Here is a 72,089-nt window from a genome sequence, read left to right on the forward strand (position 1 = left end):
CCTAACAAACAAGGAAAAGGGAATGTCCCTTCTAACCAGCCTATACTAAAGAACCTACCAAAGATATCCCCACAGAAGACCACCACACTTGATACTGCCCTTTATTCTGTCTGAGAACCCAATACCCAAACAGAACCTGATAATGTTGCTACAACTTCAGTGGCCAAAAAGGAGATGCAATATGCAATTCACACTGAGGTGGCACCAAAAACCCAATTGCAAGAAAAGATGAAGCCACCTGACAGTCTTGAATTATTGAGAGACCTCCAACACTCAATGGTTAATAGAATTCCCTTGGATGATATCATTAACCTTGGTGGAGTTGTCCAAGATCTCTCTAACAGGCCTTGAGTGCCTCGGCTCTGTTCCTCTTCTTCCAAATAAAATTTTAATGTTAGTCTGCACCTGGAACTGTAGAGGAGTAGGGAAGAAAGGGTTCCCTGCACTCCTAAAATATTTTGTTGTCTCTAACATAATTCAACTTCTGGTTTTAATTGAGACTAGAATAGGAGGAGATAAGGCTGGGAGAATTTATAAAAAGATTGGCTTTGACAGCAAATTCATCCAGGATCCCATTGGGTTTTTTGGAGGCATCTGTTTACTTTGGAATAAAAGTGACTTGGAAGTTAGCATCATTGAGGCCAAGCACCAGTTCATCCACATGAAGCTTTTGTGGAAAGATTCAAAGAAAGATGAGTTTTTTACTGCTATATATGGCAGCCCTAAAAGAATAGAAAGGCTGAGCCTCTGGGAAGACCTCAGCAGAATTAGAAGCTCTATTTCTGGGTCGTGGTCCCTGATGGGAGATTTTAATGCCTACCTCAGCTAGTTGGAGAAAAAAGGAGGTGGTGATGCTGCTTGGAATTCCATGCAAGAATTCCAAGACTGCTTAGAAGAGTGTGGTTTGGCTGATCTTGGCTTTTGTGGTCCTTCTTTCACTTGGAAAACAGGTTCCCTGCATGAAATAATAGACAGAGCTATTGTAAATGAGGAGTGGCTAACACAATTCCAAGACAGATTAGTCACATATCATCTTTTCAATGGTTCTGATCATAGACTAATAATCCTTGGGAATCAACCTGAGAGGAGGGGTGGTAATGGAGACAAGCAGTTTAAGTTCCTTGAAGCTTGGATGACTCATGAAGACTTTGAGCAGATTGTGAAAATCAGTTGGGATAGGAATGATGATTGGGTGGATGCAAAATCTGTTTTTCAAGAAAAGGCATCAGATTGGCACTACACTACTTTCACTGACCATCTCAAGCAAAAAAGGAAGATCCAAGCTAGACTGAAGGGCATTGAGGAAGAGTTAGAGATAAGACCAGATAATACCCTTGAAAGACTCCACAAAGAGCTTTGGCAGCAGCTTAACTCCATTTACATCAAGGAAGAGCTTACTTGGTTTCAGAGGGCTAGAAGCAACTGGCTTATTTTTTGGGACAAAAACTCTAAATTCTTCCACACCTCCACTGTTATCAGAAGAAGAATAAATAAGATTAAGTGTCTCAAAGATAACCAAGGTATGTGGATTGATGATTCTTTCTCCCTTCAAACCTTGGCTGTCAACTTCTTCCAGAACCTATACTCTGAAGATGCTCCTACCAAGCCTGAATTTATCATCAGATGAGCTTTCCCCAGAATTGATGAGAGATCCTTGACCCTTTTGAGCAGAATGCCCACTGATGAAGAGACCAAAAAACATCATTTTCAGTATGAATCCCCATAAAGCTCCGGGAGCTGATGGCCTTCATGCCATTTTCTTCCAGGCTCATTGGAATACAGTTAAGAAATCTGTTTGCTCTCTTATTAGAGACATTTTCTCGGATCCCTCCAAAATAGCCAGTATTAATCAGACTCTTTTTTGCCTTATCCCCAAGGTAGAGAATCCAGAAGTCATCTCTAAATTCAGACCCATTAGCTTGTGTAATGTGATCTACAAGCTTGTAACAAAGAAAATCTCAAACAGGCTGAAAGGTTTAATGCCATCTCTTGTCATGTCTAACCAATGCAACTTTGTGAAAGGTAGACTAAGCAGTGACAACATCATAATAGCCCAGGAAATGATTCATTCCATGCGGGGAAAGAAAGGTAAGAAAGGCTAGATGGTGATAAAAGTAGACGTGGAGAAAGCCTATGACAGAATTGGATGGGATTTTCTTCAAGACACACTCCTTGATTTAAAGCTGCCAGAGGAACTAATACACCTTATTATGCTTTGTGTCTCCTCCAGTACTATGAATATCTTATGAAACAGGAAAAAAACTACAGAGTTCAAACCATCAAGAGTTTTAAGGCAGGGTGACCCTCTATCACCCTACTTTTTTGTGTTATGTATGGAAAGGCTAGCCCAACTGATCCTTGAAGCAACAACTCAGAAATTCTAGAAACCTGTCTCTCTCAGCAAGAATGCCCCCCCATTTCACTCCTGTTCTTTGCTGATGACCTCCTTCTCTGTTGTGAGGCATCTCTAAATCAGGCAATGGTGGTCAACTAAGTCCTAAATCACTTCTGTGAAGCCTCTGGCCAGAAGGTAAACAAGTCTAAAACAAAAGTCTTCTTCTCCAAGAACTTGAACCACAACAGAGTGATGGAGATTAGCCAGGAGCTTGGTTTTAACTTCACCTCTGATTTGGGTAAGTATCTTGGCATTCTTATCCACCACAAAAGAATTGGGAAGAATTATTATAGTTTCATTTTGGATAGAGCTAACAAACGGCTAAATGCCTAGAACCAGTCATCCCTAGCTATGGCTGGTCGGGTAACCTTAGCTAAGGCAGTGGTGGTTGCCCTTCCAACCTATACAATGCAAACCTCTTACCTTTCGGTTGGTACTTGTGATGAACTGGAGAAAAAAATCAGAGGTTTCATTTGGGGCTCTAGCTAGGGATCTAGGAAGATTCATGCTCTCCCCTGGAACTCAATTTGCAAGCCCAAAACAGAAGGTGGGCTAGGATTCAGGTCCATGAGGAAGTTGAACCAGGCCTATGTAATGAATATTGGCCATGGCATCATCACTAACCCAGATGCTCTATGGGCTAGAGTGCTTAAGAGCAAGTACAAAGTTGAGAACAAGATAATCCCCTCCCTAAAACAGATCCAGAACTCCTCTAATTTATGGAAAGACACCTCTAAAGTCTGGCCAATGGTGGAAAATAACACCAAAATCATGATAGGGGACGGCCAAAGTACTCTTTTTTTGGTTAGACAATTGGGTATCCAATTTCTCCCCACTCATTAATCACTCTACCAAACCCCTATCCCCTGAATACTGGAGTGGAAAGTTGGAGAGATGGGCAGTGAAAATAATCTTTGGGCTTGGCAAAAATTTGAACATCTAATCAGCCCTGATGCATCTAGAGCAATAGCTGGGATCCTCCCCCCTCTTACCTGAATGGTTTGGATAAGGCTATTTGGGAAAAGTCTAGTGATGGTTTGTTTACAATCAACTCTGCTTACTCGAACCTAGCTGAACCCTATTCCTATGCCCCTCAATTCAACTAGAACATTGTCTGGCATTGGGATGGCCCCTAAAGAATTAGAAATCTTTTTTGGCTCCTCATGGGGGACAACTTGTTAACGAACTGCCGTAAATTCAATAGACACATGCCGAATCTAACCAGTGCCCCCGATGCCTTGGCCATGCTGAAGATACAATCCATATGATAAGAGACTGCCATTGGAGCAAAGGAATCTGGCAAAAACTAATCAATCCCAATTCATGGGCTGCCTTCTCTTATTCCACCCTTCCCAACTGGCTCCACCAAAACTTGGGACATAATCCTAAGTACCATGGCAACTCGGACTAGCCTCAACTCTTTGGTATAACTTGCTGGATGATATGGAATGAAAGAAATAGCTTCATCTTCTCCAATAAAAGCCTCTCAGAAGAAGGTGTGGTCAGGAGTGCCAAGACCTTCCTTTGAAATCATGTAGAAGCGAAGCAAAACTTGCAGAAAGCTGGTCTCCAATAGAACAGCAAATCTGAAATTCAAGTTAAATGGCTGCAACTTGCTCCCGAGTGGATTGAGCTGAATGTGGATGGGTCCAGCACAAAGAATGGAAGCGTCACAGGGTGTGGAGGCGTCTTTAGGGATGAGGAAGGAAAATGGCAGCTTGGTTTTTCTAGAAACCTTGGTTTGGGTAATTCAGTCAAGGCTGAATTACGGGGTATCCTGGCCGGGCTTTTATTAGCTTGGGACTAGGGGTTTAGGAAAATACACCTTGATAGTGATTCAAAAATTGCTCTGGACTTCATTCATAAAGGTGTCCATCCCAATCACCCCATTTCCAACCTGATCATTAGGATCCAAGAACTTATGAAGAAGAGCTGGAAATTTAAAGTCACTCACACCTATAGAGAGGGGAACAGTGTTGTTGATTGGCTTGCCTCCCAAGCTCACTTATATGGATTGGAAACCAAAGTTTTCAGGGAGATTCCTAATGGCTGTAGGGATAGACTATGTAGTGACTTTAGGGGCACTGTTAGCCCCAGATTTGTGAATCTGTAGGTTTTCTGTTTTTATTTCCTTTGTATCCAAAAATAAAAATAAAAATAAATATAAGTATTGAATCAACATAATCGATCTAACCATAAAATTAATTGATAATAATATTAATAACAACATTAATTAATTGCTACAATATCCTTTCTCTATTTTTTTATGATGGTCAAGTTGGGTCTTCGGGATATTTAAAGATGTATTTGATAAGAATTGTTTTTATTATCAACTGAATTATGGGCTACGTTATTCTATCCGTGAGTTTCACATATCAATGGCTTCTTCTTGCATGTTTATAAAACATAATCTCTCCTTCTTAACCACTGGCGAATCGGCGATCCCTTTAGTTTTTTTATTTTATTTTCCCCCCTTACACTAATAATATGGCATGCTGCACTTTTTGATTCGATTAAATGTTGTTTGGTTTGTGTCTGGTAGTGTGAAAGTTGAAGATGCCATCTCTTTTGTACACTCTTAGGTGGCGTTTCTTTCAGGTTATTTCAAAAAATTTCTATACATCCGAGCTTGGCAAATTGTGTAAGTCATGTTTGGTAGAGAGATTTTAAATTTTTCCCCGGGCACCATATATGCATAGCGTTTGAGAATTGCTTGCAAAAATCACTGTTTAGAAGGACAATTTAGAGATGATATTTGTAGTTGACCAGCTAAATGGGCAAGAAGGGGACCAAGGATACAGACTAAAATATCCTCATCAATTAAAAAAGAGAGGATATTTTAGTATTTTTAATCAATTATCTCATCAATATTTTATCTTCAACCAAACATACATTCAAAAAATTTAACCCAATTTCTCCAATAATATTTCAGCGTACCAAACAATTTTTTTCAAACTTTCCTACTAAAATCACTTTCCAATGATATTCCTAGTAATTTTATTTCTCCGATGAAATTTTTTTTCTCTCGAAACAAATATCCACTTAACTAAGTAACCACATATAAGGAATTCAGTATTTAAATATCCAATGCAATAAACCTGCCCACCATGCATCCTGTGCCACACTTCTTACTTTCTTATTGGAAAGGTAAAAAGGAAAAAAAAAATCGAATTTTTTGGTAATAAGAAATTCTTTTTTTTTTTGGCTAAACAGAAACTAAATAATTATTTTACAGAAAGAAAAAAACACTTATGAGGAGGCATATCAAGCAACTATAATCCAAGATCAACCGAATCAGCAAGTAAATCCACTTCTCGAAAAATATTTTTAGGGTTGCTCTGGTACTCTGAGCATCATATACATCATTTATTAAAAAAAATAACCCACCTAACATCATTTTTTTTTATTAATATTACATGAATATCAATTTTACTACTTTAGGTAAATGATTATCAACTAGCAGTTACATGAATTAATTGGTAAGGGATTCTCTCAATTTAACTAGTTGCATCGAATTCGAGTAATTGAAAACAGAATTATCTTAAAATTTGTTATAAAAAATTTTGTTACCCGGACAATCTCACTGGATTCGAATTGAATTAGTCGAATAATAATAAAAATATGCTTCACTTCTCGGTTTCCTCATGAAAATTATAACATATCCTAATCTCTAAATTTCCAATCCTCAACTCAGGAATAGTTTGGACAGGCTCATAGTACAAATGGGAGACCGAATCACCTAAACTTATATTATGGTAAGTGGTAACTGGCAGTTGATATCATTTCCAACTATGTTGCACCGACACCGACATCAACACAAGATATGAGACACGGGACACAACACGATACTCTAATACGTTAATTTTAAAATATATTAGATTTCGACACATTATGACTAGGGGTGTAAATGGGCTGGGTTAGGCCGGGCTTTGACCTTCCTGGCCTAAGCCTACTAAAAAAAATTCAGCCTATCTGACCTACTGGTCTATTAAAGGCTTTATTTGTAGGCCAAGCCCGACCTATTTTTTAAAATAAGAAAGTCTGACATGGCCTACAGGCCTTGTAGGCCTCCCACTGTAGATACTAAGCAAAGAAAATAATTGTATAGAGCAAAGAAAGTTCCATTCAGGCATGCACTAGTACTTCTCATAAGAAAAAAATGACAAACAAGAAAGAGTCAACATAATATCCCAGCTCTAGAATGTATATCATAGAGGAATAGAGTCAAAGAAATGAGAAAAATAAGAAAAATACAATTATTGGGTGCTGAAATAAAGTCTCCAAGCAGAGGTGGCTATTGGAAATGGCCGGCTACAAGCACAGGGGTTCTAAGAGAAAAGTCGAAGCCGAGAGTGAGAAGCGGCGGTGCACATAAAAATTAGGGTTGGTATTGGTACTTTGCCACATAAAATAAATATTATTTTATTATTTTATTTTAATAAATTAAATAGGCCAGCCTACAAGGCTTTAGGCCGGGCTTTACAAAATTGGCATATGGCCTATTTGTTAAAAATGTTTTCTTATAAACCTAAGCCTACTCTATTTTTCTGAAAGGCCGGGCTAGGCCAGGCTCAATGTAGGTCGAGTTGTAGGTTGGGCTAGGCTAGCCTGGCCCATTTACACCCATAGTTATGACATATTTTGATATTAAATAATATTTTTAATTTATATGGTATATATTATATTTAATATTCAATAATTTAACAAAAAAAATAAATTAAACTTATAATACCCATTAATTTTACAAAGAAACATAAGATATAAATATTTACTATTATATTTTCAAATTTAAAATCTCTTATACACTCCAATGAGGTTTATTTAGTATCCATTTTAAATTTTTTTATATTAGTTTGGTAAAACATCGATCAATTTTTCATAATATGTAATGAAATTTAAAATATTATAAATATAAAGTGTGTCGAAAAATATCGGACACAACATTTTATGTTCTTTGAAGTGTTGGTGCAACATAGATTTCCAACACCAAAAATCACTGTTTTGACATGTGCAAGCCATTTTTCTAAGTTTTACATTGTTTGTTTGCTATTGTCCTTTGTAATTGTAGCTTAACCTAAGGTTGGCCCCTTTTATATTCTACTAAGTTGAAATATTTTGATCAGTCCAGTTTGAATAAAACTTATCAGAATTCTTCAACTCATCAAAATATTTTTTATTTAAATTTAACCAAAGCTTATATTTAAAAGTTAAGAAAAATAGGCTATCAAAAAAAAAAAAAAAAGTTAAGAAAAATACTAGTCTTTTGGCCCCATATGAAAGGTAGCTTCTGCCTTGCATGAAAGGTAGCTTCTGCCTTGCATGAAAGTTAGCTTCTGCCTTGCATGAAAGTTAGTCCCTTTAAAGTTATCTAATGTGTAAGATGGTGAAGCAAAAAGGCGTGGGTCCTCTTCTCATTGTTGATTGATCTTATATTATGTATGTCCTAGTCATATGCTGGAGACTCATTTTAGAGTTCACTTACATTTTGATTAGTACGTTGCATGCTAAAATAAGTTAATAGCTCACTTTCAAATCTTTCACTTTGATTTCGTAAGGTGATAACTCAAACTTTTGAATAAATAATTCAGTTTACCTTAAGGTGGCGTTTGGTACGCGGAATTTTGGAAGATTCCCGGGAAACTGAATTTTTCTAAAATTTGAATTTTCGGGTATTATTGTAAACTGAATGTAAAAATCATATTTTTGAAAATCATATTCATTAATGTCTATACTTACCATAAGAGAAATAGCAACTTAAGAAACTACAAGTTGGAAACAGTGGCGAAGACGCGTTGGTGACAGGAGGTACCTCAGCATTGGCTAATTTACCCACGTTTCAAGCGTAGCTAAATAAATATAGCAAATCATGTTTCAATTTTTTTGAAAATTAGATACATTTTTGACGTAGCTATATAACCGTAGTTATTTTGACACCAGTAGAAATTTTTGGCACTGGCTAAACTACTTTGTTGGCTCTGCTGGAAAACTTATGTTTATGATAATATAATAAGAATTGAATGAATATAAATAAATTACTATAACTCCAATCAATTTTGAAAAGAGGGTCAGTTCGAATTTCTCCTTTTATAAAATCTTCCTCAACATTTAAATTTTCATGGTGATGTAGTACGTGATTGGAGTAATTCTCAAGTAAAGAAAACATCAAAGTGATTGTGATTTGCGAAGGAAAACATGCATAAAAGGAATTATTGAGCAGAGTACTCCAATCATATTTGTATTCTTGCGAAGCATATAGTCTACTAGACAAACGTCTTTCATTAATGATATTTTTTTACTTTAGACAAACCTCTTTCATCATATTTATTGGTAAATTCTTGTCTTGTTATTATAAGACAATTTATAAGATAAGGTAAAAAAAAAAAAAATGTGACTTTTGCCACGTTGACACCTACCCAATCAACACAAGTTCCTATTGTTACTTTCGATCTATGTTTTGAATTCAATTTCATTGCCACTTCATTATATGAATGGCCCTCTATTCTCTAACCATGTTAAGATAACATCCCTGCTATCATGCATGGTATTTTATTACTTTTATGGTCGTTGCTGAACTGTGTCAGATATTTCATATTTGTTGTTAAGTTGTAGTCGAAAATTCAAATAAAAATTAGAAGGGGGATTGAAGTGAATTTTGCAGTTATGAAGTCTATTTCTGACATGGTGATACTTTATGTCTTTTTATTGGTCAAAAGTTGATTTAGCCAATTGTAGAGTGGTTAGGAACGTGAAAAACACTTTAGAAAAGAACTTAAGGAAGGTTGGTAAAGTCAACGGTCAAACTCATGAATTGCGAGAGAATGTTAGGAATATTGACCAAACTGACACCCCTTTAATAAAAATTTTATCGGATTGCTACGTCAGAATTTTTTTTTGCCAAAATGTCACGTCACAATCTCGCTGATCTGACAAGCGAGAATGTTGGGATAAATTTTAAATGTCCATTTTTTAGCAGTTTTGGTTATTTAGTTTCTTGTGTCAGTTAGAATATTAATGAGTCAGTTATAAAGTAATGAGGGTGTTATGTGTGGAGTTATGTTGGTCAGTTTTATAGCTTATAAATAGCCTTTGATAGTTTGTATGAAATTTAGATCAAGAGATCAAGAGAAAAAGAGAAAGAGCAAGAAAGCAAGAATAGAAAAGAATTTTTTTTTTGTAGATACACAAGTCTGGTTGTCTCTTGCATCTGTGTGGATATTTAATTCTAACAGAGAATGGATTGGATACGTGCCAGTGTCTGAATGGTCAACCATTCTAGCTGAGCAGTCCAACAAAAATGACAGAATGCTGAGACGAGCATAAGTACTGCCCAACACTACAAGATAGATGGTGATATCTACAGCGCTGCAACTGGGTGAAGAAGAAGAACGATGCAACTCGGTGAAGAAGCAAGGACGACAAAGATTTCTTTATTTTCTTTTAGAACTGAGTCAACTCGTTGAGTCAACCGAGTTGACACTACTTTTCAACCGTTTCGACCCATATCCTGTTTCTACTTCCGTCTCGACACGTTTTTGGTCAAAAAAATGTAGAAACGTTCGTTTTTCGGTTTCAACACGACGTTTTAACAACCATGCACCCTTCATTAATTCTAAACGACGTAGTTTTGGGGTTACCGGAGATAACTTATCTCCGGTGGCTAAAGAAATACTTTATATATATATAGAAATATTTTTACAGTGACTGTAGATAAGTTATTTGTATTCACTCCCAAAACGACGTCGTTTTGGGTTGAAAGATTAAAAAATTATAATGATAAAGGCAATTATAATCCTGAAATAAATTAAAATTACAAAAAACAAAACAATTTCATTTTGCATTCAATGCAAATAACTAATCTGCATTGACCGCAGAAGAATGAACCCATACGTATTAGCTTGGAACCCATTTTGAAACTACCGACAAAATGTCTCACTACTGGACACCTTTGTGGCATTTTATCTGGGTTTGCATGTCAGATTCACTCGTTTTGCCTCTTTTGTTTTTTGTTTTCTATTATTACCAATAATATGAGCAATTCACCTCAGATTTTATAATGCTGTGCTTAATGTTTCAGATACATATGGTTTATTTAATACCCTCATACCCGGGACTTCTTTTTATTCTTCCATTGAATCCTCTTCCTGGCTAGTAAGTATCTTTCGTGAATTGGCTTTGTTTGTGCGCCACAATGGGAAAATTTGCAATTGTTAGTTACATGATTTTATGTTGAATGTCTAAGGGACTGTCAAATCCATATCAGATGTGTGTTATTCATTTGCTGTCTTCCTCCAGCTGTTGTCCATGCTACAAATATTGTTAACTTTTACGTTAAAGTGTGTGTATGTTTGTGAGTGTACTTGGTATCTTAAATAATTAGACTAAGACAGACAAAGTTGTTTTTGTTATCTTGTCTGATGACTCTCTTCCTTTATTTCCTTCTGTTATCAAAAATAAATTTGAGATGTTTGATGAGATTGTCTAACATGTGCACCACTTGATTAGTCAATTGATATGAAAAATGTTTGGAGTACTAAATTAATATAAACACAAAATTTTGAAGTCTCAAAATATCAATTTAGTCAAAATGTATTAGCAACATAAACCACTAAAGTGGTTAATAATGTTAAAAGAATGGTTAAATTCGTAGCCATTTAGTTTTGATAATTCTCCCCTTTTTGGGGGCTAATTGAGTTTACAAAAATGGGTTGATGTACTGAACAAGTTTTGACTGACTGGAATATTAACAAATATCTTTTGTATTTATCTTGGTAATTACATTTATTTTAAAATGAAAAGGGAAAATGGAAAAAGCATTAACTAGACATTCATGTTATGAAAATACAATCGTATATATGTGGACTTTTAGTAGTGTTTATGTTTATCCTCTAGACTTTCAGTCATCATGTCATGTGTGAGACGTCCTAAATTTATTGTTTGCACTGGCGGAAATCCCTCGGGTTATATCCCTACGCATACAAGCCAAAATTCAACAGCCAGGTAAGTCCTGTGGTTTTCACACTAAACCTTACCGGTGGCTGTGGATATCTACTAACCTACGTTTTAAATCTACACTTTCATGGGGTAGTGGAATACTTTCTGGAAATATTTGGAGGAACCTGTCATCATTGATGCCACAAAGGGAAGTCTCTGCTCAGGTACGTGAGTCATCTTGTCTTATAACCTAAAGACTGAATTTTTTTTTTGATATAACTTTCATATGGAGGAGTTGACTTATCAATGCAGGAAAAATATATAAAGTTAATAACAATTCTAGGCAGATACTACCTATCTCTTCAGTTATTAAATGTTACCAGTGAAGCAAGTATGGCAGTGAAGCTATATCCAATGATTGGTGAGTTGAGCGATTGAAGTGTGCAAACCCAGAAAATCAAGTTATCCTATCTCTTCAGTTACTTCCTGAAAAACAGTATTCTGCCATAAGAATTACTTACATTTAATCTCAACACAAAAAAAGGTATTTAACATAAAAGAAAAGATGAAGAGTTAACTAAGCTATTAAAATAGAATGATCACAAAAGCATTCTTCGATTCTTCATTGCTTGAAAATATTGCATTATATCTTCATCATCAATCTTATCAAATATATCACGTTCAACATAAGTTAGCATGCATCCGTTAAACCAATCATCACTTATCCGATTGCGCAGCTTATCCTTAACAAAAGTCATTGCAGAAAAAACTCGCTCAACACTAGCAGTTGCTACTGGTAGAAGGAGTGCCAACTTTATCAATAAATAGACCAATGGATAAACAATATCTTTTCCCTTCTCAACCATCTTCAAAGCAAGTTCAGAAATTCTTTTCAAATTGACAAAATCAGAATCAGCTCTTACATCAACAATAAAATTACTCAGACTTGAAGAAAGAAAAGGAATATCTGCAAGCTCATCAAACTCCAAAGGATAAAATCTAGCAAACTCAATCAACTTTTCTTTGTCAAAAGTAGCAAATGAATCACGAGGATCAAGACAACTCAAACACTCAAGCAACTTGGTATTGACATTATCAAATCGATCATCCAACTCTTGAACTTGAGTATCTATAACTCTATTAAATAACTCCACCTTAAAGTAGTGCAAGAATGTGAATGATTCCAATCTCCGTCTTGATCTCCCTTTAGGACAATAAACATCTTCCATATTTGGAATGTCAATATCATATTTTTTGGCAAATATGTTCGTTTCTTGAAGCAATTCATCAAAACCATTATCTCTCACCTCTTGTAAGCGAGACTTGACTACCTTTACTAAACCAATTGCATTTAAAAGGTCTTGATCTTTTCTTTGTAGTGCTTGTGACAACTCATAAGAAATTCCCAAGATAAGTTTCATAAGATGCAACAAGAATGCAAACTCAAAATCCTCCATGGTATACAAAATGCAACCCGCATCAGTTCTTGCAGCATCATTCTTAGGCTCGTCTTCAATAATTTTCATCAAGGAAATTATTGGAGAAAATAATGAGATAACACTTGTAACTGTACCAAAATGGGAACCCCAACGAGTGTCTCCAGGTCTCTTTAAGGTTGTCTCTTGATTCAAACCTTTTCCAGTTAGTATTTCACCGCGAGCAATTCTTTCAACTATTTGCTCATATTGATTCATTAGAAGAATTTCTTTCCGCTTGCATGAACCCCCCACAACGGTAGCCATCTTTTGAAGCATGTCAAAAAATTCTTGAATCTTCTTATAATGTTTTGCAACCTTCACAAGTGCCAATTGTAACTGATGAGCAAAACAATGAATGTAGAATGCAGATTTGTTGTCTGCCAAAATCAAACTCTTAAGCCCTTTGAATTCACCCCGCATATTACTAGCACCATCATAGCCTTGACCGCGACATTTAGACAAACTTAAACCGAGTTTAGAAAACAACCCATCAATCGCATGTTTTAGTGATTGTGCAGTAGTATCTGAAACATGAATTATGCCAATAAAACATTTAACAATGGACCCCTTTTTGTTTACATACCAAAGTACAACTGCCATTTGTTCTTTAATTGCAACATCACGGGCTTCATCAACTAGCAAGGAAAAGTAATCATCGTCAAGGTAACTAATTATTGCTTTAACAGTCAAATCAGCACAAGCTTGAGCAAGATCTTTCTGAATTTTTGGTGAAGTCATTTTGTGATTATCGGGAGCATTTTGAAAACCACATGACTCATCTCCTCATTTGGCTTAGTATAAAACTTTAGAGTTTCAAGAAATAAACCTTGTTGATTTGAACTTTCAGATTCATCATGTCCCCGAAAAGGCTGACCATTTCGTAGTAAGTATCTAGCACAATCTAAAGAAGCTTTCAGCCGAATACGATAATCAATTCTTTGTTGTTCAGAAATATTTGAAAATGCAATATCAATATGTTGCTTTTGCTTCATCAAATCTTGACAAGCTTGATAACATCTATTGTGAACACTCATATGACCTCCAACATGAACTTTGATTCTATCCTTCTTCTGCCAATTTTTGAACCCCACACCGACAAATGCTTCCTTCGTCGAACCACTACCTCCAACCTCCATATCAAATAGATAACAATACAAGCAAAAACATGCATCTCGTGATACACTATACTCCAACCAAGAACCAAATTCTTCATACCACTTAGGATTGAATCTACGCATTTTTCCAAACATTTTCGTTTGAGGAAATGGTTTAAGAATTGGTTGAGTTGGACCCTTGAGCAAATAAGCTCTCCGAATATCCTCTCTCTCTATAGGATTTGATGTCGTTGAACAAATTGAAGGTCTTTTTCCCGGATCCGCTTCAAGATTCTCTATATTAACTTTTGCTTGAGGTGGTGATTGAAAACTTTGAAATTGAGATGCTTGTGGTGGTACACTTTGTCTTTGAGATTGATGAGAATTTTCCACAATTGAAACATTTTGTCTCTGAGGTTCATTGGATTCAGGTTCTGTATTTGTGCATCTTTGACGTTTGAAATAAGATTGTATCCCTGACAAATCCAAAAGTAAATATAAATTACACCGTCTGTTGTTATTAAAACAATTATAACTTTGTAAATAAATATAGAAAGTTACCTTTCATTAAGACTTGTCGAATTATTATGAACCCACAATTGCAATACATGGAAAAGCATTTCCCAATTTGCAAATTAAATCCATTCTTACAATCAATTATTGCACTTGCTAGCCAAAAATTCAAAACCAAAAGAATATCTGTAAAAAAAAATAATGTTACAATCATTGCAAGAGGAAAAGCAAAAGAACTAACTAAGCATACTTCATGGATACAAGAAATTAGTATTCTCATCTTTTATTCCATACAAAAATACAGTCAAGGTTCCATACAGAAAAAAATTATGATATGGAGAAATAAATACCAAACCACTGAACAATAAAAAAATTTAAGATGCTAGTAGAGTGAATTTATTCCTTACAAAGTGATATCTACTCACTAGGTAAAATATCATGAGTTATGTGATATGGTATATAAAAAAAAAATTACACACACACAATTCTAAGTGTGTGCTTTCAACTAAATGAAGTTATATTATATTAAAATAATAAATCAGGTTGAGATCTTAAGAATACATTCTTTCGTGCCCCCAATACATTTATGAAAATTCATTTTCTCATATATTAAACTAAGTTTCAAACTTGAGTAATCGGTAGAGATTCAATCAGCAAGCGGTGGCTCATTATATACATTTATAAAATAAAAAGTACACATAGCCAACAACATAAAACAAGAAGACACCTAAGAACTTTCGTATTACAGCAAGCTGGCGTGAGAGAACGAAGTTTGCAGCTTTACCAAATACTTTCATATTACATTTATAATGAATCAAAGTCAAAGCTGTTGATAAATGAAAAAATAAAAAGTTTGCAGCTTTACCAAAATACCATGAGAGAACGAAGAAGAGGCCGGCGCAAGTGGTGGAGCAACCGGTGATGGCGCGGCTATCGTGTGCGGAGAAGAAGACGAGGGTTGCAGCTTTAAGCTTAAACGGTGGGTGTCAACTGAGTGTCCTGCTATGAACCAAGAGACAACAATAAGAACCATCAGAAAGTAAAAAAAAAAAAAAAAAAATCAAAATATTTATGTCCGCACGTGCGGACATTTGCCCACACGTGGGTCCGCCTCTGGTATTGGACTATAAAATTTTGAAGTTCTCCTACAAATTATGTATTCTGAGCAATATATATACAATTAGAATATTAATTTTTGTATATTATAATTATATATTCCTCTATCGAGAAGAGGAATATAAAACACGCACGCACGCACACTGACTCTGATGGAACTTGGTTCTATCGAGAAGAGAAAAAGGAGAGGAAAGAAGTGAGAACAGAAGAGAGGAATTTTCTTATTTCATTCAATGCCTTCTCAATACAACATGCGACCCTCTTTATATATACACGACGGTTCAACAGAATACACAGAACAACTAACACTATGTACATGCAACCTAACTACCAAACAGTTATTGGCCGTTGATTAAGTAACAGAATCCTAGCTAACTTGTTACAAACAGAAATGTGCCTTTATCGTGTGATAGTATGGTCTCCTTTGAAATGTGATAGTCCCTTGGTTTGCTCAACTAAATGAGTTTAAAGCTCTTATGGCAGATATGGTCATAGTGAGACAGATATGGTATTCTTTCTTTCTTCTGTCTTGTAGCTTCCCATTATTGATCAAGTCAAACAACCAGAGTATTGCATTTTTAAATTGAGGTTACAACTTACAATTATGTTTGGTAAAGACATGAAGCCTAGAAAATAAGGCATGTACTTAATGGTAAATCGCATTTTTTTTAGATAAATCACATTATTTTATTAAATTAAAAATATAAGTTCGATTCTCAATTAAAAAAAAAAACTCATGGCCTATCAATCCATATGAGATAACTTCAACGCGATGGTTAGTTTTCTTTAGCCACTTTTGCGAGCCTTTTCATCATACTTCTTTGTAGTAATTATATTACGAAAATAATGAATAGAAATATAATTTATATTAAATTATCGTTGATTACTATCATTGCCTAATTCTGTTAAAGTACATGAAAAATATCTTATAATATATTCATTGTATCCTATATGATTTTATATTTCATTGTTTATTTTTCTATTTAATTATTATTTGAAATCTAATATTCATATAAATAGGAATTAATGATTGTAATTTTTAATATATTATATCATACCATAACACATTCGATTAATACCAATTCCATATTATTCAGTTTTTAATCTTTCTATTATTTTTCTTCCTTTTCAAAATTCTTATAATTCAAATGGGTTACAAGAGAAAGTAAAATTATTTGATGAGTCAAAGTTCTTTTTTTATTAAAATGGATTCTGTATTTGAGTATAAAAATATGAGGAAGGTTAAACTTACAACCTTTTTTTTACAACCTCTTACAACCATATCTTATCACCGTTGATTTCTGTCAATCAACGATTATCATTTATTGTGAATTAATAATTAATTAATGAGTTTAATTTGTTAAAATGATAACCGTTGATTGGCAGAAATCAACAATGATAATATATGATTGTAAAAGGTTGTACAAAAAAAAATTGTAACTATAACCTTGCTCTAAAAGTATTATATTGTATATTGAATCTATGTTTATAAAAAAATGCCCATGTAAAAAAGTGTGAATTTTTATGGCAAGTGCAAGTGAAATATTTTTTAGTGTGAAACTGCACAGTTTTACACATAAATCTATGATGCAAAAATAAAGCGTACTTTTGTTTCTGTCATAAAATAATGGGAAAACAGTCTCTTATGTTACTGTAGAACAGTAACTATCTCCTGCTCTCACAAAGACGTTTATGGGTCCCATTTTCTTAACTTTCTCTCATCTCTTTTTTTCTCTCTCTTCCTATGTTTGTTTGTACAAGAAATAGTTACTGTTAACATAAGATATTGTTTTCCCTAAGGGCGCGTTCGGTTCAAGGTTTCTGATCAAATACCCATGCATCAATTATTGGCTTTATAAGAATACGACGTTTGGTTCAGAGCTTTTAAAAATTTATCAAGCAAACTGAGTTGCCCATCTTTTGTTGATTCTTTGAAAAAATGGACGAAAAACCCATAGGACAAATGCCACTCTCCATGTGGTATTGTTTAGATGACCGGCTAAATGGAGAAAAGAAAACAAGTATGTGACTGAAATACTCTTTTTTATCTTAACCTCAGACACAGAGAGAGAAGTCATACGCAAGTTAGAGACCGTGATGTTAGCCTTCAATTGAAGTAAAATCTCCTTCTCAGTTGCGGGTGAGACCGTGACAACAGACCAAAGCAAATAAAGAATGGCACACAACAGAGCATGAGAGAGATGAATTTGATTGTGTCTTCTACAACAAAGAATGGCGTACAATCTCTACTTCTTCTCCTTCCGAGTTCTCCGTCAAGCATCTAAAACGAAGATTCCAAAATGTCCTGCGTGGTTGTGTCACTGTGGGTAGGTGTGTGTTTTAATTTTTGATAATTTGACTTTCGTGGGGCTAAAATGGGTGCATAAAAATCGGAGCTTGAAGTTGTTGGAAATAATACCCTTTAACAATGCAAAATCTAATTTGTTTATGTGAGTTTAAGTTAATTCAATTAAAAAGGCGTTACAAACATAATTTTATACTATTTTCCCATCAATATTTTAACTCAAACCAAACATAAACTTTATAATATTTACCAAATTTTTCCGGTAATTTTTTTTCCAACCAAACAACTTTTTTACATTTTCCTACCAAACTCACTTTCCAACCATTTCCCTAGTATTCAAAAAATTTCTCCTCAACCAAACGCCCCCTAAAATAATTGTATCAAAGCATGCTTTTGTGAGCCGTGTTTATCACGGCCACATGCAGCTTGATTTGGTGTAATACATCGACCAAATTTGGGACCTATAACACAGCATCAAGTAAAGTTCGCATGTTTGTCATAGTCTTCTTTTTTTTTTTCAACAAAAAAAAATTAAGTGGGTTAGACATTGATATCTCACTTGTGTCGGGGAAGACCCCCAATATCTTTTCCGGAAGAATTACATATTACTCACCAGCAAAATTCTCACATCGATCAACTGGATTTGAACTCACATCTTGTGGGACATGGACCAAAACTTTAGCTAATTGTGCCCACCTTTATTGGTATGTTTGTCATAGTCATTACCTATCAAATGATAAGTTTCATTAAATAAAGTGATAAGTAAATTTCAATTGAAAAAAGTAATAAATTTCTATCCCCAGTAACATCTTTGGAAGAGCATAAAGTCTTAATCTTGGTACCTACCGGTGTTTTAAAACCCTGCCTCACTCCGAGGTCGACCCCTCCGGGTCACTAATCTCCTCTCTTTGAGGGTTCGGGTTAGTAGGGTCTACTTGCACGTTGACCTCTCTCACCCCCGAAACCCCCTGGTTGAATCCGTAACTCTCGGGTCATAGGGGTCACCGCATTTTTATTTTATAAATGAAAATTATACAAGAAATGACGTCGTTTGATGTGTAAAAGAAAACAAAAACAAAAACTTGTTGCTGTCTAGATTTAGAACTAGAACTGAAATCTGAATTGTTCTTATTTTTCTCTTCTGATCTTCTCTCCCATATTCAGACTCAGTCTCTATGTTCTGGTGATCTCCTCCACGGTACTAGTTCTTTTTTTCCACCGTTAATTTGTCGTGTCGCCGTCTCTCCTCCGATATTCTGTATTTGGTAAAGGATCTCCTTTCACATAATGTCGTAGGTGCATGAATAGGACAAGAAGGGCCTGAGTTTGATGATATAACTTTACATTAACTCCATTTGAATATGTGTTTTATACTTTTATAGTTTAATACTTTAATTAGCTTGTGAATATTGACTTGTAGATGTAATTGGTTGAATTGTGTTAAGTATATTTTGAATCTTTAACTATTGGTGGTTTGATTATTTTGAATTTTTCATATAGAATATATATTTATATTTTTTTAAAGTATCAGTGATCCCCTAATCTCCCAGTTGAACCCGTAACCCCTGACCTCAGCCGAATCGATGGTCGAGCCAAATTTTTAAACACTGTGTACCCACCCCAAATCAGACTAATCGCGAAACAATGAAATCGATTGAAATATCTTAAAAAATAAAAAATTAATAAATTTAAATATACGTTGTTAGCCCAAACTCCTAAAAAAGTGATCATTAAAATTAAAATTAAAAATGGTTTTAGAGAAACGCTTATTCCATGTAGCATTGAACTATGAAAGAAACATTCAAGTCTATTTAAATTGAAATTAATAAAACTTCTGGATTATATTTTATCATGAAATTTTGTTCAAAAGTATTTAGAAATGAATCAAGATAATAACCCAATGTCACCCCAATAATGTCTTATACCTTCACAACAACCAGTAATATATATCAGCAATGTCTTATACCATTCGCCCATTTAAATTTTAGAAATTTGTAGTTACTAGCCACTGCTCAACAGAGGTCAATATAGCATAAAAAGCACCATATAGAAGAAAAATCACATTTAATACACAAACTCACATTCCAATCTTAGAAGATTAAACTAGAAACATCAAAACTCAAGCCACAATACCAAAAGAAAATAGATCCAAGACAATAATAGTAGGATGCTAAATGTTTTGGCATCCACTAACTACCACAAAAATGAAGACAAATATTGTTTTGACTAAATTTGGAGACAAACGCATAAAAAAACTCTAGCGCAACCTTCTTGCTTCTCTTTCAGACTCGAGTAGTGTGAGAATGTCTCCTTCTCTCACTGGTCCTTTCACATTCCTCATAATGTGACGGTTCTGATCATCCAAAAACTTCACCTTAACCTGGGTCACCTAACTTTGACAACAAATGCTTCACCTGAGACTCCATCCTGTTCAAAAACAAGCAACAATTACATGACGAAAGAGGAAAACAATTGGATTTCGGACACAAACATTGCATCAGGGTGATAGAAAAATCAGAAATATATGTACCACACCAACAAACTCCAAAAACAAAAATCATGGCTCTTCAGCTTCAAACTGCAGTAGAATATATCCAAACTAATATTAGCGTTTGAAAGACCATCAATCATCGTGCACATACAGGGAAAATGGAAACCTAGTCAGACCATCATATCAATAAAAGATCAAGCTTCATAAAACACAAATAATAATAATAATATACTTCAAAAGCAAGGGGAAGGATACTGTGACAACCAAGTTATGTTACTACTAAGTGACTACCAATTAATCTCACCGTTAGATCGATTATGTTGATCCAACGGTTATATTTATTTTCATCTTTGTAAGGTTATGATTTCCCATATTTAAAGTGAAAACATTAAATATGAGAAATCATAACCATACAAAGGTGAAAATAAATATAAAATATTAAATTTGAAAAATCATGACCATACAAAGATGGAAATAAATATAACCGTTGGATCAACATAATCGATCTAACGGTGAGATTAATTGGTAGTCACACAACTTGGTTGTCACAATATCTTTCTCCCAAAAGCAATGTGCAAATATAAACCCTATTTGATTTCTTAACAAGATTTCAAGATAGTTTTATTTTTGTAAATATAATGATGTGAAAATCTTTAGAACTTAATCTCAAGATTATGATTGATGATATTTGAAACAATCTGCAATCGCAAACATTGCATATAATATAACCAAGACCAAATTCTTTTGTTGGAAGAGGACCAAGTGAATGTTCAATTACAAAATATGATCCACCAAATAGCTGAGGTTGAATATATAAATGACTTTACAATAAAAAAATTCCATTTGAAGATTAAGGAAGATATTCTAAATGACACAAGGCATGCTAAATTAACATGTCCAAAATGTAAGAGACAACAGAGCCACTTTAGGCAAAATAAAAACGGCAAAATAACATAAAAGTTCATATTTAAAATAAATTAAAGTTTATATACGCATGCATGATTTGAGAAGAATTAATTTTCAAAATATGGTACTGGGGATAGAAATTTATTACTGTTTTTCGAAAGAAATTTACTTATCACTTTATTGTTATTAAATTAATTTTTTCAAGAAAATAAATTTATTACTCTTTCAAATATGATTATGGGGATAGAAATTTATTACTTTTTTCGATAGAAATTTACTTATCACTTCTTCTTCTTTTTGTATACAACTTATCACTTTATTTGATAAAACTTATCATTTGATAGGTAATGACTATGACAAACATACCAATAAAAGTGGGCACAGTTAGCTTATTAAACTAATTTTCAAATGATGGGATCCATTGTTATTTTCAAAAAAGAAAAAGACAAAAAAAAGTGTGGAACCCACCATCATTGTCTCTGTAATAATAATCTGACAACTTTTCTATAACATAACATTCATAAAACTCATATATATAAATATGTTATTATAAATTAATTTAATTAAAATATCGGGTTTACTAAAATAACCTGTCTTATGTGAAATAATTTTCCTATAATTATGTGAATCGGCCCATATGTATTTTAGGAAGAGTGGAATTAAGTTATTGAAAGATAGAACTATATAAAAGGCTAGTGTTTAGACTTCAGGAAAACCTGAGCAAGAAAGAATAACTTTTTTTTTTTTTGGATACAAGAAAGAATAACTTGTTAGCTCCATATATGATTGGGATTTATTATTCTTATGTTGCATAAAATATAATCTATCTCCTACACACACAAACTCAAAATGGGTCCCACTTTACTTTTTCTCTCTCTTCCCCTAAAAATGGACCCCACTTGCACCAATGAGTGTGTAGGAGATAATACATATCTTCTACAACATAAGAAAACTATTACCCTATATGATTTTATCTTATTCACTCTATTTATATTTTAATATTTTAGTTAAACATTTCAGTTCTAACTTTTAAAAAAGAACAATTTTAAATTTTCTTAATAATTTTTATCAATAATGGAATACAAATATTAATTTTTTTTATATGTTTTCCAGATATCAAATACTTTTTTTAATAATATACGGCATTGGTATTTTTTTAGTACTATTATTGAGGGACTAACCGGCAAAGTCCGACCAAGAGGAAATAAGAGAGAACAAAAAAAATGTAAACTTTTTTTTTGGTAAGAGAGAACTTAAATCTGCATACTCTTGATATGTATAACATAATTTGCAAAATGGGGGTAATTTTGAGGGCAAATTCAATGGAGATATGCTTTCAGCCATTTGTGCTTTATATACACAACATTTTCCTTAAAATACAATAGTGATACCAACCTCCCTCTCTGTTGTTGTTCTCCCCAGACATCTCAAATAGTTAAAAAAAAAAAAAAAAGGCCACAAATCAGAGTTTTATTTTTAAACTTTAATGACAATCAGAAGTTCACAGATATTGATTACGAAAGTTAGTACTTTAAATAAAGAGAAAAAATATTCTTATGTTACATCAAACAAATTTTTTTCTTACACATTCTTCAATAACCATGCAATTTTTTTTCTTTTCTTTTTAATTTTTAGGTGTTAGATCCCACCAGGCCACCACTATATATCTATGACATAAAACTCCTTCACTCATACAATGAGACTAGATAAACCCTTAAATAAAACCATAAAATGAGATTTTTTGTTTTGTAAAAGGTACAATAAAATATGACATTTTTCCAATATGAAATTTTACCCCGAGAGTGTATCATCATCAACACAGAAATGTTAAAAAGGTAAGACTAATGATTGCATGGTTTCACTGTAGCAAATGATATTAATGCTGCTAAGAACAAATAAACTACCAATTCAAAGGAGATGCTATACAGAAGATAATGAGACTAGATAAACCCTTAAATAAAACCATAAAATGAGATTTTTTGCTTTGTAAAAGGTACAATAAAAGATGACATTTTTCCAATATGAAATTTTACCCCGAGAGTGTATCATCATCAACACAGAAATGTTAAAAAGGCAAGACTAATGATTGCATGGTTTCACTGTAGCAAATGATATTAATGCTGCTAAGAACAAATAAACTACCAATTCAAAGGAGATGCTATACAGAAGATAATAACAAAGTCAAATATCCCGATGCCAAGCAAGAACTTACAGATACAATTCGAACAGAATAAACCCAAGCCAAAATGGGGAAAACATGAAAGCAAGATCCCATAAAAATAAAACCCCCATAAATTTCTCATTGAATCTTTAGATAAAGAAAATAAAACTGTACAAAAATGAAAACCAGAATGTTTTAGTGCATAGTAAAATTATGAAGACTGAAGTACAGACGACAGTTTTAAATGCTAAAAGCTTATAATTCCTCTCTAATAAACCTTCTTTTTTAAGCACGAACTCCCTTGAGGCTAACCATACGGGTAGATACATCGCCCTGGGATCCCCTCAATGATGAACCTCCTTGATACCGTGCACGCTGATAGCCAGTACCTGTTCCTCGTCCCATTCGATCCCTTGAATAGCCACTCCCAGTAGCTTGGCCGAATGCCAATGGCCTTCCGCCACCACTACCATATCCTGCACGTCCACTGCCTTGCCTTGGCTGAGAAAGGGACATGTCTTGCCACCTACCACCACCAGCAGCAGCAGCAGCATAGTCCTGGTTATCTCTCCGCCTCAGAGGCAGATCCATTCCACCACCACCTATTCTTGCCTCTGTTGCTCTTTCATTACTCTCTGCAAGGATAGATAATTTCTCTGTCAACTGGAATGCCAAAGCCTGCTGTCTTGAGTGTTCAACATCTTGGAAAACAATGCACCCAGATGGCTGGTCCCAGCTAGCATGAAGCTCCTCATTGATCATCATCCTACTAACAATGCTATGAGTGCGAGGCACAGAGAGGTCAAAAAATTTTGTAAGCTGATCCAGGCTCAAAGAATCATAAGATGAAGAGAAGGTAAAGAGGTATGTCCTCAAGGCCTCCTCCTTAATTCTGTCCTTCAACATTTCAAGCACAGTGTCCCGATTTCTCACAAATTTCCATACATCAAGAGAGACAATAATGTCAAAAGCCTTGTGGAAGTCTCCCTTGCTAAGAACCCTTGTGGCAGCCATAACATGATCTCTGACATTTTCAGGTGGACCGGTGAATGTTTGTTTATCGCTGACCTCCAGCAGGCGACGGAAAGTCTTACTGATGACCTTGCGCTTTGCATCATGAATATTGGCCGCCATATTAGGAACTTCCAGCAGCATAGCAGATATAAGATGAACAGCCTCCAAGAGCTCAAGATTTATGTGCATATGATATGGCATCTGACGTCTTCTTTCCAATCTTTCCTGGAAGAGAATTAAAAAGAGTTAACTGTGATGTCAAATGTAATTCTCACAATTATAAAACAAATGCAAAATCTGATCATGATGAAAATATGTATTAGAAAAACTCAAAAGATTTGACAGTAGCAAACCTTTCATAATACAACTAAGGAAGACAACATTATCAAAGTAGCACGGCATATTCAAACTTATTTAAAAGTGCACAACTTCTCACTTTGAGGAATCGCATGTCCCAAACATATATTCTTACAACTTGCTACATTCTAAAATACATCGGGATTATTACTATGCATTAAAATTGAGTTTATCTGCAGCATTGATTTAGTTATGCAAGACTTAAATAACTAATAACTTTGGACTACTATAAAAAAGAAAAAGAAAAGCTAACATATATCCATAGCTGCTTGATAATTGCATAACTGAAAATAAAAAGCCCAATCTGTCCATTCTTCTGAGCTGCTGAGCATCAGGATGCTAAATGGGACGGATCAGAGAAATGCTATCCCAGTTCCTTTTCCTCAACAATCTATTATTACATCTTCACATCAGTGCAGTTTCTTTCCGTTATTTTACTTCCCAGATTCTTGACATGATGTCATTTTCTATTAGGAAAGAGGACTAACCTCTTTAAGTGTTGATCATAGTGCACCAAAGAAATTATTATAGACAGATTCATATCATTTCTTGACAATTACAATGCATGCATGCATTCATATGAAACATACAGTTTTACTAAACAATCGTCATTTAACATATAATGTCATGCTGAAGACAAAAACCTTACCTGACACCTGGCAATGAGGGACACGGGTAAATGATAGACTAACAGGGGATCTTGGTATTTGAGACACAATTTAATTTAAATACCATATATGGTAAGCACATACATACATGCACACACCCACCTTTCAGTTACTCACTTAGTCACAATAAATGCATTCAACTCTAAAATGAGATCAGCAGCTAAAAAACTTCCACCATGTCACAAAGCAACAACCATTGGAAAAAAAAGCTGGGTTGGATTAGGGGGAGTGTACCTGTTCTGGAGTCTTCTCATGATAACGGCTTTGTGACACGCCTTGGGCAAGCAACTCCTTCACCCTTCCACCAGAGTAAAGTTCAGAAAGACATCCATGAGCTTCGGAAATCAGTCCAACCCGAAAAGCACATAGACCTAGCTGCGCCATAGCCCTGTTAAAAAGTATCTGTGTAGAAATGTCCATATGCTGAACATTGTCTTGCAAGTGGCTCATAAGCAGTAGATCACGGGATATTGAGAACTCATCACGAAGAGCATGGTGATATATATCACAAAGCATTGCGCGTGCTTTAGTACGCTCGTCACCATATTTGTAAATTAGTGATACCAACTCATCCATTAAATTCCTGCTATTCCCAGGGAAGGTGGATTTTCGGGCCACAAGCTCCGGAGTAACAACAAAAGCAGTAGGAATTCGTGTTTCCTCAAATCCTTTTGACTCTTCACTTGCCTCCCCTCCATTATCTATATCTTCCGTCAGTTCAGCCAATTTTCTCATGGCATCATAAACCTCTTGAGGTTTGTAGTAAATGAGTTCAACCCTCCTTAAGGCTACCTTAGAAGAAGCTCTGAAATCTCCAATCCTTTCAAGATATTCTTGGACATTCTGAGCAAGAACCAAAAACATGGGCTCATCCCGTAGCCTCTCCACATACTCACGTGTATGAGGATCTATGCACTGCAGGCTCTTGAAAAACTCAGCATCTATTCTTTCTAAGAATGCAACTAAATTACCCCAAACCCGAATTGATCCATCATAGTCAGGCCCTTTCTGAGTTTCATTCTCATCTGGCTCCACCGAATCATCAACCACTATGTTTGGGTACTGCACTAGAATATCCAGAATTATCAGCATGTTCTGCACACATTTTTTCCATACATTAATGGGCATATGGCCACTGAGGCCTGGATTAACATCAAACTGAGCAGAAACCACACTAAACAGAATTTCCAGCTTCTGTGCAGGTGTTTTAGCAACTTTTGTCAAGAAGGTGAGCTGCTCAAGCTGTTCAAACCTTCCAGTTCCCTTCCTGCCCCTAGCTGCCACAACCTCTTTGAACTTTTGGTTTACTTTGTCCCATGTGATCTCGCTGGGGTCTTTCAAGAACTGTGTGCCCAAAATTCTGTCTTTTTTCATAAACTTTTGGTCCCAAGGTGCTTCATTGGCACCTGTCTTGTCATCTTCATATTGAGAAGCTTCTGAATCTGACTTGGGTCCATCCTTTCTAAGCTGCTCAGGGTCAATAATCTCATCCTCACTTTCATATTCTTCCTCCGTCTCCTCTTCATCTTTTTCCTCCTCACTCTCCGGATTCTCCCTGCATTTGTTAATCATGTCCTCATATTGCTTATTGTTCTTCTTCAACTTCTGCTTCATTGAGTTCAAGGCTTTAGCATTGCTACTACTCATCTTCTTTTTCGCATCCTTATTTGCCAAAGCCTGAGTCAAGAAATCTTCTAGCATCACAAGTGCCTTAATATAAAGATTGGGCACCTTCTCGGACTCAGTAACACGCATAACTTTCTCAAGCTGTTTGTTAATCTTGTCAAAGCTCTCTTGCAAGCTCACCCAGTCATTAATCTTCATGGCATTCTTCATCTGATCCACAGTAGAAGCCATCTCCTCAAAACGCTTATCTTTTGCTGACCTGACAACGCGCTTTTGGCCATCAGAGTCATCACTATCACTTGCATTGTCCTGCAGGTATCTGCTTGTAACAGCTTGATTAGCAGATTCGCCCGCTGCAGTCTCAATCTCCTCATCATAATCACTCTCCTCCTCCTCGGAATCACTACCACCCTGCCATTCAAAAATTAAATTAAAAAGTTAATGCTTAAATATCACATAATCAACATTTAAAACGCATCCAAACATATGTTAAAAACCTGAGTCCAGAATCTCGAAGCCATCTTTTGTCAAAAGTTCCGAGTAGGGTTAAGAATCTGCGATGAAAATAATACAATCAATATATAATCGTATTATCGATCCATAAATAATTAAGTTAAAATAAAATGTATTTCTTCAACAGCGACAAGGTTAACCATCAATTGTGTCACACACAAAAAAACCGAAACCTCTCGAGCTTGGGATATTACACGAGATTAGGGGAACAAGGTGGGAATTTCGGCGTACAGTTTCTGCAAATAGGATCCATAAATGACCAAGTGAATGATCAATTACAAAATATGATCCACCAAATAGCTGTGGTTGAATATATAAATGACTTTACAATAAAAAATTCCATTCGAAGATTAAGGAAGATATTCTAAATGACACAAGGCATGCTAAATTAACATGTCCAAAATGTAAGAGACAACAGAGCCAGTTTAGGCAAAATAAAAACGGCCTGGATAAAGGTAATGTTGGAGCAAGACAGCAAATTGTTAATGCTTGTCAATTTTAAAAACAACAAAGGTCTCCTCTACTTTGCCAAAATAGCCAAAAACTACTCAAAACACTAAACAGGCTTCAAAAGTTCATATTTCAATACTAATAAACAGTGAACCAAAAACAGATTTTGTAGGGTGTCAAATTTCAAATTCAGTTAAAGCTATGCAACCCAGATCAGGATCGACCACATCCGGATCACAACAACCACCATAAATTCCAAGTAAAATTAGAAGCTATCATTTCAACATAAATTCGTAAATAAAATCAATGAAAGACATCAATTAAACTTCACCAGGCACCCAAATCCAATTTTTAAAAACACAGATTTTAATGAAATTTTAAAACGATGGAGCAATACATCGGCAGAAAAGCATGCTCCACAAACAAGAAAAATATTATGAACGTTACAGTGACACGTAGGAGTGGGTGCAAGAACAATAACATGAAAAATAATCAATCAGATAAAAATGTTGCATGAAAAATAAATAAACCCATGAACGAATGAATACGAACCTGAGCTGATCAAAGACGAAGGGAGAAAGGGGCTATGCTTAGGGTTTAGTGACGGCTGCTTTCCCTTCTTGACCAGTAAAACTTCGAAGAAAGAAAACCCTAGTTTTGCTGAAGATTTATACAGAGTCCAGTGATTCCTGAAATGACATTTTTGCCCATCACTTATAATTTCTTACATCAGATTTTGTAGAGTAGATTAGGGCTTTTTTACCTTTCTGCCCTTCATTAATTAATTAATAATTATTTTTCTTCTTATTCAAAACTATCTACCAATCTGTTCATATTTAGTCGATTACCTTGAAGATTTAATCGATTAAAGGGTCAAAACTGGAAAAAATGGTTGACTTAAGATTTAATCGATTAAATCTTCAAATTAGTTAGTTATTAGTTAGTTCATTAGTTATTAAATCAGTTTTAACTGATAGTTAGTTATTCTGTTTTCATTGATTCAGTTGTACTCAGCTACACATATAAAGCTGACTACTTTATTGTAAAGTTTAACAGATTCATTATTAAGTTTTCAATACAAGAAAGGCTCCACAATTTCCTTTCTCTTATCCTCTCTTCTTCTTCTTCTTCACCACTGTGTCTGATACCTTTCATGGTATCAGAGCTTTCTGATTCATGGAGACCAATCGTGCGCACTCTGTTCAAACTTTTTCGAATCCGGTTTCATTCAAATTGGATGAGAATAATTTCCTTCCATGGAAACAGCAAGCACTTGCTACAATCAGAGGTTTCAACCTCTCAAGGTTCATCAACAATGAGTTGCAGAAAAATGCATCTGTTCAAGCAGATCCAACTGCTGTACTTGTTCAAGCAGATTCGACTGCTGATACTACAAACATTAGAACTAGAAATGTAAGTCAAGACTCGACTACACATGATCTTGATGCACAGCAAGATCAACTTCTTCTTTCGTGGTTGCTTTCTTCCATGACTGAAACGTTGTACACAAGAATGGTTGGCTGTGAAAGCTCTTTCCAAGTTTGGCATAAACTTGAGGAATTTTTTACCTCTCAAACGAGAGCAAGAATCAAACAACTGAAACTTCAGTTCAAGAATACAAAGAAATATGGAGAAGTATCAAAGTACCTGTTTCAAATCAAAAAGGTTGTGGACTCCTTAGCAGCAATCAGTGCACCAGTGAGCACAGAGGACCACATTGATGCTATACTAGATGGATTAAATGAAGATTATGATCCCTTTGTTACAACAGTCTTGTCAAGATCTGATCCGTACACAGTAGGTGAAATTGAAGCTTTGCTTATGGCACAAGAGCAAAGACTGGAAAAGCTTAGAAAGAGTTCAACAACAGCACTGCAAGCTAATGTGGCTCAATTGCAGACAAGGAGGTTTAATATTTTCTCTGGAAATTATAGAGGCAATTTCAACCAGATTAGAGGTAGAAACTTTGAAATAGAGGCATGTTCAGGTCTCACAGAGGAGGAGGCAGATTTAATACAAATAACAAACCTCAATGCCAAGTCTGTGGAAAGTATGGACATCTTGGTTGGGAGTGTCACAACAGGTACAATCAGAATTTTGTCAGCCCATTCAGTCAAGAAAATAACAGCAGCAAGAATCTTGAAGCCAATATGACAGTCACGAACAATACTGGATATGCTGGCTCACTGCACCAAGATGATGATGGATCATCAGAATTCTTCACCGCTACAGATTCCTCATGGTACCCAGACTCAGGAGCAACAAATCATTTTACATCAGAATCGAGCAATCTGGTAAGCAAAGTCAAATACACAGGTCAAGAAATTGTCCAAGTAGGTAATGGTTCTAACTTGAGAATTGAAAATATAGGACACTCAATCTTATACTCATCTATATGTCCCTTATCCCTCATTTTATCGAATTTACTGCATGTACCTGGATTGTCTAAAAATCTGTTAAGTGTTTCTCAATTTGCCAATGAACACCAAGTATTCTTTGAGTTTCATGCTAATTCATGTTATGTCAAATCACAGGCTACCAAGGAGATCCTTCTTCAAGGCAAGCTTAAGAATGGCCTCTATGCCTTTGATGGAACACAGAAGTTCAAACCAAGTTCTGTTCAGCCTACATCCAACAGTGATGCTGCATTACCTTTTGATTCTGTTTCTTTCAATTCTCACAAGGAAAATCTGTGTAATAATACTGTCAATGTTTCTACTTTGGATCTTTGGCATTCGAGATTAGCTCATGCTTCCTATCAAACTGTAAAATTGGTACTTAGGCATTGTAATATACCTTTCATCAATAAAATTGATTCAAAGTTATGTTGTGCATGTTGTATGGGCAAGATGCACCAATTACACCTACCTAATACTACCACTTCCTATACAAAACCCCTAGAACTTGTTTTATCTGATATATGGGGACCTTCACCAACTAACAGCACATCTGGTGCGAAATATTACATCATTTTTGTAGATGCTTACTCCAACTATACCTGGATATACACTATGACAAATAGGTCACAAACATTTGATATAACCAATCAATTTAAAATCATGGCTGAATTACAACTCAACACTAAACTAAAAGCCATTCAAACTGACAATGGTAAGGAGTTTTTAAAACTGTCTCCACTCCTACAACAACAAGGAATTGTTCATAGGTTGTCTTGTCCCTACACCCATCAACAGAATGGTAAACCTGAGAGAAAACACAGACATATAGTAGACACTGGCCTAGCCTTATTAGCAGCTTCCCATCTGCCTACTGAATATTGGAAAGATGCATTTCATACTGCCACTTTTGTAATAAATCAGTTACCTACCCCTACACTTGGAAATAAATCCCCATTTGAAGCTCTGTTTCAAAAATTGCCTGACTACAATTTTCTCAAAGCTTTTGGGTGTGCTTGTTATCCATACCTTAGGCCTTACAACAAAAATAAAATCAACTTCAGGTCAACCAAATGTGTCTTTGTTGGATACAGTACAAAACACAAGGGATATAAATGCCTAAGTCCAAATGGTCAAGTTATAATAGCAAGACATGTTCTCTTCGATGAAACTGTCTTCCCCTACACAGATATTATAAATCCCACACCTCCAGCAGCAATTGAAAGCATCTTATCACCTCCTTCTATTCCCATCATTCCTAGTCCTGCTTTTCACACACCTGCACACACACATCTTTCTCCTGCTTATTCTACATTGAGTGCTCCTATTACTAATTCTCCTGTTAATACCACTAATCCTATTTGCAGCTCTCCTGTTTGTTCTGATTCAAATTGCAGATCTCCTACTCCTGCACTTGCTCCTGCATCACCAAATCAGTTGGTTAATGACCACTTAATGGTTACTCGAAGCAAGGCTGGCTTTTTTAAACCCAAGGTCTATACAGTGGCCCTGGAACCTACCACTGTCAAGCAAGCAATTGCTCAACCTCACTGGTTTAAAGCCATGGAAGAAGAATATGCAGCCCTTCTTCGAAATGATACATGGCAGCTGGTTCCACTTCCTGAGAACAGATCCCCAATTGGTTGTAAGTGGGTCTTTCGAACAAAATTCAAACCTGATGGCACAATCTTGAAGTACAAAGCCAGACTTGTGGCCAAAAGGTTTCACCAACAGGAAGGATTTGATTATCAGGAGACCTTCAGCCCTGTTGTCAAACCAGTTACCATACGCATAGTTCTTACTATAGCTCTTTCCAGAAAGTGGCCAATTCATCAGCTGGATGTCAATAATGCGTTTTTAAATGGTGATCTCCAAGAGGAAGTGTTCATGCAACAACCTCCTGCCTTTGAACAACCGGATCGAACTCTTGTGTGCAAGCTCAGCAAGGCTCTTTATGGCCTCAAACAAGCACCAAGAACGTGGTTTGAGAAACTTAGTCACACTCTCCACAAACTTGGATTTAGTACTGCCAAATGTGACTCCTCTCTGTTCATCTCTTTCACTCGGACATCCACCACATTTGTTCTTATCTATGTTGATGACATTCTGATCACTGGATCTTCCTCATCTGCCATTGCTTCGTTGATTCAATCACTCAACAGTACCTTTGCTCTCAAAGACTTGGGTCAACTCCACTACTTCTTAGGAATTGAAGCCAAGACAACATCTTCTGGAGGCTATCACCTTAATCAATCAAAGTACATCGTGGATCTTCTGCAGAAAGCCAATATGGTTGACTGCAAGTCCATGCCTTCTCCTATGGCATCTAGCACCAAGCTGTCCACTCGTGATGGCTCTCCATACCCTGATCCAACTCAGTATCGCTCCATTGTTGGAGCTCTTCAATATGTAACCATTACAAGACCTGATGTAGCTTTTAGTGTCGATAAAGCATGCCAGTTCATGCAAAATCCACTTGATACTCACTGGAAGGCAGTGAAACACATTCTTCGTTACTTGCATGGCACTATTTCTCCTGGTTTAACTGTTGAACCATCCATGCACTTCCATCTTGCAGCCTATTGTGATTCTGACTGGGGTTCTGACTTGGATGATCGACGATCTACAAGTGGGTTCTGCATATTTTTTGGTTCCAACTTGGTTACCTGGTCCTCTAAGAAGCAACATGTTGTTAGTCGCTCCAGTACAGAAGCTGAGTACCGTTGCTTGGCAGCTACTGTGGCTGAACTTACTTGGATTCAATCCCTTCTCTCTGAACTTCATATCAGTATCCCATGTCCTCCTTCCATTTACTGTGACAATTTATCTGCTGTTCTCCTTACTGCTAATCTCATCTTCCACTCTCGCACCAAACACTTTGAGTTAGACCTTCACTTTGTTCGTGAAAAAGTTGTATCCAAGGCTGTATCAGTGCATCATGTCCCTGCCATCAATCAAATAGCAGATGGCCTCACAAAAGCCACTTCAATAGCTCAGTTTCTTGGTTTCAAATCCAAAATTCAGGTTTTACCGGTTAAGCCCACTCATTTTGTGGGGGGATGAAAGCCATATAAGGCCCAATGGCCCGAATGCTTATAACTGTTAGTTAGTTATTAGTTAGTTCATTAGTTATTAAATCATTTCATATATCATTATACATTAAATAATTAAAAATAAGCACATTATAGTCAAGTTCGGCTAATTAAGAATGGAGGATCGCCGCCTAGAATCTTTTTCACCTTAACCACTTGATTTATTAATTATATCCTATTCCTAAAGAGCATGCTTTTGAATGGCTTTTTCTTTTCATCCGATCATCTTCACTTTTCAACGTCAATTTCAATATCATATATATATAAATTATAAATTTTAAGGGAAATATATTTTTTATGTTATATAAAATAAAGTTATCTAGTACATATTTAAAAAAGTGAATGGAATTCACTAAGAAAAAAGAGGAAGAAATAAAAAATGTGAGTGACATTCACTTTTTTGTGTGTACATGAGATAATTTTATCTCATATAATAAGGATAGATTATTCTATTTCTATTTTTTTCATGTCTATCTTGCTTATCACTCTTATGATAAGTAAGGAAGTGATAAATAAGGTAGGCATGAAAAAAAGATAGGTAAAATAACTTTTTATTGTATAATATTAGAAATGTATTATATAAGTTTTTAAATAATAACACGGACATAAACTTATTTTATTATAAAAAATGGGAAAATATAGTATGTATATATTTTTCATGACTATTTTACTTACTTATTTCCACTACCTATTAAAAGTATGATATAACGGTGTTAGAGATAAGTAGGTAGAGTAGATATGATAAAAATATGCAAAATATACTATTTCACAAAAGTTGTTAAAAACAATTTTTATTGGGATATGATATTTTACCTATATTTTTTTTTGTCTATTTGATCTACTTATTTTTAATACCATTGAATCATAATCTCATTTTTTCTCGAGATTCTTATCCAATATTATTAAAGATAAATAGATAAGGTAAGTAAGTAAGAAAAAAATTTAGTAACGTATCCCATATGCGGTAGGGTAAGTGAAGTATTATAGCTATTCGTTAAAGAATAGTAGTATAATGATTGTTCTGGTGTCTATTGATTCTTTCCATTTTATACAGAGACTTGCAGAATATAATCTTGTGCTTTTACCTTTTAGACTTCAGCATTATATTAATTATGCCCTTATCGGGGCTATTGTCTTCTTCAAAACATATTTGTAGTTTATATAAAAAGGATATACCAAATGGAATTGACAGTGTTCTGAACAATGGCTTACAATTCCATTTTACCTTTAGGCCCTCAGTTGTTGCAAAACATATGATGGAGTGGAGTCAGCACTAATCTCACGGTATAGCCATATGTTTTCTCTGTCAAGCTTTGTTAAAAATTCTTTGTATGGTTTCTATGCGTATGCATATATCAATTATTTAACGTTGAGCCAATAGTTATTGTTGAAATATATAAAATTATTAATGTAGCCTCACCCAATAGTTTAAGCTTTTGGGTTGAATTGGTTCTTTACATGGTATCAGAGCCTCGGTGTACCGGGTTCGGGTTCGATCCTCACCACCCCTCACTTTCTTTTTAGTGGAATTTCTTTCTTCGAACAGGTAGGTAGGCTTGTGCATTGTGTTAGAAATATTAAGAATCAATTATAATATTAAAAGATTTTATTATAATTATAATATTAAGATTCTTGATATTACCCATCAAACGTTATATGACCCATTAATTAATGATACACTTAATCTCAATCATTGATTTGGTATATGATGGACTTACCAAATTATGAGTTATGAAATATATATATATATATATATATATATATATATATATATATATTAGGAATGATCCTCTCTCCCCTATATATATATATATTAGGAATGATCATCTCTCCCCTTCTACCCTAATGGCTTAGAGAGAAACTATCCTAACACAATTGCTCACAAGATGATGACTGTTGTTAATCCTTCATCATTGTTTATGGGTATGTCTTTATCTCTTATGTGTATGTGAAAATGTTAATCCTTCATCATTGTTTTCGGGTATGTCTTTATCTCTTATGTGTATGTGAAAATCATGTATTTCCAAGATTCTTTATCATGATCTTATTTTATGATTTATGAACATATATATTATGCAAACTAACATGTGGTATCAGAGCTGAGTTTAGGAATTCATGTTTTACCATGTATGATTATGATCAAATTCTTGATTTTTTGAAAAGTCAGGGTTTCTAAAATTTATGTTTTTTTTTTCTAAGGGATAGGTTATTTTGTCTACTCCTAATTTGCCTACCTTTGCCTACCTCTTTCATCACCGATCCCTTATGATCTCATCCAACGGTCAATATTTGCAATATAAAAAGCCTTTTCCCCCCTTTCTTTCTCCTCACTTCCTCACACACCCTTTCTCTCTCCTTAGCTTTCTCTCTTCCTCTGCGGTCAATTTTGAAACCTTACGATACTCGATCAAAAAAGAACAAAAAGCACATGCCATCGACAACCATCAATTTTGAAACCTCACCTCCTCCAAAACCTCAAAATCCCCACTGTCCATACTTCGATTTCCCAAAGATAATATGAATACCTATTTTTTTCCCCAAAGATAATAAGATATATCAGGAGCATCAAGTGTCATGGACACGCCAACACCCACTGCAGCGGTTGTATAAAAGCAGCACCTCACGTTTGGTGCCCTAATTCTCAAATTCCAATTCTCGATTTACCACCAAAAATTGTCACTAGAAGAAAGCAGAAGCAGAGTTTCATTTTCGTTAACTCTTTTCACTGCAGCGTAGCTGTTTATCTCCATTGTTACCACATGATTAAGAACTCCCAAAGATCAAGAATACTGTTAAGAAAAACTTCATCATAAAACAACTGATCACATCTTGCTCTTCCTTATTTAATTCAATTGAAGATCAACTCGTTGTAAACATATACTGTAAAGTAATTACTTGTTGCGAAAAATAAAAATCAGATCACAAATGTGTAGACAAAAATGTGGACGGATGCAGAGGTGCCAATGGAAGATAATATGAATAGGTATAGGTATACTACTATAGCTGCTAACAACAGTACCTAATTGGATGTGAAATTCCCATAATTTCTTTCGTTTCAAACAGGTTTTGATCTTTTGGAAATCGAATTATGGACAGTGGGGATTTTAAGGTTTTGGAGGAAGTGAGGTTTCAAAATTGATGGTTGTCATGGTATGTGCTTTTTGTTCTTTTTTTTATCAGAGTACCGTAAGGTTTCAAAATTGACCGCCGAGGAAGAGAGAAAACTAAGGAGAGAGAAGGGTGTGTGAGGAAGTGAGAAGAAAGAAAGGGGGGGAAAATGCTTATTTTATATTGCAAATATTGACCGTTGGATGAGATCGTAATCGAACGGTAATGAAAGGAGTAGGCAAAGGTAGGCAAATTGGAAGTAGGCAAAATAACCTATCCCCTAATAAATAAATCTGATGTAAATTTTTGGTGATTGAAATCCATGATTTCATGCTTTTAATTTTTAGACGACTTCACGTTTAATAAATCTGATGTATTTGTTTCTAATGAATAAATCCATGATTTCAACAGACAAGTGATTCACATGGGTATTGGTGATTGGAATAAATCAGAAACGTTTTGATATTAATTTATAGATAATGGACACATCGTTTCCGTAAAGCATATCTGAATGATTACAATTTGCACAATTTTGTATCCATTTATCTATCCGAAAACAGTATCCATTTATGTATCCATTTGTCTTGCTTTCTCGATAATCGTGCAGTAATATATAAATTGAGATTTGCTTCTTCTTCTTTCTTTCTTTTGCTGTTACGGTGGTTTGTATACATATATAGATATTATCTGTATATAAATTGGTCAAAACATGTAAGGTTTTGATTTGATATATTTATATAATATATATTACAAATTGATTTGATATTAAAATTGATTTGATATTTAAATTGATTAAGAATCAACTTATCATTTTCGGGCCACGCTTTCATGAATTTGAAGTACTGTCTGAATTTATAATTATATATGATAGGATATTAATTCCATAATAGATTATGATTGCGTATGTAAGTACGTTGATAAGTTTATGAAAAATGCACATTGTTGATATTAAGAATAACGTAGTATGTATTTATGGGCATGATTTTCGCTGCTGCTGAATGAATTCTTATTTATTTATTTATATAATAATTATATACAGTAATGAATTTGAAATGTGTTAGTGATTGGATTAAAATTGAATGTTAAATTTTAATCCTATAATTGTTAAAATAAATAAATAAATGCATTGTTTATGTTATGAATAATGCGGTATGTATAATGGCATGATTTTTCGCTGCTGCTGAATGAATTTATTTATTTATTTTTTATATGGGCATTAGTATGAAGATTTGCATCATTTATATTTATAAAAAATAAAATAAAATAAAAATTACAATATGTATATTTGAAGTATGGATTATAAGGTCTTATATATACTTATTGTTAATTTTTATCGATGCAACATATTGAGATTATGAAATGAAATTGATCTGTTAGTTATTTTCACAGATTATGTTTTAGTTTGTTAGTCACCAAAGTGGCCAAACTAATAGTGTGTAGATAACATAAAAGTCATTTATTTGTGTGCATTATGGTTATAGTTTGTTAGTCACCAAAGTGGCCAAACTAGAATGTTATCGCATGCATAAAATTATCATTTATCCATATTTATTTGTGTGCATTATGGTTATAGTTTGTTATTCACCAAAGTGGCCAAATTAGAATGTTATCGCATGCATAAAATTGTCATTTATCCATGTACTTATGAAATACCAATTACTGATACAAATTGGATAAATTGACGTTGCTAATTATTATAAATGAGGGATTTACCCGAAGGTGAATCATATTATATAATTAGTGACATTATGTGGCAAATTAATATTTTGATTAAATATGTTTTGATTATCCAAAGATAATGGATATATTTAGTTAAAAAAAAATATTTTGTCTATTAATGTTCTGGTATTTGCTTATGATGAGTATATTGTAGTATCTACCCAAAGGAGTGCTACTTTGTGCTTGTATGATTTTATTTGAATCACTACTTAATGTTGTTTATAATCTCGGATTTAAGCGTAACATAGAGAATGAGAATTTTGCTTTCTTGTGGCATAAAAGATTGCGTCATGTATCAAAAGAAAGAATAATAAGATTGGTGAAGAATGATATTTTGTCAAATTTAGATTTTACTGATCTTGAATTATGTGTGGATTGCATTAAGGGAAAGCAAACCAAACATAATAAGAAAGATGCCATAAGAAGCACCCAGCTTCTAGAGATTATACACACTGATATTTGTGGACCTATGGACACTCCAGTTTTTAATGGAGAAAAGTATTTCATTACCTTTATTGATAATTTTTCACATTATGGTTACATCTATTTGCTTCATGAAAAATCTCAATCTGTAAATGTCCTAGAGACATTCATTAAGGAGGTTGAGAGACAGTTAGATAAAAAGGTGAAAATCGTAAGGTCAGATAGAGATGGTGAATATTATGGTAAATATAATGAGTCAGGACAATGTCCAGGTCCATTTGTAAAATTCCTCGAAGAACATGGCATATGTGCACAGTATACTATGTCAGGCGCACCATAACAAAATTGTGTGGCAGAAGGCGTAATCGGACATTAATGGATATGGTCTGGAGCATGATGAGTAACTCCTCATTACCCAAATTTTTTTGAACTTATGCGCTTAAAAGTGCGACCTACTTGCTGAATAAGATTCCTAGTAAGGCAGTTCAAAAGACTTCTTTTGAATTGTGGACAGGAAGGAAACCTAGCTTAAGGCACCTGCATGTTTGGGGTTGCCCAGCTGAAGCAAGGATTTATAATCCACATAAACGAAAGTTAGACTCTCAAACGATTAGTGGATGCTTTATTGGTTATCCTGAGAAGTCCAAAGGGTATGTATTTTATTGTCCGAACCATAGTCCGAGAATCATGGAAACCGGTAATGCAAGATTCATTGAGAATGGCGAAGTTAGTGGGAGTTCTAAAAGGGAAATTGTGGAAATAAAGGAGACTAGGGTAAATGTTTCATTGCCTATAATTGTTACTCCATCTACCAAATTCCCTAATGTTGTTCCAGTTGTTGTAGAACAAGATAACAACACTGAACAACAACTGAATGAAGTACTCCCAGCAGATGCTAACTTGCAGAATGCTAATGCACAATAACCACATGAAATAGAATTAAGAAGATCCCATAGGGAACGTAGGCCAGCTATTTCGAATGATTATGTGGTTTACCTGCAGGAGTCAGATTATGACATTGGAATCAATAAAGATCCAGTTTCGTTTTCACAGGCCATAGAAAGTATAGAATCCGATAAATGGATTGAAGCTATGAAAAAAGAGCTAAAATCCATGGATCAGAATGATGTCTGGGATCTCGTCGAATTACCTGAAGGTTCCAAAAGAGTCGGTTGTAAGTGGGTCTTTAAGACGAAACGCGACTCTAATGGTAATATCGAACAATATAAAGCTAGACTTGTTGCCAAGGGTTATACTCAGAAAGATGGCATTGATTATAAAGAGACATTTTCACCTGTCTCGAAAAAGGATTCATCAAGGATAATTATGGCATTGGTGGTTCATTATGATTTAGAGCTACATTAAATGGATGTGAAAACAACCTTTCTTAATGGTGACCTAGAGGAGGAAGTTTATATGGATCAACCTGAAGGTTTTTCCATGGAAAGTCAAAGAAAATTAATGTGTAAACTTAAGAATATATGGACTTAAGCAAGCATCCCAACAATGGTATATCAAGTTCAATACCATTATTACATCTTTTGGATTTGAGGAAAACACTGTTGATCAGTGTATTTACCAGAAGATCAATGAGAGTAAGTTTGTTTTCTTAGTTCTTTATGTTGACGACACCTTACTTGCTGCAAATGATCTGAGCATATTGCATGATTTGAAGATATGTGATTTTAACTATTATATGATATGTTGCTTACAGTCTGCAGTGCTATTGGAGTGTTACCTTTGTCCCTACAATACAGTTTCTCAGTAATTGAAAAGTATGTGATTTATTATTGATATGATTCTACTGCAGACACTTCTTTAGAATTAATTGTCTTAGCTGTAGCTTAATTCATTATGGTTTGTCTCTTGATATCTCTTATTGCCTAATGCACTCTGGTAAGCATTGCTTTAGCCATTTTGTTATGCTTCTTTCCCAATTCAATTATGAATTAAAAATATAAAATAATAAAGGAAAGAAACTTCGTAGGTGAAATGGTGGATTTAGAAATGGGTTCTTCTTGTGCATATGCTCTTCCAAATTTCTTGATTTATAATAAGAAAAGGGTATATATGTCCCTGAATCTATGCATTCAGATAGTGTCTTGCATAATCTTCACAGTGGTTCTAAAATACTGTCATGTTGAAAATTCCATATTGTAATAGCAGATAGTTAGTAATTCTGTATGATGCCTCCAATGCTCATATATTTTCTCAGTGCAATTAGCCTTAGGAAAATATGGTGTTCTCTTTGGTAGTTGCTTTAATTCCAAGACAGTAAAGAATCATCCATGTATTCATTTTCTTTCTTTCTTTGTTTATTTTTTGGTTCTATTTTGTTGGAAATCGACAACACACAAATTGAAAACGGAAAAGAAAAAGAGAAAGAGAGAATAGACACAACGATTTACCCTGGTTCACCCAATTTAGGCTACGTCCATCTTGTCTGTACTATATTCACCTCACCTCACCTCTACGGGCCTGGGAGCGCTACCCCCCGAACCCCGCCGGGGCGGCTCTCCCGGTGTAACGCTCGACCGCTTCAAGAATCAATGACTATCCCCACACACTAACACGAGACTTTTCAGTGTGCTTTTTCCTCACTCGCACACTTCCTGGGAAAACTTCCCAGGAGGTCACCCATCCCAGAATTGCTCCAAGTCAAGCACGCTTAACTATGGAGTTCTTCCGTTCCGAGCTACCGAAAAGTAGATGAATCTTGTTAGTATAGGTAGTACCAATTAATTCTTATAAGCTATTCCCAACTATACCGTCCCATACCAGCACGGTCTCTGGAATTCCTCTCTTTCGGGTGTTGATTCGATTCATTCATGTACCCTTGTCGCTGGAAGCCTGCCAGGAGCCGCTCCTTGTCCATGCCCTTTCGCACCGGCGATCACTCCCCACCCTCGTCAGCGCCCGAGATGTTACATGCCCACCAGCTTCCGCCTGGTTCGTCCTCGAACCCCACCGTACTGGAAGAGAGGCCCTGCTCTGATACCACTTGTAACGCCCAGCCGCTTCAAGAATCAATGACTATCCGCATACACTAACACGAGACTTCTCAGTGTGCTTTTTCCTCACTCGCACACTTCTTGGGAAAACTTCCCAGGAGGTCACCCATCCTAGAATTGCTCCAAGTCAAGCAAGCTTAACTATGGAGTTCTTCCGTTCCGAGCTACCGAAAAGTATATGCATCTTGTTAGTATAGGTAGTACCAATTAATTCTTATAAGCTATTCCCAACTGTACCATCCCATAGCAGCACAGTCTCTGGAATCCCTCTCTTTCGGGTGTTGATTCGATTCATTCATGTACCCCCGTCGCTGGAAGCCTGCCAGGAGTCGCTCCTTGTCCATGCCTTTTCGCACCGGCGATCACTCCTCACCCTCGTCAACGCCCGAGATGTTACACCCGGACCCCCGCCCGCTCACCTGGGAGCGGGACCTCTGTTGCCTTTCTGCTGACCCCGATAATTAGGGCCCTCATCAGCATGCGAAGTATGAGCTATACCCAACATTCTCTCACTTGGTGAATGCTTCGCATGTTTCTTCAATCCCAATGCAGCTGTACACCATTCGAACTTCTCTGAAGTCACTGCCTTGGTTAGAAGATCAGCATTGTTGACCTTTGTGTCAACCTTCTCCAGCAATACAACCTTGTCTTCAATCTTCTCTCTGATGAAGTGGTACTGTATGCCGATATGCTTGGTCCTCGCATGGAAACCTGGGTTCTTAGCCATGAAAATGGCGTTCTGACTGTCACACCCAACAATCATCTCTCCTTGTGCAAAGCCAAGCTCTTTGCACAACCTCCGTAAACAAATAGCTTCCTTAACATCATGTGTCAAGGCCATGCACTCAGCCTTTGTAGTAGATAAAGCAACAGTGCTCTGCCTCTTACTCATCCAACTGATAGCTCCGCCGAATGATGAAACAACATATATACTTGTAGACCTTCTACTATCAATGTCACCTCCCCAATCAGCATCCACAAAGCATCTCAGTTCTAACAATGTCTATCCCCTTGAGTCCTTCACGCCTTCATAGCATAACCCAAGGTCAGACGTACCACGAAGATAGCGGAATACACGCTTCACAGCCGTCCAATGCTCCTTTCCTGGCTTGGACATATACCTGCTCAATACTCCCACTGCTTGAGCAATATCAGGTCGAGTACAAATCATGGCATACATCAAACTCCATACTGCACTAGCATAGGGAACTGACGCCATCTCCTCTTTTTCTTCTTCAGTCTTGGGACACTGGTCAGCCGATAACTTAGAACCAGTAGACATGGAGTCAACACAGGCTTGCAGTCAGTCATCTTGAATTTCTTCAAAACATCCTCTATATGCTTCCGCTGACTTAACCATAATCTCCCTTTTCACGCTCCCTCTTAATCTGCATACCCAAGATCACATTTGCAGCACCTAGATCTTTCTTTTCAAACTGCTTTGCTAGCAGTCCTTTAATAGTGATGATCATCTTCAAACTGTTTCCAACGAGTAACATGTCGTCAACATACAAATTAAGAATAACAAAGTCACCTTCTAACCTTTTCACATAAACACAGTGATCAGCATCACAACGGTCAAAGCCAAGCTTCACCGCATAAGTGTCGAACTTCATGTACCACATCCTCGGGGACTGCTTCAGGCCATACAGAGATTTATTCAGCTTGCAGACTAGCTCCTCTTTGCCTCTTACAATGAACCCCTCTGGTTGTTTCATGAAAATAACCTCCTCCAAATCACCATGAAGGAAAGCCGTCTTCACATCCAGCTGCTCCACCTCTAGGTCATATGCAGCTGCTATAGGCAAAACCAGTCTTATGGAATTTAACTTTTCAACAGGTGAAAATACCTCACCATAATCAACCCCTTCTGTCTGTGAATATCCATTTGCAACCAATCGAGCCTTGTATCGCTCAATCTCCCTATTGGCACCAACTTTCTTCTTGAACACCCATTTGCAACCAATTGCTTTTCGGTCCGTAGGTAGATTCACAAACTCCAAGTTTGATTTCTCATCAGAGATTTCATCTCTTCTTTCATAGCATCCTCCCACTGTTTGGCATCCTTCGAGCTCCTAGCTTGTCTTACGGTGCTCGGATCATCACCTGTAATACTAAATGCACAAACATCATCACTAGCACACATGATATAATTTTCAGGTGTATACCTTTCAGATAGTCTTTTTTCCCTTGTGGATCTCCTCAGCACTGGTGCTTCAACCTCAGCCTCAGTTTCAGAAAATTCATCCTCTACCTCGTTATATTCAGCAGCTTCAGAATTCAAATTTTCCAATTCAACCTGTGAGTTTGTTGTATCCTCTTTCAAACTCACATCCAACTCCACTGTCTGTGACTTTTCAGGAGTTTCAGAAAAAAAATTGATTCAACTTACATTCCCTGAATACAACGTCTCTGCTGTAAGTTACACTTCTAGCATCCGGATTCCACAACTTATAACCTTTTACGCCATCCTTGTACCCAATAAAGATACACTTTTCAAATTTACTGTCAAGCTTGCTTCTTTTCTCCTTGGGTACATGCATATATGCTTCACAGCCAAACACTCTGACATGAGATACGTCTGGCCTTTTTCCAAACAGTGCTTCATACGGAGTCTTCTCCTTCAAGGCCGATGTAGGAGATATGTTCTTCAGATAACAAGCAGTAGCCACTGCCTCCGCCCAAAACTCAACTGCCAAGTCTGCACCGCTCAGCATACTCCGTGCTTTCTCCATGAGAGATCGATTCAACCTCTCTGCCACCCCATTCTGCTGAGGTGAGTAGGGCGTAGTCTTCTGTCTTACAATCCCATTGCTCGCACAAAAATGGTCAAATTCTGTTGAACAAAACCCCCTCCATTGTCAGTTCTCAGCACCTTGATTTTTCGATCAAACTGATTTTCCACCAAAGCCTTGAACTCGCGAAATTTATCGAACACTTCATCCTTCCTGCGCAAGAAATATAACCACACATATCTTGAAAAATCATCAGTAAAAGAAACATAATACCTTGATTTTCCATGTGATGCTACAGGTGTGGGACCAAACACGTCGCTGTGTATCAGGTCCAGAATCCCCTAAGCTTTTCCTCCTATGGAATCAAAAGATACCCGATTTTGCTTCCCTTGCAGGCAATGCTCGGAAAATCCAAACCCCATAGAGCAGCTCAGAATTCCATCTACCAGCTTCTTTGATGTTAGAGTCTCTAGACCTTTTCCTCCAATATGCCCCAGCCTCCTATGCCATAACATAGCAGTGTCCTCCTCTGCCTGTTCTGAAACATAGCTTTCACCACTGAATACTGTGCTACCCAACAGTTTCCACAATTTACCATGACACTCTCCTCTTGCAATAACCAAAGCTCCTCGAGTCAGCTTGCAAGAATACTTGTAACTGCTAAAATTAATACCAGCATCTACCATACTACCAACGGAGATCAGATTTCTGGTAAGCCCCGGAATATGCATCACACTCGGCAGATTCTTGACTGTCCCGTCACTCATCTTCAGCTTTACCTTCCCATGCCCCACAATTGCATGAGTCGTGTCATCTCTCATTCTAACTGTACCGCTAGAATATGATTTATAGGTGCAGAACCATTCCCTATAAGGTGTCATATGAAATGATGCTCCAGTGTCAATAATCCAGTCATTACAGTCACTATGACTGTCAAACGCCATGTACAGGTCCCCTGTACTATCATCATCATCATCATTCTTTGTACCCGAAGCAGAAGGTTGTGAATCATCCCGCTTCTCAGGACCTATGCTTTTACTTGTGCAATTCCTTCTCAGATGTCCAACTTGTTTGCACCTACAGCACCTCATTTCAGATTTATCACGGGACTTTGATCGTCCCCTCGATCTTCCCTTGTAACCAGACTTTGATTTGTCACCACTCCTCCCTCTAGCAACCATAGTCTCATTCCTGGTACCTTCAGAACCTACCTTTCTCATCTCCTCAGACAATAAGGCAACAACAACCGTCTCGAACGACAATTTATTAACACCAGTACCAATTGACACAATGATGTGCTCCCAAGAGTTGGGCAGCGAACACAACAAGGTGCAAGCTTTGCCTTCCTCATCCAGAATAATGTCTATAGAAGAAAGTTGTGCACAAATAGTATTAAATTCATTTAAATGTGCAGAGAAAGAATCACCTTCGCTCATCTGCTGATTATACAGCCTCCTTCGCAGGAACAACTTGTTCACGAGTGACTTGCTTTGATAGAGACCTCCCAGCTTCGTCCAGAGATCCTTCGCGGTCTTCTCAAAAGTTACGTTCACCAGAACGTTATCTGCGACCCATAACCAGATCAAGCTTCGTGCTTTTCGATCGTCTCTGGTCCACGCCTTCAACTCATTCGACTCGCCTTCACCTGACGTTACATCACCGACAGGTTTCGATGGTTCCGATGGCTTCTCATCTTCGATCACGTGCCACACGTTCCTGTCAACGACCAAAGCCTCCATCTTCAGCTTGCATAATTCGAGTCCTTTTCCTCTGAACTTTTCAACCTCAGTTCGTGATTGGCCAGTCGACATCCTCTCCAGATCAATTTCGCACTTTTCTCTATGCACAGAAAAAACCCAAATAGCAAAACCCCAATCTGTCACAGGAACCCTGATTGCAGAACCAAAGCTCTGATACCAAATGTTGGAAATCGACAACACACAAATCGAAAACGAAAAAGAAAAAGAGAGAGAGAATAGACACAACGATTTACCTTGGTTCACCCAATTTAGGCTACATCCAGCTTGTCTGTACTATATTTACCTCACCGCCACTCGTTACAAGTCACTCGATTACAAGGAAAATATAAATAGGATTAGAAAACCCTAACAACAGCTATTCATGGGCCCATGCCCAAACTGCTAAGAAAATTACAATAAAACAGAGGCCCACATCATTACCTAGCCTCTATGGGACCCCAATTGCCTTTTTGCTGACCCCGATAATTAGGGCCTTCATCAGCATGCGAAGTATGAGCCATACCCAACATATTTGATAGACAAAGAATCCTTTTCTTGTATATATGCTTGGTTTGTATATAATGTTATAATTCTTTTGTGAAGGTTTCTAAAGGGGGCTTCCAGCATTGGTCAACATATGTATTCGAAACCATTTGAAAGAAATGTACCTGTAAGCCATGTGATAGAACCAAAAGACTGAATTATAAAAATTATTGATGATTTTCAGCTTCTGGCCAGAAGTTGCAGCCTACTGGTTCAAAAAGAAAGATTGATCTGGTTAAATTTTCCTTTTTCTTAATTTCATGAATCTCTTTATCTTCAAGTGGGATGAGAATCTTCCTTAATTGGCAATAAATGCTTCATGTTAGAGTAGGATACAGACTGAGGTATTGGCTATTTTGTAGGATGAAGGATCTAGGAAAATGGCAAGAAAGATTAAGGGCAAAGATCCTAGTAAATATTCTCCATCCCTCCTCCATGTCCTCTAATGACTATGTGGTGTTATCATTGTTTAAAGGTAGTTATTCAATCTAAATGTGCGTATGCTATTTACTTCTAGTTTATACTTGTAGGAACACTATTGGACTGGTTTATACATTTTTAAGTCAATATCTTAGTTCAATTTGATCCCTGATAATACTGTAGTATGTACCTTAACGTGCTTCTTGTTTAATTTTTTCCATGAGTTTTAATATCTGTAATTCTATATTGGTTTTTTGTCCTTGTTGAGATATCATTGATTGCATTAACGTTTCCACTATGGTTTTTTGTGCCGTTGTTCATGTTGGGCTTTCAAAAATGTTAACATTATGGACTTTTCTGAAAATTAACTCATTCTAAATGTCTCAAGGATCATGAGAGGAAAGGAAACTTCATAAACATAATTTGAGTGTGATAAAACAAAAGGAAACTAAATAAAATGGTAATCGTAATCTGATGTGCCTCTGGCAAGTGTGATTTTATGTGTTAAAATTGATAAGAATTGAGTCATAAAAGAGCAACTTAAATACATATTTGCTAATTATATTGATTCTTTCTTTTCAATAATATTTCTCACCTATTGGTTGTGTTTTTACAGGAAAAAGAAGTGAAAATTATAAAAAGCCTGTAGACGCAACTCCACACAAGTGTATCACAGTACAATTTCCAGCAACATGGCGTGGACCGACACCACACTGGCGCGGACCTGCGCCAGTTTATGAACTGTACAACGTTGGACAAAGTATGGCGCCAGGTGGCGCCATGAAGCTAAGTGGCGCTAAACTCAAGCTTCCCAGCGCCAATTTACGAGAACCAAGTCCGGCTTTGCAATTTTGGGCAGAAGCGTGGCGCCGAGTGGCGCCACACCGGCACCGGTTTGCGGGAAATTTGATCGTGCTACGCGAAGGGTAATTTTGAAAGAAAGAAGCAAGGTTATAAATAGGATCCTTATGACAGAATTAGGTATTCAGACCTATTCTACTGAGAGAGACGACGGTGGTGCTCCAAGAGGAATCTGAAGATCAAGTTTCTCTTCTTCCTCTTCTATTTAATTTTATGCTTTTATCGAATATTGAATTTTTAGCCATGATTATGCTTGGCTAGTTATCTTTTATTGTAGTTAGGGTCACGAGCCCTATGTGAACCCTTGTTATGATGGATTGATTTAGTTTTACTTATTTATATAATTATCTTTGTCTCTACCCTGTGCATATTTTCTATTTCCTTTATTAGAACTGATCAATCTGATAGTTGAGAATAGTTTGAGGGTTAGAACCCTAGATAGAAATATTGGGGTTTTGATCTTGAAAGGGGGTAGGATAACAATTGGTATGCATGCTAGGAATAAATGTGTATTTAATTGCGGATGCTTAAATTATTGCGTTCATTGCTTAATACCATGAGGAACATTGCAAGAATTGAGGTTCCATTTGGGGATTAAAGGGTTAACCTTGCAAGGAATTGAGGGTTAACTAATAAATATTCTTAGATAATAATTTATCCGAGTAATTATATGAATAAGTATTGTGAATCAATCCAAAGTAAGAAGTGGGGATCATAAGGTGAGTGCGCTCTAGCTACAATGTTTTTCTCATATTTTTAAAATCAATTCTCATTGTTATTGTTTTATTTCTCTTAAATAAAAATTCAAAAACAAGTCTTTACTTTTATTTCTTATTGTTACTCAAAATCAATTCACAAATTTCCAAACAACAAACCGAGTTTTCCAACTTAAGGGGACTGGTTATTGTAGTACTTGGTTTACAATTCATGTGGAGACGATACTCTACTTACTTTCTATATTACTTGTGCGATCGGTATACTTGCCGGAGAGCATCATAATCCAACTAATCTAATAGTTGAAACTAAAAACTCAACGCAACTTAACCTTTGAGCCTTTCTTTGAATTTCTATGACGCGTGTTGGAGTGTCCGAGAGTGTCGGAAAGTGTCGGACATGACACATCAGGATTTTTGAAGTGTCGGTGCTTCATAGGCTGACATCGCCAGGTACAGGCGCTGCATCACTGCTACCTTAGCGGTGTCAACTTCCCCCAGCGAATCCCAAGGAGCGTTGACCCCCTATCACCAACCCGCACTAGATCAACACGCTCGACCCCTATAAATACCCTTCTCCATATACAGAGAAGGCATCTTATGTATCGTTATTATGCCCGTATGTATTAAGTCACAGTCTTACACACACCCAACCTTCCATTGTTTTCAGCTTGCATCATATTTGGAATAGTACTTTCTAGTCTGGTCTTTACCATCGCTAGAGGTATCATCCATATAGTGACATCATCCCCAAAGGGAACATAGTGATATACCATAATTCCCTCTTTGTACCAAAAAAAAGATTACATAAATTTTTGTATGATAAAAGTTATTGAGATACCATCAAGGTATAGTATATGAAATATATTGAACATTATGGCATGTTCAGAGGAAGCATATTTGAAATGAAGATGTTTTAAGAGCCCCAAATGACACAATGCAATGTAAACAAGTAAACGTATAATATAATCTGATGCAATATTTTAAAAATATATTACCCTTAATATAATCTTTATCAAGTAAATTTTATTAAATAGAAGATAAAATTAAGTTATTTAATAAAACTGATGTAAAATTTATTTAGCAACCGAAAAAATGTATTCAAAAGATTAGAATTATTATTACCTATTTATTTAATCTTTATACTCTTATTAGTTATTACATTTATATTAATATTAGATTAAATTTAATTCAATGATCTCAAATATAATAATTTTTTTAAAAAAAATTGTTTTTTCTTTCCCCTATTTTTCTTAACAAATTACACATCTTGATTTTGTTATTTTGGACCATTGAGTCAAATTTAATATAATAATAATAAAATGGTGATAAGAATAAAAGATTGAAGCTAAGAAATGAGAAAAAAATGTGTCATTTTGAATGATACAAGTTGTATCATTTTACTCTTACAAAAAATAAGATCCACTGAAAAAGAAAAAAATGAAATCCACACATTTTTATGAGAATAAAATAATACAACTTGTGTCATTTAAAATGAAAAATTCTCCCTCCCCCTAAGCAAAAATAATATTTTTTATTTAAAATTTAAATTAAAAAAAATCACCCACTTTCTCTCCCATGATTTTTATTTCTTGTGTCCATCTCTCTCTTAAAATGACATAACTTATATCATTTAAAATGACAAACCTCAAACCCTAAATTTTATGTTCTATTCAAAACAAGGTCGTGATTATGTATTGTTTATCAGGATTAAATTATAAAAATATCTGCTGTGTGCATCTCAAATTACAATCAATCATGTGCAAATAATCATTATCAATTTAAATAATGGTTTAGAGGGAAATCCATGTCTTTGTCCTAGTTCAAGCAGCCTAAAGCTACCGCCAAAACCATACGACATGGTCAACATTTGAAACTTTAAATTTGTAGGGAGAAAAAAAAAAAAACAATGATTTCAATTTTCAAAGAAAAGAAAAGAAAAAAAGCTGGAGCAGAAAAACCGAAAACGACCGCTACCTTTTGCATAGGCTAAAATGGGAAAACTGCAAGATTTCCCTCCTCCGAAAAACGACGTCGTACCTACGATAATATGAGCCACTGAAACAGACATCGATCCAAAAACAACCATCGGCAATGCTAATAAATATTTTTTTGACATATTTTATAATAGGAGAAATATATATATATATATATATATATATATATATATATAACTAAATGAGATTCATTTCTTTGCTTTTTTTTCTTCAATGGGTTCTATCTATTTTTTTTATTTGTGTATGAGAAAAACTTGTTTATTGAGAAATATATTACTCTTATAATATAATCTTTATCAAGTAAATTTTATTAAATAGAAGACAAAATTAAATTATTTAATAAAACTCATGTAAATTTATCTAGCAACAGAGAAACTGTATTGAAAAGATTAGAATTATTATTATGGACAAGGGTTATATTTATAATTTTGTTTTAGAAACTACGTTATATACTAAGAATAGTACATTATATGCTAGAATGTATTATCTTTTGGACATTATAGGGAATCGAACCGCACACTTAATACCCACTAAACACACCCAACCATTGAATGTATTATCTTTAATACATAATATAATTTATAAACAAAAAATTGTAAATATAACTTTCATATTATTACCTACCTATTTAAATTTTTTACCCTTACTATATTTATATCAATATTAGATTAATTTTTCTTTCACCTATTTTTCTCAAAAAATAACCATCTTCTTTCTCTCTCATCCAACCATTGATTTTTTTTTTTGATAAACTCCGTTGATTTAAATTTAAGGGAAAAATACTTCTCATGTTGCATAAGAAATATTTTCTCATATTATAATTTTTCGATTTGAATATAAATTTTTATTTTTTTATTTTTAATAAATGTGAGACTCATCACTAGTTGAGTCACAACATGAAAAATTCCAATTCTCATTTAACATGAGAAAATCAAAGCACTAAATTTAATGTAATAACTAATAATAATAAAGGGTAAAAGATTTCTCCAATCACCGGAAATAAAGTTATCTCCAGTGAGCTCAAAACGACGTTGTTTTGGGACAAAAATTAAGGTATTTTTGTAATTATATTATATTGCAGGGTTATATTAGTCTTTATCATTATACTTTTTTAATCTTATAACTCAAAATAACGTCGTTTTGAGCTCACTGGAAATAACTTTATCTTCGATAACTGAAGAAATACTTTTCCCAATAATAAAACGGTCATAAGAACAAAAGATTGAAGAGTAAGAATTATAAATCTTACCCTAGAGTCAAAAGATCCTGCCGGTTATCATTATTATTCTTTCAATTCAAACTTCGTTTTTAAATTTAAACAGATAGAAGCAGGGGCAAATTGGTAAAATCACGCGCACTCTTTTTCTTCTTAATAACAGAAACCTACACAGTTGCTTGGAGCGGCAACAGTAATGGTTGGGGGAGAGAGAAAAACCACTCTCATCTCAGAAACGGAACCTCTCAACAACAACACCCATTCCCATTCCTCCATCACCATGCAACAACACCAAGCTCAGGTTCGTTGGGTTCTCTTCAAAATTTCAAATTTTCATCTCAAAAAAAAAAAAAAAAACTACCTAACATCACCGTCACCGTCACCGCCGTATCCTATGCTTCTCTCGCCTTGAATCAATCACACTCATAAACTCAATTTATTTTTTTAATTTTTTTTATGCTATCTTAGTTCTGAGTTTAAGCTCTTTGATTTTTAGTTCTTTCGGTTTTTCTTTATTCTGATAATATTTATTTATTTATTGATGTTTATGTGATTTGATTTTTGATGGATTGGTGTTTTTGTTTTTGTTTTTGTTTGCAGGAAATGGTGGCTTTGAAGAAAGCTTACGCGGAGATGATTCTGAATACTGCGAAGGAGGCTGCGGCTCGGGTAATGGCGTCGGAACGGAAAGCTCTTCGGTTCGGGAACGAGCTCGCTTCGGCGAAAGAGGAGGCCCTTCACATGTTACTCCGCTTGAAGCAGATGATTGATGCTAAGGTTTCATTCTCAAACCCAACTCACGTGGCTGTTATGGTTATTTGATGACTTTAATGTTTGGAAGTTTTATATATATCTGTGTGTGTGTGTGTGTGTGTGTTTTAAATAAACAATCCGTTTGGTTTAGGTTTTGGTTGAATTGAGGTTAAGAGAATTAATTTGTATTTGGCAATGATATTTTGAAAGTTAGTTTAGAGGAGTTGATTTTGTGTGGATAGTAACGTAGAATTGCTTTTGAAATGTAATTAGTATATTTTGGAAGATTTCATGGGTTTTACACCTAAATTCAATTCTATACATTTGGAGAAGCGCTTCTCACAGAATCAGTTTTACAACCTAGAATGAATTATTTTGGAAGCAAAAGTGATTTTGATGGAAAACTAAAGCACTAAGAAGAAGCTGATTGAGTAAAGGTCCTTAGGATATGGAAGATCCTTAGGATCATAAGTGATGTGATGGGAGCAGATTTTGATTGTTCAAGTGGCGTTGTTATGCCTATCATTTTCTGGATGAAATGAAATGTTATATATCAAAACTTTTGGCTGCGTTATTATTTTGCTTATCACATTTTGTCTTTTAAGTGGCAAGCTGTGAACTAGACTACCTAGCTCTGACTGTGTTCTGGTCTAACTTTTCTTTTGCTTTTTCTTCTGTGAATGTGACTAGACTCTGTTTTGTATCCTCAGAATTAATCTTATTCCCCTCGGGATGCTTGATTTTCTACAATGGAAGCTTGGAGATGCATTATTCCATCTCAGTAGTAACTCTTACCCTCTGACTGTGTTCTTCTCTTCTTCCTCTTTACAGGATATTACCTCTTCCATTATCTGTTTCCTGTGCTACTACTAACTGGCACATAATTCGGCATTTTGTTTTATTAATTTACCTATTAATCAACTTCAAATCCAGCGAGATCAAAGAATAATAATAGGTTGACTCGGCAGCAGTGCATTATTTTCTATTCCCCATTTTGTTCTCGCGAGTCAATGATGTTTCACTAGAAATAACATAATTTAAGCACTCTGAAAAGACACATTTAGGGGATGGGTGTGTGGATAGGGGGCAGGGAGGCGGATTCTAAATTTCTATTAATTTTGGATAAACCTGAGAAAAAAGATATGGGTGAAAAAGGTACGTAATCGATTTCTCATTATAGACTGAGAGATATTGTTCTCGACATATATTCAACATTCTCCCTGACCGAGTGCCAAGATAAAGGGAAAAACAAAACTCATGCATGTTTATTTGGTCAGCTTGTGCTTCTTCTATGCGAACCTTCTTCCCATAGAAATGACGGTTATACTTTTCAATGCACGTGATAATGAACTGAAGTTCTTCATTCCTGAAAAACAAGTTGAGCAGTCACTCCTTCATGCTTTTGCTTGTTTCAATTTTTATCAATGACAACTAACTTTCAGTCCCCCTTCCCTCCCACCCCACCCCACCCGCAGAGTATTTTAATGATTTCCCATTTCTGTTCACCTGTAATCTGTCACTTACTTTTAATTTGGATGATAGTGTTGAGATATATAAAATCATTAATGTAGCCCCACCCAATAGTTTTAATGAAGTTTGAGCAAACTGATAAACTGTTGTGGCTTTTCTCTTTTTTCCTGTTGTGTTTGAAAGTCATGAAAAAACTTTATTTCTCTGCTTGTCCAATGAGATATATCCTGCTTCAGGTCACATATCTATACCAGTTCTTAAGCTGAATCTAAATTATTCATGGAATTAATGTGTTTTTATGCATGCATCCATACTTATAGTAGGCATATTTTGATACTATTATTTTATGTCATCTCCCTGATCGAGTCCTAAAAGTTTGAATGATTGGAAGGGTGTGGGGGATACATTTTTCCAGTCTTGGATAGTCAATAGACAAGAAATTATGTCATCCCCTGTTAGAATCTGTACAACAACAAGGACCAAGCCTTATCAAAGTCTGTACTTACAAGGAAATTCTCTTTAGGGCATGACTGAAATTATCATAGTTGCTGTACTTAAGGTTCTCATTAATTGAAGAATCCTTTGATACTTGACTTGAAAAACCACTCTAATTTAGTTGTATTGCCCACTTTGATGTGCTTTTTGATATTTTGGATAACATGTATCATAAACAAATGTTTTCTTTGTTTACAGACAGCTGAAGCGGAGATGGCATCATTGAACCAGGAAAGAAAAATTGAAGAGCTTGAAGCACAATTGAATGAGGCTGAGGATGTCATAACAGATCTTAGGGCTGAGTTGAAACATGTATATTTTAAGTTAGAAAAGACAAGGAATGGTCAGGTCCAGTCGTTGGATGGACAGAATGTAAAGCAAGTTGCATCTTTTCAGGAGAGTGCAAAACCTGAGACTTCACTATCCTCTCCTAATAAAGAACTTGAATGTGTAGCAAGATGTGATGTGAAGGAAAAATCCCTGACTCTGAATGTTTTAGATGATACGTACTGTAATTCAAAAGAACAAAGTGAGCAATTGTGCATCTCTAATTTGGAGGATTATTATGCTTATGCCTCTGACTTTGCTTCCATCATCATGAGAAGCAAGGACCCTGAACTGTGTAAAAATGGATTTACTCACAGAATCTGTGCACTCGAAGAAAACTTGCTGGAGGAAAAGCTGCTCACTCGGGATGTGCACAATCAACATTTTGGTAAAAGGCATGGGCTCATTGTCAAGGACAGTAATGGGCAAGTTGCAAAATTTAGTGTACCGTCTGCTAGGAACAAAAAACTGGAAATTAAGAAGCATGCTAAGTGCCATAAAAAACAAAAACGGAAGATTCTTTCCTTTTGCAGGTCTTGTTTTCTATCTTCTTGTAAACTACAAATAAATGGGGACAATAAATGCAACAAAACTGTGTGCGCTCTACCTTCTATCAAGCCTTATGCCATTAGTGAATGTAGAAGAAAGAAAAGAATACATAGACATTTAGGAATGAAATCTTCTGTTTGTGAGAATTGTCAACCGTCATTTGTTCTTAAGCAGTGCTCATCTGTCTGTGATAATGGAAAATGTTGTGAAGATGAATGTGTTGCAGAGATGAAGCCAGTGCTCCCTTTAGCTGATGTAGAACCTGTTCATGGGTCCACTGATGTTACAGAAAGTGTCCGGTCTGTTAATAAATTAGAACTTGTGGAGAAGCCTATTGAGAAGGCTAATGAGTTATTAAATATAGAAGGGAGCGCTACACAGAATTTAACAGGTCCAAGTTCTAATATGAAAACTGAGGTTGTTGATGTTCCATCTACAAATACTGATTTGGAAGATGCAAAAGCAGTTGAAGAAACTGATTCATATCCTGGTCAATCAGATGACAGTAGGCTTCTGAAGTATACCTTCCAAAGGAAGCGGAAAAAATTATCCTTGGGAAACCCACATGAAAAGATTGATTCTGAGAAGAACACAGCAAAGAGGAGGGTGGTGAAAAACAAAATGGTGCAGTAGAAACTTAGATATCTAGCATGATGGATGAGCCTTATGGAGATAGTCAGCGCCTGGCTCAGGTTGCTCATCAGGTCTGTCAAATTCTCTTATTATGTCTTGAATGCATACAATAACTTACCCTTATTTCTTCTAATGCTTATTGAATTGTGAGCACAATCATAGATAATTGGATATGATTTAAGTGCTAATGAGTTTTTGGTTAAATAAATACAAAGGGTTATCTGGAAGTTTGCTGTGGATCATGAATACCCAGGATTGACATAATTATTTTGTCAGGAATTTTCTAGCCTTTCTCTGATAAGAACTTTGGGATGCACTTCCCCAAAAGCTAGCTCAAAGGGTAGAAGTGTCCAAAGTCTTATAAACCCCACATTAGTTGTCCATACAATTAGTGTGGGACTCCAAGTCCCATACCTTGCAAATGGGTCCTAACTCCCAAGTCCTAGCTTCCTCCATTGATAAGTTTTATGTTCTCTTTAAAATAACGTCAAGATAGAAAGTTGCCCTGCTATAGAAATATACTGATGGCTTACACTGTTGCTTCACCTTAGAAATTCCATATTTGAGCTCCAGTCTGAATTTATTAATTTTCTTTATGCAGCTTGTATCTTTGTCTGCAAAAAGGTGGTGCTATCAATATGGATGCTTAAGGCTGGATGATTCAACTATAGCGGGCCTTTGAAGCAAATAACACTTTGAAGCGGGTTCATAGTCTCAGGACATCACATACATGACCTGACTATATGTGCTACTGTATGCCATTTATTTTGAGAGGAATGAGTCTGCTAGGTATGCCCTGATTGTTTAGCAATGCTGTGTTTAGTCCTGACTTGGGTATTCTCACTCCCTTTGGTTGTGATATTAATCCCATTCGAGGTACTGAGGCTGCTTGTCCCAGCTGCATTCCGCAGGCTCAAACCCCTATTTCAGAGGCCCTTAAACCGCTTATTTCAAACTTGCTTAATACTTGGTCATAACTTGGTGGTAGCAGCGCTTAGGATGTTTGTTAATTTTTTCTATTCCTAATTTCAAGTTTCTCCATTTTTATATTGTTAACTTCATGTGAAGAAAAGGCTTTATATTATTGAAACTTGATTGTAATTCTTACATTTCAAGTATACTTTGCAAGAACAAGGCTTTGCTGGTGATTGAATTTGGGAGCTGCTGAAATTTGTTAGTATTGGAAAGTTTATTGAATTTCTCTTGGATGTTATACAGGGGTATGATTATTGATTTTGTAACAAAAAATATAAAGTAATACAATAAGGGAAAAATGTGTATAATTTCAAAGGACACAAAGTTGTATCATTTTAAATGAGAGAAAGAGATAAATCATGGAAGAGAGAGTTGGAGAAAAAAGATTTAAAGATGTGGGTCCTACCTCTTTGTGAGAGTGAAATGATGTAAGGTGTGTCATTTAAAATGACACACATTTTCCCCATACAATAAATGAAGTTCCCTAGGGGAATCTGAGTAGGTAATTGACAGTATTTAAAGTTATTTTTGATTGGTTTTTCATATAAATTTTAATTAGTTGTCAACATCAAATTGTTCTATACTATCATCCAATTACTATTTGTCACATCATTAAAAGAATTCAATCAACTTTTACTGATACATGACATATACGCTTAAAACAGTTTTACACCATGGTAGATTAAAATTGACTTCTAGTTTTTCAGATGTAAATTTCACTGTTCCTTGGAAGTTTTGTTCTTATATTTACATGTAATTATACAAAAAGTTATACATGGCCATAGTAGTATTCATCAATTGCACTCTAATACCATGAGTCCATGACAACATAAAGAGCAAATGAATTCTCATCAAGCATGCCTTTCACCCTCATAATCCAAAAGCCCACCACCAAGGAACCCATATCACAGTGGTGAACTTTCTAACCGATAAAGAATCTACTGTGTACTGTGGCTGGTCACTTTTGGCAGGACCAGCTAAAAAGTAAGAAGGATACAAGGTTAAGAGCTTACATCATTGGACATGTGGGGACATTCTGTGATTATATGTGCATATCAGGCGTGCTTTTGGTCCATCACGTTTCTATCTTTTTGGCCTTTCATCCAGTAACTCTAGTGCTCTTTAATCTCCTGTTCTCACACTTTGAGTAAGAGATTCCAATTCCCCTGTTCTCTAGGTACTTTTTCTAGCGTTACTTTCACGTCATTGTACCCATATTACTCCGCTAATTTTGTTTCAAAATTATAAATTTTTATCAGCAAAACATGTGGATCAACTGGTCAGGGATTGTTCTAGTTTAACGAGTGATATTAAATTCAAGTGTCTGAGAATGCAGATGTGTTAAAATTTGGTAAGAGAGCTTTGTGTCGCCCATGTAATTTTCGAATTAGACTAGTCGAATAATCCATGAATCGATGGATAATATCCAAAAGTAAGATAAAAAAATAAAAATAATTACATGTTTCCAAGACTTAAAACCAAAACAAAGAGAAACATGAAAGTGGAATATATTTCTACTTTCAATGAGTAATTTGTATTAAACCACCACTATGTGCCAATGTCACGAGCCTATCACTCCTATAAGGGTAGTGGCTATTGGTGATTTGGTGTGCACGCCAAGCCAGACATACACTAACATACAAAGCTAAATCCTAAGTTGGATCAGAAAATCATCACCACATGGAGGGTAGCAGTCGTGGCAAAGTAGCATTCCTTGTATGTATTATGTTTGCTTGTCTCCTCAGCACCTTACACCACTCACACCTTGCTTTGATTTCCTCTCAGCAACACAACTTTAACCCTTCATTGTAGTTATGCAGTCCCCCACAATACCAACAAAACTATCATTCTTTCTTGCACAGGAACCACTTTCTCATAGTGATTTATAGTCAAGGTCTTAGCTCAATTCTAAGCAGCAACAAGACCCAAAATGGAGGTGAAGAGGAGGGAATGTGAGAGAGTAACCAAGGAGGAAGAGCACAAGGAGGATAGTACACACATTATTGTGTTAACAGCAGGTACATTTCTTCTAATGGTGTGTCTAAAGTACTTTCTAGTTGAGCAATGGCGTGCTTGGGTGTTCCTAGTCCTCAATGTGATTCTATTAGCCATTCTATTCATGTCTATGAGGCCAGGCTATTGTGATCAAAATTCAAAAAGTGAAAACAATGTTGAAGAAGTAAAAAATGAAAAGAAAGAGAAGAGTAAACCATGTGAGTGTTCTCAAGAAATTGAATGCTGCAAAAAACAATGTTGGACTAGTACTAATGTCCATGTTCAGAATGAGATAGAAGAGGATGAGGAAGAGGAGGAGGAGGAGGAGCAGGTAACACTGTTATCCAAGGAGGAGTTGAATGAAAGAGTGGAAGCTTTCATAGCCATGTTTAGGCAGCATTTGATCTCTGATGTCATACAATCTGAAAATTTCAGGCTCAACAAAACTGTAAACTTTAGAACTAAGATTGAAGTGCCTTGCTATTGAGGTTTAGGTTCTAATGACAGCTACTACAAATTTTGTTTTATTTCTTCTAAATGATTAAGGATGTCCTTTATTACTATATTTTTTGGATTGAATATCCAATTTGCAGGCCTCTTGTTTACATTATTATTATTATTTATATTTTTTTTTGGAAGATTTGTTTACAGTATCTTTATTCTTTACTCTTTTTCAATGATCACTAATTATCATGAGTACTGAAAAATGTTCATTTACAATATGTATTTTGTTGTTGTGCATGCACTTATTCCCCTGCATTGTTACAAAGCGTTAACCCACAACTAAGAGTGTGTTTGGTACTAGAGAAATTTTTTGGTATCCGAAATATTAAGCGTGGGATAATTTTATTTCCTATATAACACAAGAAATATTAAATCATATTTATAATTAGATAAACATCAAATTTGTTTGAGATTGACTAAAATATAAAATCAATTTTATAATGGATAAATATACTTTCAATTCAATTTTTTAAATTCTAAATCTATTCTTCCTATCTTATTTATGACTTGTTGTATATTTCAAATATATTTAAGATTGATTAAAAATAAAAACGTATTTTAATTTTATTCTTCATGCCTTATTTATTATATATTTTTATTTAGATACAAATTAAATCTACTTTTAAAAATAACTTTTAAAAATAATCCTATTCTTTCTATCTCATTTATTTATTGTTATTTATTTAGATTCAGATAAAGGATAATGATTTATATAATATTTAAAAATTATTTTCTTGTTATATTTTTAAATCTAATGATTCGAAAAGATTCATCATCAACTACTAAAAAAACAGCCATTGAGATATATTTGAATTGCAATTCGATAACCAAATATTTTATATTATCAAATACATTCGAATTTAAATATATTAAAAAGTTAAGATATTATCACATATGATATGTACAAAATCAAATCAGATTCAAGTATTATATATTACATTTTTGCAAACAAAGCTCACTAGCGCGCGCTCATATATATATATATATAGGGATAGGATCCATTGACACCGGTGTCAAATTTTGAAATTTGACACCAAATCCTAACCGTTGATTTCTGCCAATCAACGGTTATCATTTATTGGGAATTAATGATTAATTAATAAGTGTAATTCCCAAAAAATGATAATCGTTGATTGACGGAAATCAACGGTTAGGATTTGATGTCAAATTTCAAAGTTTGACACCGGTGTCAAAAGATCTGCCCCAAATATATATCCCTACCAAGAAAAAAAAAAGGGAACATAAAGTTAAACTCTCCCTTCCTCGTAGTCATAGAGATTAACACAAATTACAATGAGTGACTATCTCCCAGATGTGATAGTGGAGGATATCCTTCATCGCCTACCACTTAGAAGCATTGGAAAATGCATGTTAGTGTGCAAAGCATGGAACAGAATCATAAAGAGTCACACTTTTACATTCTCACACCTTCAACACTCTCTCTCCAATTCCTCTCCTCCCATGGTCATTATGGGCACCTATTCATATTATGAGGATGAGAACTTTTCCATATGTTCCTCTTCCTTTCAAAGAATAGAAAATATCAAACACTCGCTTCCTAATCCTAATTATGCAGCTTCCCTTTTTCAAAGTGTGGGCGCAATAAACGGCGTCGTTTGCCTCTACAGCCCTCACTTTGAATTCATTTATGGTATCATACTATGGAACCCTTTGATAGATAGACACCTCAAACTCCCAACCCCACTTTTCACCTTCAAAAATTTATACAAAGCAGGACTCGGGTTTGGATTTGATTCAAAGAAAAATGATTTCAAGTTGTTAAGGATTGTTTATCCTATACCCCCTACGGGATGGGATGATACTCCCCAAAAAGAAAAAAAAGGTGATGAGTTTTTCTCATGGATACCAAAGGTTGAGTTGTATTCACTCAATGAAGGTGCTTGGAGAGTCATTGATGATGATGATGATGATGATTCTTCATCGCATGGGTTATTAAGAAGAAAAATATCAGAGAAGACACCTTGCTTTTTCAATGGGAATGTGCATTGGATTGCTTATGATAAATATGGAATATCTATTTTATATTGATCTTCAATATGGTGGAGGAAAAGTTCAACCGAATGGAGTTGCCAGAGAAGGTCAATAAATGTGCATTTTTGGATGTTTCTGTTATTGAAGATTGTCTCTCTCTTATAGAGTATATTGGGGGTTCTGATTGGGCTGTTCAAAGATGTAACATATGGATGAAAAGAGAGTCATGGAATAAGGTTTATAGTGTTTATTTGGAGGATGGGATTATAAAAGTATTGGGACTAAATAGAAGTAGTGAGGTTTTAGTGGTAACAATGCAACAGCGAAAGTCATTCCATTTTGTTGATCTTAAGAAGAGCATGGGGGTGAAGGATATTCGTATAAACACAAGTACACATGCTTGGGCTTATGATTACACAGAGAGCCTTCTTTTACTTGACAAAGAAAACAATTATAATGCTGCAATGAATAATATGGGAAGATGAATTGAAGAGTGAAAGCTGAAGTTTTACTTGCCAACTAAGATTGAAGTTCCTTCCTATATTGAGGTTTAGGTTCTAAAGACAGCTACAAAATTTGTTTTATTTCTTTTATTTCTTCTAAATGATTAAGGATGTCCTTTCATATACTATATTGTTTTCGTTTTCAAATTTTCAGGCTTCTTGTTTATATTATTATTCTTTTTCAATGATTTCTGATTATCATCATTTACAATAGATATTTTGCTGTGCACTTCCCCTGCAATGCTACAAAGCGTTAATTCACCTCTAAGTGCTTTAAATCCAATATGCATTAACAATATCTGCTCAGTCCAACTGAAAAGAGTACTTGCACATTACAAGAATATCTGCTGTCTCGATAGTGTAATTAGTATTATTGTCATAAAAAAAATAATTATATAAGAACCCTCTGATCTTAGAACTCACTTGAAACTCTGTTATCTCCGTTGTCGTGTTTGTTGCAATCACAACAAATATATCGGTCATACAAATAATAAAGAAGTGAGTACAGTATCATTTCCACGATGATTACAGACATTATTCACTTTTCTTACTATTTCCCTTAATTTGTACAATTCAATGAGTTTGAAAGAGTAAGCTTTAAAGATGAGAAAGCCAAAAAAATAAAATAAAGAAATCTGCAAGTAAAATTCAATTGCAAAACAAAAACGCGGAAAATTAAAAGTTGAATTTAGAAATTAATAGTAAAAATGACAGTTAGGTCTACTTCACCTCCGATTCTCCTTTTATAATTTAATTTAATTTAATAATATTCTATCTCAATTGTTTCAAGCAATTCAATTCATCATCTAAATAATTAATTGATTAAATTCTAATGTCTTGGTGCATTTAACCCTTTTTCCTAATTGGAATTCTAATGTATTAGTAACCCCTTTTAGATTAAGTCTTAAGGGAAATGAATTACAAAAGTTTGCAATTTCTTCAAGCCTATGTATAGATCATGCAAGAATTAACGTTTTACTCTTGTCTAAGTCAAGATCCCAATATGTCTATTGCGAGTCCTAACTCTTTTTTTTTATATCAAACCCTAACCCTCTTTATCCCTATATAATTGACTAGAGCATACAAGAATTTAAATATGCAAATTTGAGGTAAACACAAATAATTTGAGACAAATTATTATTGAAAGGAAATTAAATCAAATTCTCTCTTAAAACTCTGATTTCTCCAGCAATTCTTCGTCTCTGTGCTCTGAATTCGTTCCAACCAAGTATTCCTTCAATAAGGTTTTTTCTTCCTTTTATATGATTCAAAATCACCCCAATCGTCCACAAGATATGCCAAATTTGAGATTCACTTAACAAGACATGTGCGTCTGGCGCTAGTGGCGCGGTTTTGGCGCTGCTGGCACCAGTAAACAGAAGCTTAATTATACCTTGGCGTTGATATAGCGCCACACCCGCACTAGTGGCTCGGTGAATTCGACATGTTGGCACTGGGAAGTGCTAATTTCGCGCTAGAGGTGCTAGGAAATAGATACTTTTTGGTATCTTTGGCACTGCTAGCGCCTAGCGCCTAGCGCCAGTCTGGGGCTTGGAGTGCTAAATAAATCAGGGGCCTTTGGCTCGGCACGTGAAGGCCAGAGTTTACATATCTAAAATTAGTTGTTGGAACCAAATTTGAAGTTGTATAAAAGATACTTTAATAAAAAGGCCTCGGGTTCCAATTCAAAAGTTCGACCTTAGAACCTCTCTAGTATATTAATTTTTATTATTTATTTTTTATACTAATTATAATAGTCATTTCTCTCTCCTCAATCCATTTCACTCGATTTTATTGGTTAAATAGTTTTTTTTTTTGAATGATTTTGTTCTATATTATGTTGTTTGGATATACATTAAATTTATGAATATTTATGGAATTACTAGTGCTGTTGATTGTATATTCTGTTTGGATAAATTTTTGTTGTCTTATTTTTTTTAAACAGGCTAATAGGCTAAACCAGACTTTTATTTTTTGTAAATAAGTCAGACCACATGCAGATAATTATATTCATAACAAGTAACAAGCTTGGTCACACATTTAAATACAGGTTTAGCCTTTTATGACCAATGCTTGGCTCGGCCTGACATGTTAACACCCCTAAGCCCGGCTAAGTAGAAGCTTTCCTTCTTTCACACTTGTAGTTTGATCTCTTTTCAGTATAAATCTTTCTACAAAACACAAGAATTTTAATGAGAGAAGGTCTGAGAATTGATTTGCAATCTTTATCACAATTAATATGCCTTTTTGAATCAATTTAGATTAAATTCTTTCATATTTTGGCCTTTAAAACATAATATGCTAAATGCATATCAGTGTTCGTTTAGGGGGAGGGATTAGATACCTGTGGGGATTAAGCACAATTAAGTAGTGAGATTTTAGGGGTAAAAGAGCAGCAACCAGGGACCTTTCTTTCTTTAGGGATGAAGGATATTGGTATCCAAACTACACCTGTAAGTGCACATGCTTGGGCTAGCTATTGATTACACAGAGAGCTTGGTTTTACATGACAAAGAAAACAATTATGCAGTTTAGTGTGGGGGAATGAATCATATGGAAGATGAATCAAAGAGTGGAAGTTTTGTTATCTATGTTTAGGCAAGCATTTGGTCTCTGATGTCTAAGAGATTCGAATCCAATGCACACATTAAAAATGTAATAGGTTTCTTTCTTTTTTATATACATTTTATATTAAATACGTTTGATTGAAATATATTAAAAAGTTTAAAATATGAAACGGTACAACATTAAATCAGATTTGAATTCAAATCTTATGATACGGTTTCATTCACTATTAAAAAAAAAAAGCCTTGTTATCAAAAAAAAAAAAAAAAAAAGCCCAATCTTTTTAAGATTTGAATTGCAATTAGATAATTTTATTTCCTATATAACACAAGAAATATTAAACCATATTTATAATTAGATAAACATCAAATTTGTTTGAGATTGACTAAAATATAAAATCAATTTTATAATGGATAAATATACTTTCAATTCAATTTTTTAAATTCTAAATCTATTCTTCCTATCTTATTTATTACTTGTTGTATATTTCAAATATATTTAAGATTGATTAAAAATAAAAACTTATTTTATTATATTTCAATATACTTTTTTATTTAATTTTATTCTTCATGCCTTATTTATTATATATTTTTATTTAGATGCACATTAAATCTACTTGAGATTAACTAAAAAAAACCAATTTTATTATTTTTAAATTTATTTTCTACTAATTTTCAAAAATAATCCTCTTCTTTCTATCTAATTTATTTATTGATTATATATTTAGATCCAGATAAAGAATAATACATTTAATACATGATTTATATAATATTTTTAAATTATTTTATTTTTAAATCTACTGATTCGTAAAGATTTACCATTCACTATTAAAAAACAGCCATTGAGATATATTTGAATTGCAATTCGATAACTATATATTTTACATGGGATTAAAATTGGGAAGAGTGACCAAAGTGCCACTGTTACACAACTTATTTCCCTAAATGCCACGCCAACAGTGTAATTTTTCAATATCCCACGCGGGCAAGTTCGCTACAGTGCCCAGCGAACTTGGTAGCCAACGATTTCGTTACAAGTGACACATTTTGGCAGAAAAAGTTGACTGTCACGTGTCCAAGTTCGCGACGACTGGTAGCGAACTTGGTAGCCAATGATTTCGTGACACGTGGTATACTTTGGCAGGAAAAGCTGACTGGACGAAGTTCGCTACCAGGGGTAGCGAACTTGGTGTGCTAGGTGGCACAATCTCATTGCCCGATCAGAATTAATGTTCCAATCACAATAAAAAGACAGAAAAAGAAGGAAAATGACAATTAATTGTATTAATGTATTAATCACAATTAATGTACCAATCACCAATCACAATTAATATATCAATCACCATTCACAATTAATTTTGATCATAATTAATGTATCAATCGCAATTAATTTTGATCAGTAGATTAATTGTTTGTGATATCATTGTTACAAATTCGAACACGATGTTTGTGAGAGATAAAATATGTCAAATGATGTGTTATTGGGTAGATCTCGAAAAGTTATATGAAATAAAATAAAAAATATCTGATTTAGATATCCGAATCAAAAGTTATGGCCCTCCGAAGTGATTGGTGATTGGTACATTAATTATGATTGGTACAATAAAAAGTTAATCCTATTTGTACGCTAATTGTGATTGACACATTAATTGTGATTGCTAATTGACACATTAATTAAATTTCCATTTTCCTTCATTTTCTATGTTTTATTGTGATTGATACATTAATTCTGATTGTGCCACGTGACACCTAGTTTGCTGCATGTGGCAGCGAACTTCTCCAATGTGTCAGCATTTATTGCAACATAGTTCGCTACTGGGAGTAGCGAACTTGTTGTCCACCAGAAACGTGCCACGTCAATCCAAGTTCGCTGGGCACTATAGCAAACTTGCCCGCGTGGCATATTGAGAAATAACACTGTTCACGTGGCATTTAGGTAAAAAAGTCGGTGAACAGTGGCATTTTGGTCACTGTTCCTAAAAATTGATACTACCAAATAATTTATTACCATATCTTAATAGTTGATTTCCTCTAATCATCAGGTATTTATTGCGAATTAATAATTAATTAATGAATTTGAATTGTGAAAATGATAACCGTTGATTGGCCGCAGAATCAATGATTAAGATATAATAGTGACATTGGCAGTAACATTATTTGGTAGTAACAATGTCTTATCCCATTTTATATTATCAAATAAATTTGAATTTTGAAATAGGGGAGATGTTATGGTTACTACCTATTTTTCTTACTAGCTGTCACTACCAAATCTTAACCGTTGATTTCTATCAATCTAACAGTTGTAATTTATAGGGTTATACTTATTAATTAATTACTAATTTGCAATAAATTATAACCGTTAGATTGACGAAAATCAACGGTTAAGATTTGGTAGTAAGAAAAATATGTAGTAATTATAACCTTTCCCTTTGAAATATATTAAAAAGTTAAAATATTATCACATATGATACGGTACAAAATGAAATCAGATTTGAGTATTATATATTACACTTTTGCAGTATATATATATATATATATAAATTTAAAGTTCGACACCTCATTTGAGAGTCGTTAGATCAAAAAAGGTAATGGTGTCACATGCTTACAAATCAGAGTTGTTGATTAATCTTTTTTGATCTAATGACTCTCAGACGAGTGTCAAACATTACACTTTACATTTGATACTGGTATCAAAGATCCTACCCCCACACACATATACAGTGTCAAATTTAAAATTTGACACCTCGTCGTCTGAGAGTCATTAGATAAAAAAAAATATCAATAGTGTCACATGTTTACAAAGTCGCTAATCTTTTTTTAATCTAATGGCTCTCATATAAAGATGTTAAATTTCAAATTTGACGCTGGTGTCAATGGATCATACGTCCACACACACATACATACATATATATATATATATATATATATATATATATATATATATATAGCAAAGAAACAAATGGAACCTGAACTCTGTCTTCCTCGTAGAGATTAACTAAATTACAATGAGTGACTATTTCCCAGAGGTCATAGTGGAGGAAATCCTTCGTCGCCTACCACTCAGAAACATTAGAAAATGCATGTTAGTGTGCAAAGCATGGAACGAAATGATAAAGAGTCACGCTTTTATATTCTCACACCTCCAATACTCTCTCTCCAATCCCTCTTCTCCTATGGTCATTATGGGTACCCGTTGTTCCCATGCATATTATGAGGATGAGTTTTCCCTATGCTCCTCCTTCTCTTCCTTTCAAAGAATAGAAAATATCAAACACTCGCTTCCTATTGAAGCAGATTCCTTTTGTGCGGGCGCTGTCAACGGCGTCGTTTGCCTCTACAACCATGACGATTTATACAGAAACATCACATATAATATCATACTATGGAACCCTTTGATAGATAGACACCTCAAACTCCCAACCCCACTTTTCTCCTACGAAGAATTTAGTTACTTTCATGAAGTAAGACTCGGGTTTGGATTTGATTCAAAGAAAAATGATTTCAAGGTGGTAAGGATTTTCTCATATTTGGAGGGACTACTACTACTACCAAAGGTTGAGTTGTATTCACTCAATGAAGGTGCTTGGAGAGTCATTGATTATGATGCTTCGCATGGTTTATTAAGACAAGATATATTAGACACCACACCTTGTTTTTTCAATGGGAATGTGCATTGGATTTCTTATGATAAATATGGAATATATGATTATTTATTGATCTTCAATATGGTGGAGGAAAAGTTCAAGCGAATGGAGTTGCCAGATGAGGTCAATGAATGTACATTTTTGGATGTTTCTGTTATGAAGATTGTCTCTCTCTTATAGAGTATATTGGACGTTCTGATTGCGATGTTAGAAGATGTAACATATGGATGAAAAGAGAGTCATGGAATAAGGTTTATAGTGTTTATTTGGAGGGTGGGATTAGAGATATATTGGGACTAAACAGAAGTAGTGTTGTGTTTGTGTCAACAGTGCAACAACCAATTTCATTCCATTTTGTTGATCTTAAGAAGAGCATTGGGGTGAAGGAGCAACCAATGTCATTCCATTTTGTTGATGTTAAGAAGAGCATAGTGGTGAAGGATATTGGTTTAAAACCAAGTGCATATGCTTGGGCTTATGATTACACACAGAGCCTTCTTTTACTTGACAAAGAAAACAACTAATGCTGCAATTAATAATATGGAAGATGAAGTGAAACTCATTTTTCTTGACACAGAGCATAGTTATATCATTTTTCTTTCATTTGTACTACCAAACCCTCTTATCTTAGAACTCACTTGAAAGTGAAACTCCATTGTCTCCAACCTGTAAAAGAAAATTCCAAGGTTTTTAAAAAACGTTTCTTAGAACTCTAGTCTATTGGGTATGAGCCATACTTTGCATGTTAATGAGAGCCTTGTTGTCGGGTCAGCAAAAGGCAAAGGGGGTTCCGCTCCGCCGGTGGGGAGGTCCGGGGGTAGCGCCTATGAATAGCTACTGTTAGGATTTTCTAATCCTATTTATATTCTCTTTGTAAATCGAGTGACTTGTAGCGAGCGGCGGTGAGGTGAATATAGTAAAGACAAGTTGGACGTAACCTACATTAGGTGAACCAGTGTAAATCACCGTGTCAAAATTCTCTCCTTTTTTTCTTTCATTTATTGATTTGTGTGTAATTGTCAATTTCCAAAGCAATCGTAGAAAAAGATTTATAGTGTTCATTTAGGGAGAGGGATTAGACACCTATGGGGATTACGCACAATTAAGCAGTGACATTTTAGTGGTAAAAGAGCAGCAACCAGGGACCTTTCTTTCTTTAGTGATGAAGGATATTGGTATCCAAACTACACATGTAAGTAGACATGCTTGGGCTGTGTAAAACAAAAAAAAACAATGATGCAGTTTAGTGTAGGGGAATGAATCATATGGGAGATGAATCAAAGAGTGGAAGTTTTGTTTTCTATGTTTAGGCAAGGATTTGGTTTCTGATGTCAAATAAGCTGAAAATTTCAGGCTCTGCAGAGCAATAATCTAAGATTGAAGTGACATGCTGTTAAAATTTAGGTTCCAAAGACAGTTACAAATTCTGTTCTGTTTTTCTTCCGAATGATGAAGGATGTCCTTTTAGTTCTATATTGTTTTAATTGATCTACATTGTCAGTAGGAGATTTATATTTACAAACTTTTTTGTCTACAAACTTTTACAAATTATACTATATATTTTCAGAAATACACTAGGTTATATTATATACTTCCGGAAATACATAGTGTAATTTGTAAAAATTTATAAAATAAAATTAGAAACGAATCCTTCCCTTTATCAGTATTGTTTACATTATCTTTATTCTTTACTATTTTTGAACAATTACGGATTATCATCAGCACTGAAAATTGTTCATTTACAATGAATATATTGTTGTGCACTCCCCCTGTATTGCTACAAAGCGTTATCCCACCTTTAAGAGCTTTAAATCCAGTACACATTAACGATATCTGTTCAGCCCGTGTTGTGCTTTGATCCCAATGGGTAGTTATCTTTTCTTTTTCTTATATACATTTTTTTAAAATGATTGTCATGGGTTCGCTTTTCTACCGTTAACGTAGATTTATAGTGTCAAAAAGATTTATTATATATCAATATACTTTTTTTATTTAATTTTATTCTTCATGCCTTATTTATTATATTTTTTTATTTAGATACACATTAAATCTACTTTTAAAAATAACTTTTAAAAATAATCCTATTCTTTCTATCTCATTTATTTATTGTTATATATTTAGATTCCGATAAAGGATAATGATTTATATAATATTTTAAAATTATTTTCTTGTTATATTTTTAAATCTAATGATTCGAAAAGATTCATCATCAACTACTAAAAAAACAGCCATTGAGATATATTTGAATTGCAATTCGATAACCAAATATTTTATATTATCAAATACATTCGAATTTAAATATATTAAAAAGTTAAGATATTATCCCATGTGATTCTGACCCATACATATATATATATATATATATATATATATATATATATATATATATATATATATTCCTACCAAGAAAAAAAAAAGGGACATAAAGTTAAACTCTCTCTTCCTCATAGTCATAAAGATTAACACAAATTACAATGAGTGAGTATCTCCCAGATGTGATAGTGGAGGATATCCTTCGTCGCCTACCACTTAGAAGCATTGGAAAATGCATGTTAGTGTGCAAAGCATGGAACATAATCATAAAGAGTCACACTTTTACATTCTCACACCTTCAACACTCTCTCTCCAATCCCTCTTCTCCTATGGTCATTATGGGCACCCGTTCCCGTTCATATAAAAAGCAGGATGAGTTTTCCCTATGCTCCTCCTTCTCTTCCTTTCCAAGAATAGAAAATATCAAACACTCGCTTCCTAATCCTAATTATGCAGCTTCCCTTTTGCAAAGTGTGGGCGCTATAAACGGCGTCGTTTGCCTCTACAACCTTGACCTTGAATACATATACATCACAGATAATATCATACTATGGAACCCTTTGATAGATAGACACCTCAAACTCCCAACCCCACTTTTCACCTTCAAAAATTTATACAAAGCAGGACTCGGGTTTGGATTTGATTCAAAGAAAAATGATTTCAAGTTGTTAAGGATTGTTTATCCTATACCCCCTACGGGATGGGATGATACTCCCCAAAAAGAAAAAAAAGGTGATGAGTTTTTCTCATGGATACCAAAGGTTGAGTTGTATTCACTCAATGAAGGTGCTTGGAGAGTCATTGATGATGATGATGATGATGATTCTTCATCACATGGGTTATTAAGAAGAAAAATATCAGAGAAGACACCTTGCTTTTTCAATGGGAATGTGCATTGGATTGCTTATGATAAATATGGAATATCTGATTTTATATTGATCTTCAATATGGTGGAGGAAAAGTTCAACCGAATGGAGTTGCCAGAGGAGGTTAAGATTTTTCGGTCTTGGGAAAGTTTGGATGTTTCTGTTATTGAAGATTGTCTCTCTCTTATAGAGTATATTGGGGGTTCTGATTGGGCTGTTCAAAGATGTAACATATGGATGAAAAGAGAGTCATGGAATAAGGTTTATAGTGTTTATTTGGAGGATGGGATTATAAAAGTATTGGGACTAAATAGAAGTAGTGAGGTTTTAGTGGTAACAATGCAACAGCGAAAGTCATTCCATTTTGTTGATCTTAAGAAGAGCATGGGGGTGAAGGATATTCGTATAAAAACAAGTACACATGCTTGGGCTTATGATTACACAGAGAGCCTTCTTTTTCTTGACAAAGAAAACAATTAATGCTGCAATGAATAATATGGGAAGATGAAGTGAAG

The 72,089-nt window shown here is 35.0% G+C and overlaps 8 protein-coding genes across 9 annotated transcripts; 6 read left to right on the forward strand and 2 right to left on the reverse strand.

Annotated features, from left to right (window-relative positions):
• Positions 1-11,925: 11,925 nt before the first annotated feature.
• On the reverse strand, positions 11,926-13,542 carry LOC133314781 (uncharacterized). Its single transcript, XM_061516307.1, has one exon. The coding sequence runs from the start codon at positions 13,540-13,542 to the stop codon at positions 11,926-11,928; it is 1,617 nt and encodes a 538-aa protein (XP_061372291.1).
• Positions 13,543-23,503: 9,961 nt separating this feature from the next.
• On the reverse strand, positions 23,504-28,636 carry LOC133314699 (eukaryotic translation initiation factor 3 subunit C-like). Of its 2 annotated transcripts, XM_061516225.1 has the most exons (5): positions 28,571-28,620; positions 27,763-27,804; positions 27,553-27,609; positions 25,664-27,466; positions 23,504-24,629 (listed from the first exon to the last, which is right to left on the reverse strand). In XM_061516225.1, exons 3-5 carry the CDS (start codon positions 27,574-27,576, stop codon positions 23,676-23,678), a joined length of 2,781 nt encoding a protein of 926 aa, XP_061372209.1. In that variant the 5' UTR covers positions 27,577-27,609; positions 27,763-27,804; positions 28,571-28,620; the 3' UTR covers positions 23,504-23,675. The 2 variants fall into 2 exon arrangements, with proteins under 2 accessions (XP_061372209.1, XP_061372206.1); XM_061516222.1 differs by lacking the exon at positions 27,763-27,804 and having other exon boundaries at positions 28,571-28,636.
• Positions 28,637-54,058: 25,422 nt separating this feature from the next.
• Positions 54,059-55,604, forward strand: LOC133314807 (uncharacterized). Its single transcript, XM_061516333.1, has 3 exons — positions 54,059-54,121; positions 54,908-55,454; positions 55,570-55,604. The coding sequence occupies exons 1-3, from the start codon at positions 54,059-54,061 to the stop codon at positions 55,602-55,604; spliced, it is 645 nt and encodes a 214-aa protein (XP_061372317.1).
• A 49-nt stretch (positions 55,605-55,653) lies between these two features.
• Positions 55,654-57,202, forward strand: LOC133314683 (uncharacterized). Its single transcript, XM_061516202.1, has 2 exons — positions 55,654-56,289; positions 56,820-57,202. The coding sequence occupies exon 1, from the start codon at positions 55,709-55,711 to the stop codon at positions 56,216-56,218; it is 510 nt and encodes a 169-aa protein (XP_061372186.1). The 5' UTR covers positions 55,654-55,708; the 3' UTR covers positions 56,219-56,289; positions 56,820-57,202.
• Positions 57,203-59,123: 1,921 nt separating this feature from the next.
• Positions 59,124-59,675, forward strand: LOC133314815 (uncharacterized). The gene has a single exon (XM_061516346.1). The coding sequence runs from the start codon at positions 59,124-59,126 to the stop codon at positions 59,673-59,675; it is 552 nt and encodes a 183-aa protein (XP_061372330.1).
• Positions 59,676-61,162: 1,487 nt separating this feature from the next.
• Positions 61,163-61,741, forward strand: LOC133314824 (putative F-box protein At3g22650). The gene has a single exon (XM_061516354.1). It carries the CDS (start codon positions 61,163-61,165, stop codon positions 61,739-61,741), a length of 579 nt encoding a protein of 192 aa, XP_061372338.1.
• A 6,192-nt stretch (positions 61,742-67,933) lies between these two features.
• Positions 67,934-68,575, forward strand: LOC133314832 (F-box/kelch-repeat protein At3g06240-like). The gene has a single exon (XM_061516361.1). It carries the CDS (start codon positions 67,934-67,936, stop codon positions 68,573-68,575), a length of 642 nt encoding a protein of 213 aa, XP_061372345.1.
• A 2,294-nt stretch (positions 68,576-70,869) lies between these two features.
• On the forward strand, positions 70,870-72,054 carry LOC133314840 (F-box/kelch-repeat protein At3g23880-like). Its single transcript, XM_061516371.1, has one exon. It carries the CDS (start codon positions 70,870-70,872, stop codon positions 72,052-72,054), a length of 1,185 nt encoding a protein of 394 aa, XP_061372355.1.
• The last annotated feature ends 35 nt before the right edge of the window (positions 72,055-72,089 follow it).

Source organism: Gastrolobium bilobum, unplaced genomic scaffold (assembly GCF_033153095.1).
Source record: "Gastrolobium bilobum isolate Gb01-03AN ecotype WA unplaced genomic scaffold, APGP_CSIRO_Gbil_v1 utg5912, whole genome shotgun sequence".
NCBI classification, from domain to species: Eukaryota; Viridiplantae; Streptophyta; class Magnoliopsida; order Fabales; family Fabaceae; genus Gastrolobium; species Gastrolobium bilobum.

Excerpts from the sequence above, each read along its gene's own strand:
- LOC133314781 (XM_061516307.1), bottom strand. The coding sequence starts at position 13,542 with ATGACTTCACCAAAAATTCAGAAAGATCTTGCTCAAGCTTGTGCTGAT.
- LOC133314683 (XM_061516202.1), top strand. The coding sequence starts at position 55,709 with ATGAAATCTTCTGTTTGTGAGAATTGTCAACCGTCATTTGTTCTTAAG.
- LOC133314807 (XM_061516333.1), top strand. The coding sequence starts at position 54,059 with ATGACGGTTATACTTTTCAATGCACGTGATAATGAACTGAAGTTCTTC. Across the intron at positions 54,122-54,907 it reads TCTTCATTCCTGAAAAACAA|ACAGCTGAAGCGGAGATGGC; the intron begins GTTGAGCAGTCA and ends CTTTGTTTACAG. Across the intron at positions 55,455-55,569 it reads TGGGCTCATTGTCAAGGACA|GTCTTGTTTTCTATCTTCTT; the intron begins GTAATGGGCAAG and ends TTCCTTTTGCAG.
- LOC133314840 (XM_061516371.1), top strand. The coding sequence starts at position 70,870 with ATGAGTGAGTATCTCCCAGATGTGATAGTGGAGGATATCCTTCGTCGC.
- LOC133314815 (XM_061516346.1), top strand. The coding sequence starts at position 59,124 with ATGGAGGTGAAGAGGAGGGAATGTGAGAGAGTAACCAAGGAGGAAGAG.
- LOC133314699 (XM_061516222.1), bottom strand. The coding sequence starts at position 27,576 with ATGGCTTCGAGATTCTGGACTCAG. Across the intron at positions 27,467-27,552 it reads CTTCGAGATTCTGGACTCAG|GGTGGTAGTGATTCCGAGGA; the intron begins GTTTTTAACATA and ends TTTGAATGGCAG. Across the intron at positions 24,630-25,663 it reads ATGAGAAGACTCCAGAACAG|GAAAGATTGGAAAGAAGACG; the intron begins GTACACTCCCCC and ends ATTCTCTTCCAG.
- LOC133314832 (XM_061516361.1), top strand. The coding sequence starts at position 67,934 with ATGGGTACCCGTTGTTCCCATGCATATTATGAGGATGAGTTTTCCCTA.
- LOC133314824 (XM_061516354.1), top strand. The coding sequence starts at position 61,163 with ATGGGCACCTATTCATATTATGAGGATGAGAACTTTTCCATATGTTCC.